Source organism: Dromaius novaehollandiae, unplaced genomic scaffold (assembly GCF_036370855.1).
Source record: "Dromaius novaehollandiae isolate bDroNov1 unplaced genomic scaffold, bDroNov1.hap1 HAP1_SCAFFOLD_49, whole genome shotgun sequence".
Taxonomy (NCBI): Eukaryota; Metazoa; Chordata; class Aves; order Casuariiformes; family Dromaiidae; genus Dromaius; species Dromaius novaehollandiae.
Window position 1 is genome coordinate 738,520 of NW_026991485.1, and position 72,089 is coordinate 810,608.

Below are 72,089 nucleotides of genomic sequence, written 5' to 3' on the forward strand. Positions count from 1 at the left end.
CACAAGCACAGCCAGCAGCCATGATACTGCCACTGGCAGAGGAGGCACTGAGGCTGCTGTGATGTCACAAGCATAGCCAGCAGCCGTGAGCCTGACACTGGCCTAGGAGGCATTCAGGATTCTGTGACCTCAGAGGCACAGCTAGCAGCCATGACCCTGACACTGGTCTAGGAGGCATTCAAGCTGCTGTGACCTCCCAAGCACAGCCAGCAGCCATGAGCATGATACTGGCCTGAGAGGCACTGAGGCTGCTGTGACCTCACAATCACAACCAGCAGGGGTCGCTGGACACTAAACTATGAAGCACTGAGGCTGATGTGACCTCACAATCACAGCCAGCAGCCATGAGCCTGCCACTGGCCTAGGAGGCACTGAGGCTGCTGTGACCTCAGAAGCACAGCCAGCAGCCATGAGCCTGATACTGGCCTGTGAGGCACTGAGGCTGGTGTGAGCTCACAAGCACAGCCACTAGGGGGCACTGCACACGAACTTTTGAGGCACTGAGTCTGCTGTGGCCTCACAAGCACAGCCAGCAGCAATGAGCCTGCCACTGGCCTAGGAGGCATTCAGGTTTCTGTGACCTCAGAAGCACAGCCAGCAGCCATGAGCCTGATACTGGCCTGTGAGGCACTGAGGCTGCTGTGACCTCACAAGCACAGCCAGCAGCCATGAGCATGGCAGTGGCAGAGGAGGCACTGAGGCTGCTGTGACGTCACAAGCACAGCCAGCAGCCATGAGCCTGCCACTGGCCTCAGAGGCACTGAGTCTGCTGTGTCCTCACAAGCACAGCCAGTAGGGGGCGCTGGACACTGAACTATGAAGCACTGAGGCTGATGTGACCTCACAATCACAGCCATGAGCCTGCCACTGGCCTAGGAGGCATTCAGGCTTCTGTGACCTCACAATCACAGCCAGCAGGGGGCGATGGACACTAACCTAGGAGGCACTGAGGCTGGTGTGACGTCACAAGCATAGCCAGCAGCCATGAGCATGGCACTGGCAGAGGGGGCACTGAGGCTGCTGTGACCTCACAAGCACAGCCAGCAGCCATGAGCCTGATACTGGCCTAGGAGGCACTGAGGCTGCTGTGACCTTGCAAGTACAGCCAGTAGGGGGCGATGGACACTAACCTATGAGGTACTGAGGCTGCTGTGACCTCACAAGCACAGCCAGCAGGGGACGCTGGACACTAAACTATGAGGCACTGAGGTTGCTGTGACCTCACAAGCACAGCCAGCAGCCATGAGATTGCCACTGGCCTGAGAGGCACTGAGGCTGCTGTGACCTCACAAGCACAGCCAGCAGCCACGAGCATGGCAGTATCCACGGAGACACTGAGGCTGCTGTGACCTCACAAGCACAGCCAGCAGGGGATGCTGGACACCAACTTTTGAGGCACTGAGTCTGCTGTGACCGCACAATCAGAACCAGCAGTGGTCGCTGGACACTAAAGTATGAAGGACTGAGTCTGCTGTGACCTCACAATCACAGCCAGCAGCCATGAGTCTGATACTGGCATAGGAGGCATTCAGGCTGCTGTGACGTCACAAGCACAGCCAGCAGCCATGAGCATGGCACTGGCAGAGGAGGCACTGAGGCTGCTGTGACCTCACAAGCACAGCCAGCAGCCATGAGTCTGATACTGGCCTAGGAGGCACTGAGGCTGCTGTGACCTCACAAGCAGAGCCAGCAGCCATGAGCATGGCACTGGCAGAGGAGGCATTGAGGCTGCTGTGAGCTCACAAGCAGAGCCAGCAGCCATGACCCTGCCACTGGCCTAGGAGGCATTCAGGCTTCTGTGACCTCCCAAGCACAGCCAGCAGCCATGAGCATGATACTGGCCTGAGAGGCACTGAGGCTGCTGTGACCTCACAATCACAACCAGCAGGGGTCGCTGGACACTAAACTATGAAGCACTGAGGCTGATGTGACCTCACAATCACAGCCAGCAGCCATGAGCCTGCCACTGGTCTAGGAGGCACTGAGGCTGCTGTGACCTCAGAAGCACAGCCAGCAGCCATGAGCCTGATACTGGCCTGTGAGGCACTGAGGCTGGTGTGAGCTCACAAGCACAGCCACTAGGGGGCACTGGACACGAACTTTTGAGGCACTGAGTCTGCTGTGACCTCACAAGCACAGCCAGCAGCCATGAGCCTGCCACTGGCCTAGGAGGCATTCAGGTTTCTGTGACCTCAGAAGCACAGCCAGCAGCCATGAGCCTGCCACTGGCCTAGGAGGCACTGAGGCTGCTGTGACCTCACAAGCACAGCCAGTAGGGGGCGCTGCACACTAGCTTTTGAGGCACTGAGTCTGCTGTGACCTCACAAGCAGAGCCAGCAGGGGACACTGGACACTGAACTATGATGCACTGAGGCTGATGTGACCTCACAATCACAGCCATGAGCCTGACACTGGCCTCAGAGGCATTCAGGCTTCTGTGACCTCACAAGCACAGCCAGCAGCCATGAGCCTGACACTGGTCTAGGAGGCACTGAGGCTGCTGTGACCTCACAAGCACAGCCAGCAACCATGAGCATGGCACCATCCACAGAGACACTGAGGCTGCTGTGACGTCACAAGCACAGCCAGCAGCCATGAGCATGGCACTGGCAGAGGAGGCACTAAGGCTGCTGTGACCTCACAAGCACAGCCAGCAGCCATGAGCCTGATACTGGCCTGTGAGGCACTGAGGCTGCTGTGAGCTCACAAGCAGAGCCAGCAGGGGGCGATGGACACTAACCTAGGAGGCACTGAGGCTGGTGTGACCACACAAGCACAGCCAGCAGCCATGAGACTGCCAGTGACAGAGGAGGCACTGAGGCTTCTGTGACCTCACAAGCACAGCCAGCAGCCATGATACTGCCACTGGCCTCAGAGGCACTGAGGCTGCTGTGACGTCACAAGCATAGCCAGCAGCCATGAGCATGGCACTGGCAGAGGAGGCACTGAGTCTGCTGTGACCTCACAAGCACAGCCAGCAGCCATGAGCCTGATACTGGCCTGGGAGGCACTGAGGCTGCTGTGACCTTACATGTACAGCCAGTAGGGGGCGATGGACACTAACCTAGGAGGCACTGAGTCTGCTGTGACCTCACAAGCACAGCCAGCAGGGGACGCTGGACACTAAACTATGAGGCACTGAGGCTGCTGTGACCTCACAAGCAGTGCCAGCAGGGGACGCTGGACACTAAACTATGAGGCACTGAGTCTGCTGTGACCTCACAAGTACAGCCAGCAGCCATGAGCCTGATATTGGCCTGAGAGGCACTGAGGCTGCTGTGACCTCACAAGCACAGCCAGCAGCCACGAGCATGGCAATATCCACGGAGACACTGAGGCTGCTGTGACCTCACAATCACAACCAGCAGGGGTCGCTGGACACTGAACTATGAAGCACTGAGGCTGATGTGACCTCACAATCACAGCCAGCAGCCATTAGCCTGCCACTGGCCTAGGAGGCACTGAGGCTGCTGTGGCGTCACAAGCACAGCCAGCAGCCATGAGCATGGCACTGGCAGAGGAGGCACTGAGGCTGCTGTGACCTCACAAGCACAGCCAGCAGCCATGAGTCTGATACTGGCAATAGGAGGCACTCAGGCTGGTGTGACCTCACAAGCACAGCCAGCAGCCATGAGCCTGACACTGGCCTGGGAGGCACTGAGTCTGCTGTGACCTCACAAGCACAGCCAGTAGGGGGCGCTGCACACTAGCTTTTGGGGCACTGAGTCTGCTGTGACCTCACAAGCAGAGCCAGCAGGGGACACTGGACACTGAACTATGAGGCACTGAGGCTGCTGTGACCTCACAATCACAGCCATGAGCCTGCCACTGGCCTAGGAGGCATTCAGGCTTCTGTGACCTCAGAAGCACAGCCAGCAGCCATGAGCCTGACACTGGTCTAGGAGGCATTCAGGCTACTGTGACCTCACAAGCACAGCCAGCAGCCATGAGCATGGCACCATCCACGGAGACACTGAGGCTGCTGTGACGTCACAAGCACAGCCAGCAGCCATGAGCATGGCAGTGGCAGAGGAGGCACTAAGGCTGCTGTGACCTCAGAAGCACAGCCAGCAGCCATGAGCCTGATACTGGCCTAGGAGGCACTGAGGCTGCTGTGACCTCACAAGCACAGCCAGCAGCCATGAGCCTGCCACTGCGAGAGGAGGCACTGAGGCTGCTGTGACCTCACAAGCACACCCAGCAGCCATGAGCATGGCACTGGCAGAGGAGGCACTAAGGCTGCTGTGACCTCACAAGCACAGCCAGCAGCCATGAGCCTGATACTGGCCTGGGAGGCACTGAGGCTGCTGTGACCTCACAAGCACAGCCAGCAGGGGACGCTGGACACTAAAGTATGAAGCACTGAGGCTGCTGTGACCTCAGAAGCACAGCCAGCAGCCATGAGCCTGCCACTGGCCTAGGAGGCACTGAGGCTGCTGTGACGTCACAAGCAGAGCCAGCAGCCATGAGCATGGCACTGGCAGAGGAGGCACTGTGTCTGCTGTGACCTCACAAGCACAGCCAGCAGCCATGAGTCTGATACTGGCATAGGAGGCATTCAGGCTGCTGTGACCTCACAAGCACAGCCAGCAGCCATGAGCCTGCCACGGGCCTAGGAGGCACTGAGGGTGCTGTGACGTCACAAGCACAGCCAGCAGCCATGAGCATGGCACTGGCAGAGGAGGCACTGAGGCTGCTGTGACCTCAGAAGCACAGCCAGCAGCCATGAATCTGATACTGGCATAGGAGGCACTGAGGCTGGTGTGACCTCACAAGCAGAGCCAGCAGCCATGAGCATGGCACTGGCAGAGAAGGCATTGAGGCTGCTGTGAGCTCATAAGCAGAGCCAGCAGCCATGAGCCTGCCACTGGCCCAGGAGGCATTCAGGCTTCTGTGACCTCAGAAGCACGGCTAGCAGCCATGACCCTGACACTGGTCTAGGAGGCATTCACGCTGCTGTGACCTCACAAGCACAGCCAGCAGCCATGAGCATGATACTGGCCTGAGAGGCACTGAGTCTGCTGTGACCTCACAAGCACAACCAGCAGGGGTCGCTGGACACTAAACTATGAAGCACTGAGGCTGATGTGACCTCACAATCACAGCCAGCAGCCATGAGCCTGCCACTGGCCTAGGAGGCAGTGAGGCTGCTGTGACCTCAGAAGCACAGCCAGCAGCCATGAGCCTGATACTGGCCTGTGAGGCACTGAGGCTGGTGTGAGCTCACAAGCACAGCCACTAGGGAGCACTGGACACGAACATTTGAGGCACTGAGTCTGCTGTGACCTCACAAGCACAGCCAGCAGCAACGAGCCTGCCACTGGCCTAGGAGGCATTCAGGCTGCTGTGATCTCAGAAGCACAGCCAGCAGCCATGAGCCTGATACTGGCCTAGGAGGCATTCAGGCTGCTGTGACCTCACAAGCACAGCCAGCAGCCATGAGCCTGACACTGGTGTAGGAGGCATTCAGGCTGCTGTGACCTCACAAGCACAGCCAGCAAGCATGAGCATGGCACCATCCACGGAGACACTGAGGCTGCTGTGACCTCACAAGCACAGCCAGCTGCCATGAGCATGGCACTGGCAGAGGAGGCACTAAGGCTGCTGTGACCTCAGAAGCACAGCCAGCAGCCATGAGCCTGATACTGGCCTGTGAGGCACTGAGGCTGCTGTGACCTCACAAGCACAGCCAGCAGGGGGCAATGGACACTAACCTAGGAGGCACTGAGGCTGGTGTGACCACACAAGCACAGCCAGCAGCCATGAGACTGCCACTGGCCTCAGAGGCACTGAGGCTGCTGTGACCTCACAAGCATAGCCAGCAGCCATGAGCATGGCACTGGCAGAGGAGGCACTGAGGCTGCTGTGACCTCACAAGCACAGCCAGCAGCCATGAGCCTGATACTGGCCTAGGAGGCATTCAGGTTTCTGTGACCTCAGAAGCACAGCCAGCAGCCATGAGCCTGATACTGGCCTAGGAGGCACTGAGGCTGCTGTGACCTCACAAGCACAGCCAGCAGCCATGAGCCTGCCACTGGCAGAGGAGGCACTGAGGCTGCTGTGACGTCACAAGCACAGCCAGCAGCCATGAGCCTGACACTGGCCTCAGAGGCACTGAGTCTGCTGTGACCTCACAAGCACAGCCAGTAGGGGGCGCTGCACACTAACTTTTGAGGCACTGAGTCTGCTGTGACCTCACAAGCAGAGCCAGCAGGGGACACTGGACACTGAACTATGAGGCACTGAGGCTGATGTGACCTCACAATCACAGCCATGAGCCTGCCACTGGCCTAGGAGGCATTCAGCCTTCTGTGACCTCACAAGCACAGCCAGCAGCCATGAGCCTGACACTGGTCTAGGAAGCATTCAGGCTGCTGTGACCTCACAAGCACAGCCAGCAACCATGAGCATGGCACCATCCACGGAGACACTGAGGCTGCTGTGACCTCACAAGCACAGCCAGCAGCCATGAGCATGGCAGTGGCAGAGGAGGCACTAAGGCTGCTGTGACCTCACAAGCACAGCCAGCAGCCATGAGCCTGATACTGGCCTGTGAGGCACTGAGGCTGCTGTGAGCTCACAAGCACAGCCAGCAGGGGGCTATGGACACTAACCTAGGAGGCACTGAGGCTGGTGTGACCACACAAGCACAGCCAGCAGCCATGAGACTGCCACTGCCAGAGGAGGCACTGAGGCTTCTGTGACCTCACAAGCACAGCCAGCAGCCATGATACTGCCACTGGCAGAGGAGGCACTGAGGCTGCTGTGATGTCACAAGCATAGCCAGCAGCCGTGAGCCTGACACTGGCCTAGGAGGCATTCAGGATTCTGTGACCTCAGAGGCACAGCTAGCAGCCATGACCCTGACACTGGTCTGGGAGGCATTCAGGCTGCTGTGACCTCCCAAGCACAGCCAGCAGCCATGAGCATGATACTGGCCTGAGAGGCACTGAGGCTGCTGTGACCTCACAATCACAACCAGCAGGGGTCGCTGGACACTAAACTATGAAGCACTGAGGCTGATGTGACCTCACAATCACAGCCAGCAGCCATGAGCCTGCCACTGGTCTAGGAGGCACTGAGGCTGCTGTGACCTCAGAAGCACAGCCAGCAGCCATGAGCCTGATACTGGCCTGTGAGGCACTGAGGCTGCTGTGAGCTCACAAGCACAGCCACTAGGGGGCACTGCACACGAACTTTTGAGGCACTGAGTCTGCTGTGGCCTCACAAGCACAGCCAGCAGCCATGAGCCTGCCACTGGCCTAGGAGGCATTCAGGTTTCTGTGACCTCAGAAGCACAGCCAGCAGCCATGAGCCTGCCACTGGCCTAGGAGGCACTGAGGCTGCTGTGACCTCACAAGCACAGCCAGTAGGGGGCGCTGCACACTAGCTTTTGAGGCACTGAGTCTGCTGTGACCTCACAAGCAGAGCCAGCAGGGGACACTGGACACTGAACTATGATGCACTGAGGCTGATGTGACCTCACAATCACAGCCATGAGCCTGACACTGGCCTCAGAGGCATTCAGCCTTCTGTGACCTCACAAGCACAGCCAGCAGCCATGAGCCTGACACTGGTCTAGGAGGCACTGAGGCTGCTGTGACCTCACAAGCACAGCCAGCAACCATGAGCATGGCACCATCCACAGAGACACTGAGGCTGCTGTGACGTCACAAGCACAGCCAGCAGCCATGAGCATGGCACTGGCAGAGGAGGCACTAAGGCTGCTGTGACCTCACAAGCACAGCCAGCAGCCATGAGCCTGATACTGGCCTGTGAGGCACTGAGGCTGCTGTGAGCTCACAAGCAGAGCCAGCAGGGGGCGATGGACACTAACCTAGGAGGCACTGAGGCTGGTGTGACCACACAAGCACAGCCAGCAGCCATGAGACTGCCAGTGCCAGAGGAGGCACTGAGGCTTCTGTGACCTCACAAGCACAGCCAGCAGCCATGATACTGCCACTGGCCTCAGAGGCACTGAGGCTGCTGTGACGTCACAAGCATAGCCAGCAGCCATGAGCATGGCACTGGCAGAGGAGGCACTGAGTCTGCTGTGACCTCACAAGCACAGCCAGCAGCCATGAGCCTGATACTGGCCTGGGAGGCACTGAGGCTGCTGTGACCTTACATGTACAGCCAGTAGGGGGCGATGGACACTAACCTAGGAGGCACTGAGTCTGCTGTGACCTCACAAGCACAGCCAGCAGGGGACGCTGGACACTAAACTATGAGGCACTGAGGCTGCTGTGACCTCACAAGCAGTGCCAGCAGGGGACGCTGGACACTAAACTATGAGGCACTGAGGCTGCTGTGACCTCACAAGTACAGCCAGCAGCCATGAGCCTGGTATTGGCCTGAGAGGCACTGAGGCTGCTGTGAGCTCACAAGCACAGCCAGCAGCCACGAGCATGGCAATATCCACGGAGACACTGAGGCTGCTGTGACCTCACAATCACAACCAGCAGGGGTCGCTGGACACTGAACTATGAAGAACTGAGGCTGATGTGACCTCACAATCACAGCCAGCAGCCATTAGCCTGCCACTGGCCTAGGAGGCACTGAGGCTGCTGTGGCGTCACAAGCACAGCCAGCAGCCATGAGCATGGCACTGGCAGAGGAGGCACTGAGGCTGCTGTGACCTCACAAGCACAGCCAGCAGCCATGAGTCTGATACTGGCAATAGGAGGCACTCAGGCTGGTGTGACCTCACAAGCACAGCCAGCAGCCATGAGCCTGACACTGGCCTGGGAGGCACTGAGTCTGCTGTGACCTCACAAGCACAGCCAGTAGGGGGCGCTGCACACTAGCTTTTGGGGCACTGAGTCTGCTGTGACCTCACAAGCAGAGCCAGCAGGGGACACTGGACACTGAACTATGAGGCACTGAGGCTGATGTGACCTCACAATCACAGCCATGAGCCTGCCACTGGCCTAGGAGGCATTCAGGATTCTGTGACGTCACAAGCACAGCCAGCAGCCATGAGCCTGACACTGGTCTAGGAGGCATTCAGGCTGCTGTGACCTCCCAAGCACAGCCAGCAGCCATGAGCATGATACTGGCCTGAGAGGCACTGAGGCTGCTGTGACCTCACAATCACAACCAGCAGGGGTCGCTGGACACTAAACTATGAAGCACTGAGGCTGATGTGACCTCACAATCACAGCCAGCAGCCATGAGCCTGCCACTGGCCTAGGAGGCACTGAGGCTGCTGTGACCTCAGAAGCACAGCCAGCAGCCATGAGCCTGATACTGGCCTGTGAGGCACTGAGGCTGGTGTGAGCTCACAAGCACAGCCACTAGGGGGCACTGCAAACTAGCTTTTGAGGCACTGAGTCTGCTGTGACCTCACAATCACAGCCAGCAGCAATGAGCCTGCCACTGGCCTAGGAGGCATTCAGGTTTCTGTGACCTCAGAAGCACAGCCAGCAGCCATGAGCCTGACACTGGTCTAGGAGGCATTCAGGCTGCTGTGACCTCACAAGCACAGCCAGCAGCCATGAGCCTGATACTGGCCTGGGAGGCACTGAGGCTGCTGTGACCTCACAAGCACAGCCAGTAGGGTGCGATGGACACTACCCTATGAGGTACTGAGGCTGCTGTGACCTCAGAAGCACAGCCAGCAGGGGGCGATGGACACTAAATTTTGAGGCACTGAGTCTGCTGTGACCTCACAAGCAGAGCCAGCAGGGGACGCTGGACACTAAACTATGAGGCACTGAGGCTGCTGTGACGTCACAGGCACAGCCAGCAGCCATGAGCCTGCCACTGGCCTAGGAGGCATTCAGGCGTCTGTGACCTCAGAAGCACAGCCAGCAGCCATGAGCCTGATACTGGCCTAGGAGGCACTGAGGCTGCTGTGACGTCACAAGCACAGCCAGCAGCCATGAGCATGGCACTGGCAGAGGAGGCACTGAGGCTGCTGTGACCTCACAAGCACAGCCAGCAGCCATGAGTCTGATACTGGCCTAGGAGGCACTGAGGCTGCTGTGACCTCACAAGCAGAGCCAGCAGCCATGAGCATGGCACTGGCAGAGGAGGCACTGAGGCTGATGTGACCTCACAAGCAGAGCCAGCAGCCATGACCCTGCCACTGGCCTAGGAGGCATTCAGGCTTCTGTGACCTCCCAAGCACAGCCAGCAGCCATGAGCATGATACTGGCCTGAGAGGCACTGAGGCTGCTGTGACCTCACAAGCACAACCAGCAGGGGTCGCTGGACACTAAACTATGAAGCACTGAGGCTGATGTGACCTCACAATCACAGCCAGCAGCCATGAGCCTGCCACTGGTCTAGGAGGCACTGAGGCTGCTGTGACCTCAGAAGCACAGCCAGCAGCCGTGAGCCTGATACTGGCCTGTGAGGCACTGAGGCTGGTGTGAGCTCACAAGCACAGCCACTAGGGGGCACTGGACACGAACTTTTGAGGCACTGAGTCTGCTGTGACCTCACAAGCACAGCCAGCAGCCATGAGCCTGCCACTGGCCTAGGAGGCATTCAGGTTTCTGTGACCTCAGAAGCAAAGCCAGCAGCCATGAGCCTGCCACTGGCCTAGGAGGCACTGAGGCTGCTGTGACCTCACAAGCACAGCCAGTAGGGGGCGCTGCACACTAGCTTTTGAGGCACTGAGTCTGCTGTGACCTCACAAGCAGAGCCAGCAGGGGACACTGGACACTGAACTATGATGCACTGAGGCTGATGTGACCTCACAATCACAGCCATGAGCCTGACACTGGCCTCAGAGGCATTCAGGCTTCTGTGACCTCACAAGCACAGCCAGCAGCCATGAGCCTGACACTGGTCTAGGAGGCACTGAGGCTGCTGTGACCTCACAAGCACAGCCAGCAACCATGAGCATGGCACCATCCACAGAGACACTGAGGCTGCTGTGACGTCACAAGCACAGCCAGCAGCCATGAGCATGGCACTGGCAGAGGAGGCACTAAGGCTGCTGTGACCTCACAAGCACAGCCAGCAGCCATGAGCCTGATACTGGCCTGTGAGGCACTGAGGCTGCTGTGAGCTCACAAGCAGAGCCAGCAGGGGGCGATGGACACTAACCTAGGAGGCACTGAGGCTGGTGTGACCACACAAGCACAGCCAGCAGCCATGAGACTGCCACTGGCCTCAGAGGCACTGAGGCTGCTGTGACGTCACAAGCATAGCCAGCAGCCATGAGCATGGCACTGGCAGAGGAGGCACTGAGTCTGCTGTGACCTCACAAGCACAGCCAGCAGCCATGAGCCTGATACTGGCCTGGGAGGCACTGAGGCTGCTGTGACCTTACATGTACAGCCAGTAGGGGGCGATGGACACTAACCTAGGAGGCACTGAGTCTGCTGTGACCTCACAAGCACAGCCAGCAGGGGACGCTGGACACTAAACTATGAGGCACTGAGGCTGCTGTGACCTCACAAGCAGTGCCAGCAGGGGACGCTGGACACTAAACTATGAGGCACTGAGGCTGCTGTGACCTCACAAGTACAGCCAGCAGCCATGAGCCTGATATTGGCCTGAGAGGCACTGAGGCTGCTGTGACCTCACAAGCACAGCCAGCAGCCACGAGCATGGCAATATCCACGGAGACACTGAGGCTGCTGTGACCTCACAATCACAACCAGCAGGGGTCGCTGGACACTGAACTATGAAGCACTGAGGCTGATGTGACCTCACAATCACAGCCAGCAGCCATTAGCCTGCCACTGGCCTAGGAGGCACTGAGGCTGCTGTGAGCTCACAAGCACAGCCAGCAGGGGGCTATGGACACTAACCTAGGAGGCACTGAGGCTGGTGTGACCACACAAGCACAGCCAGCAGCCATGAGACTGCCACTGCCAGAGGAGGCACTGAGGCTTCTGTGACCTCACAAGCACAGCCAGCAGCCATGATACTGCCACTGGCAGAGGAGGCACTGAGGCTGCTGTGATGTCACAAGCATAGCCAGCAGCCGTGAGCCTGACACTGGCCTAGGAGGCATTCAGGATTCTGTGACCTCAGAGGCACAGCTAGCAGCCATGACCCTGACACTGGTCTAGGAGGCATTCAGGCTGCTGTGACCTCCCAAGCACAGCCAGCAGCCATGAGCATGATACTGGCCTGAGAGGCACTGAGGCTGCTGTGACCTCACAATCACAACCAGCAGGGGTCGCTGGACACTAAACTATGAAGCACTGAGGCTGATGTGACCTCACAATCACAGCCAGCAGCCATGAGCCTGCCACTGGCCTAGGAGGCACTGAGGCTGCTGTGACCTCAGAAGCACAGCCAGCAGCCATGAGCCTGATACTGGCCTGTGAGGCACTGAGGCTGGTGTGAGCTCACAAGCACAGCCACTAGGGGGCACTGCACACGAACTTTTGAGGCACTGAGTCTGCTGTGGCCTCACAAGCACAGCCAGCAGCAATGAGCCTGCCACTGGCCTAGGAGGCATTCAGGTTTCTGTGACCTCAGAAGCACAGCCAGCAGCCATGAGCCTGATACTGGCCTGTGAGGCACTGAGGCTGCTGTGACCTCACAAGCACAGCCAGCAGCCATGAGCATGGCAGTGGCAGAGGAGGCACTGAGGCTGCTGTGACGTCACAAGCACAGCCAGCAGCCATGAGCCTGCCACTGGCCTCAGAGGCACTGAGTCTGCTGTGTCCTCACAAGCACAGCCAGTAGGGGGCGCTGGACACTGAACTATGAAGCACTGAGGCTGATGTGACCTCACAATCACAGCCATGAGCCTGCCACTGGCCTAGGAGGCATTCAGGCTTCTGTGACCTCACAATCACAGCCAGCAGGGGGCGATGGACACTAACCTAGGAGGCACTGAGGCTGGTGTGACCACACAAGCACAGCCAGCAGCCATGAGACTGCCACTGCCAGAGGAGGCACTGAGGCTTCTGTGACGTCACAAGCACAGCCAGCAGCCATGATACTGCCACTGGCAGAGGAGGCACTGAGGCTGCTGTGACGTCACAAGCATAGCCAGCAGCCATGAGCATGGCACTGGCAGAGGGGGCACTGAGGCTGCTGTGACCTCACAAGCACAGCCAGCAGCCATGAGCCTGATACTGGCCTAGGAGGCACTGAGGCTGCTGTGACCTTGCAAGTACAGCCAGTAGGGGGCGATGGACACTAACCTATGAGGTACTGAGGCTGCTGTGACCTCACAAGCACAGCCAGCAGGGGACGCTGGACACTAAACTATGAGGCACTGAGGTTGCTGTGACCTCACAAGCACAGCCAGCAGCCATGAGATTGCCACTGGCCTGAGAGGCACTGAGGCTGCTGTGACCTCACAAGCACAGCCAGCAGCCACGAGCATGGCAGTATCCACGGAGACACTGAGGCTGCTGTGACCTCACAAGCACAGCCAGCAGGGGATGCTGGACACCAACTTTTGAGGCACTGAGTCTGCTGTGACCTCACAATCACAACCAGCAGTGGTCGCTGGACACTAAAGTATGAAGGACTGAGTCTGCTGTGACCTCACAATCACAGCCAGCAGCCATGAGTCTGATACTGGCATAGGAGGCATTCAGGCTGCTGTGACGTCACAAGCACAGCCAGCAGCCATGAGCATGGCACTGGCAGAGGAGGCACTGAGGCTGCTGTGACCTCACAAGCACAGCCAGCAGCCATGAGTCTGATACTGGCCTAGGAGGCACTGAGGCTGCTGTGACCTCACAAGCAGAGCCAGCAGCCATGAGCATGGCACTGGCAGAGGAGGCATTGAGGCTGCTGTGAGCTCACAAGCAGAGCCAGCAGCCATGACCCTGCCACTGGCCTAGGAGGCATTCAGGCTTCTGTGACCTCCCAAGCACAGCCAGCAGCCATGAGCATGATACTGGCCTGAGAGGCACTGAGGCTGCTGTGACCTCACAATCACAACCAGCAGGGGTCGCTGGACACTAAACTATGAAGCACTGAGGCTGATGTGACCTCACAATCACAGCCAGCAGCCATGAGCCTGCCACTGGCCTAGGAGGCACTGAGGCTGCTGTGACCTCAGAAGCACAGCCAGCAGCCATGAGCCTGATACTGGCCTGTGAGGCACTGAGGCTGGTGTGAGCTCACAAGCACAGCCACTAGGGGGCACTGCACACGAACTTTTGAGGCACTGAGTCTGCTGTGGCCTCACAAGCACAGCCAGCAGCCATGAGCCTGCCACTGGCCTAGGAGGCATTCAGGTTTCTGTGACCTCAGAAGCACAGCCAGCAGCCATGAGCCTGCCACTGGCCTAGGAGGCACTGAGGGTGCTGTGACCTCACAAGCACAGCCAGTAGGGGGCGCTGCACACTAGCTTTTGAGGCACTGAGTCTGCTGTGACCTCACAAGCAGAGCCAGCAGGGGACACTGGACACTGAACTATGATGCACTGAGGCTGATGTGACCTCACAATCACAGCCATGAGCCTGACACTGGCCTCAGAGGCATTCAGGCTTCTGTGACCTCACAAGCACAGCCAGCAGCCATGAGCCTGACACTGGTCTAGGAGGCACTGAGGCTGCTGTGACCTCACAAGCACAGCCAGCAACCATGAGCATGGCACCATCCACAGAGACACTGAGGCTGCTGTGACGTCACAAGCACAGCCAGCAGCCATGAGCATGGCACTGGCAGAGGAGGCACTAAGGCTGCTGTGACCTCACAAGCACAGCCAGCAGCCATGAGCCTGATACTGGCCTGTGAGGCACTGAGGCTGCTGTGAGCTCACAAGCAGAGCCAGCAGGGGGCGATGGACACTAACCTAGGAGGCACTGAGGCTGGTGTGACCACACAAGCACAGCCAGCAGCCATGAGACTGCCAGTGCCAGAGGAGGCACTGAGGCTTCTGTGACCTCACAAGCACAGCCAGCAGCCATGATACTGCCACTGGCCTCAGAGGCACTGAGGCTGCTGTGACGTCACAAGCATAGCCAGCAGCCATGAGCATGGCACTGGCAGAGGAGGCACTGAGTCTGCTGTGACCTCACAAGCACAGCCAGCAGCCATGAGCCTGATACTGGCCTGGGAGGCACTGAGGCTGCTGTGACCTTACATGTACAGCCAGTAGGGGGCGATGGACACTAACCTAGGAGGCACTGAGTCTGCTGTGACCTCACAAGCACAGCCAGCAGGGGACGCTGGACACTAAACTATGAGGCACTGAGGCTGCTGTGACCTCACAAGCAGTGCCAGCAGGGGACGCTGGACACTAAACTATGAGGCACTGAGGCTGCTGTGACCTCACAAGTACAGCCAGCAGCCATGAGCCTGATATTGGCCTGAGAGGCACTGAGGCTGCTGTGACCTCACAAGCACAGCCAGCAGCCACGAGCATGGCAATATCCACGGATACACTGAGGCTGCTGTGACCTCACAATCACATCCAGCAGGGGTCGCTGGACACTGAACTATGAAGAACTGAGGCTGATGTGACCTCACAATCACAGCCAGCAGCCATTAGCCTGCCACTGGCCTAGGAGGCACTGAGGCTGCTGTGGCGTCACAAGCACAGCCAGCAGCCATGAGCATGGCACTGGCAGAGGAGGCACTGAGGCTGCTGTGACCTCACAAGCACAGCCAGCAGCCATGAGTCTGATACTGGCAATAGGAGGCACTCAGGCTGGTGTGACCTCACAAGCACAGCCAGCAGCCATGAGCCTGACACTGGCCTGGGAGGCACTGAGTCTGCTGTGACCTCACAAGCACAGCCAGTAGGGGGCGCTGCACACTAGCTTTTGGGGCACTGAGTCTGCTGTGACCTCACAAGCAGAGCCAGCAGGGGACACTGGACACTGAACTATGAGGCACTGAGGCTGATGTGACCTCACAATCACAGCCATGAGCCTGCCACTGGCCTAGGAGGCATTCAGGCTTCTGTGACGTCACAAGCACAGCCAGCAGCCATGAGCCTGACACTGGTCTAGGAGGCATTCAGGCTGCTGTGACCTCCCAAGCACAGCCAGCAGCCATGAGCATGATACTGGCCTGAGAGGCACTGAGGCTGCTGTGACCTCACAATCACAACCAGCAGGGGTCGCTGGACACTAAACTATGAAGCACTGAGGCTGATGTGACCTCACAATCACAGCCAGCAGCCATGAGCCTGCCACTGGCCTAGGAGGCACTGAGGCTGCTGTGACCTCAGAAGCACAGCCAGCAGCCATGAGCCTGATACTGGCCTGTGAGGCACTGAGGCTGGTGTGAGCTCACAAGCACAGCCACTAGGGGGCACTGCAAACTAGCTTTTGAGGCACTGAGTCTGCTGTGACCTCACAAGCACAGCCAGCAGCAATGAGCCTGCCACTGGCCTAGGAGGCATTCAGGTTTCTGTGACCTCAGAAGCTCAGCCAGCAGCCATGAGCCTGACACTGGTCTAGGAGGCATTCAGGCTGCTGTGACCTCACAAGCACAGCCAGCAGCCATGAGCCTGATACTGGCCTGGGAGGCACTGAGGCTGCTGTGACCTCACAAGCACAGCCAGTAGGGTGCGATGGACACTACCCTATGAGGTACTGAGGCTGCTGTGACCTCAGAAGCACAGCCAGCAGGGGGCGATGGACACTAAATTTTGAGGCACTGAGTCTGCTGTGACCTCACAAGCAGTGCCAGCAGGGGACGCTGGACACTAAACTATGAGGCACTGAGGCTGCTGTGACGTCACAGGCACAGCCAGCAGCCATGAGCCTGCCACTGGCCTAGGAGGCATTCAGGCGTCTGTGACCTCAGAAGCACAGCCAGCAGCCATGAGCCTGATACTGGCCTATGAGGCACTGAGGCTGCTGTGACCTCACAAGCACAGCCAGCAGCCATGAGCCTGCCACTGGCCTAGGAGGCACTGAGGCTGCTGTGACCTCACAAGCACAGCCAGCAGCCATGAGCATGGCACTGGCAGAGGAGGCACTGAGGCTGCTGTGACCTCACAAGCACAGCCAGCAGCCATGAGTCTGATACTGGCATAGGAGGCATTCAGGCTGCTGTGACCTCACAAGCACAGCCAGCAGCCATGAGCCTGCCACGGGCCTAGGAGGCACTGAGGCTGCTGTGACGTCACAAGCACAGCCAGCAGCCATGAGCATGGCACTGGCAGAGGAGGCACTGAGGCTGCTGTGACCTCAGAAGCACAGCCAGCAGCCATGAGCCTGCCACTGGCCTAGGAGGCATTCAGGCGTCTGTGACCTCAGAAGCACAGCCAGCAGCCATGAGCCTGATACTGGTCTAGGAGGCACTGAGGCTGCTGTGACCTCACAAGCAGAGCCAGCAGCCATGAGCCTGCCCCTGGCCTAGGAGGCATTCAGGCTTCTGTGACCTCAGAAGCACAGCTAGCAGCCATGAGCCTGACACTGGTCTAGGAGGCATTCAGGCTGCTGTGACCTCACAAGCACAGCCAGCAGCCATGAGCATGATACTGGCCTAGGAGGCACTGAGGCTGCTGTGACCTCACAATCACAACTAGCAGGGATCGCCGGACACTAAACTATGAAGCACTGAGGCTGATGTGACCTCACAATCACAGCCAGCAGCCATGAGCCTGCCACTGGCCTAGGAGGCACTGAGGCTGCTGTGACGTCACAAGCACAGCCAGCAGCCATGAGCCTGACACTGGCCTCAGAGGCACTGAGTCTGCTGTGACCTCACAAGCACAGCCAGTAGGGGGCGCTGCACACTAGCTTTTGAGGCACTGAGTCTGCTGTGACCTCACAAGCAGAGCCAGCAGGGGACACTGGACACTGAACTATGAGGCACTGAGGCTGATGTGACCTCACAATCACAGCCATGAGCCTGCCACTGGCCTAGGAGGCATTCAGGCTTCTGTGACCTCAGAAGCACAGCCAGCAGCCATGAGCCTGACACTGGTGTAGGAGGCATTCAGGCTGCTGTGACCTCACAAGCACAGCCAGCAACCATGAGCATGGCACCATCCACGGAGACACTGAGGCTGCTGTGACCTCACAAGCACAGCCAGCAGCCATGAGCATGGCACTGGCAGAGGAGGCACTAAGGCTGCTGTGACCTCACAAGCACAGCCAGCAGCCATGAGCCTGATACTGGCCTGGGAGGCACTGAGGCTGCTGTGACCTCACAAGCACAGCCAGCAGGGGGCGATGGACACTAACCTAGGAGGCACTGAGGCTGCTGTGACCACACAAGCACAGCCAGCAGCCATGAGACTGCCAATGGCAGAGCAGGCACTGAGGCTTCTGTGACCTCACAAGCACAGACAGCAGCCATGATACTGCCATTGGCCTCAGAGGCACTGAGGCTGCTGTGACGTCACAAGCATAGCCAGCAGCCATGAGCATGGCACTGGCAGAGGAGGCACTGAGGCTGCTGTGACCTCACAAGCACAGCCAGCAGCCATGAGCCTGATACTGGCCTGGGAGGCACTGAGGCTGCTGTGACCTCACAAGCACAGCCAGCAGGGGACGCTGGACACTAAAGTATGCAGCACTGAGGCTGATGTGACCTCAGAAGCACAGCCAGCAGCCATGAGCCTGCCACTGGCCTAGGAGGCACTGAGGCTGCTGTGACCTCACAAGCACAGCCAGCAGCCATGAGTCTGATACTGGCATAGGAGGCATTCAGGCGTCTGTGACCTCAGAAGCACAGCTAGCAGCCATGACCCTGACACTGGTCTAGGAGGCATTCAGGCTGCTGTGACCTCCCAAGCACAGCCAGCAGCCATGAGCATGATACTGGCCTGAGAGGCACTGAGGCTGCTGTGACCTCACAATCACAACCAGCAGGGGTCGCTGGACACTAAACTATGAAGCACTGAGGCTGATGTGACCTCACAATCACAGCCAGCAGCCATGAGTCTGCCACTGGTCTAGGAGGCATTGAGGCTGCTGTGACCTCAGAAGCACAGCCAGCAGCCATGAGCCTGATACTGGCCTGTGAGGCACTGAGGCTGCTGTGAGCTCACAAGCACAGCCACTAGGGGGCACTGGACACGAACTTTTGAGGCACTGAGTCTGCTGTGACCTCACAAGCACAGCCAGCAGCAATGAGCCTGCCACTGGCCTAGGAGGCATTCAGGTTTCTGTGACCTCAGAAGCACAGCCAGCAGCCATGAGCCTGACACTGGTCTAGGAGGCATTCAGGCTGCTGTGACCTCACAAGCACAGCCAGCAGCCATGAGCCTGATACTGGCCTGGGAGGCACTGAGGCTGCTGTGACCTCACAAGCACAGCCAGTAGGGAGCGATGGACACTACCCTATGCGGTACTGAGGCTGCTGTGACCTCAGAAGCACAGCCAGCAGGGGGCGATGGACACTAAACTATGAGGCACTGAGGCTGCTGTGACGTCACAGGCACAGCCAGCAGCCATGAGTCTGATACTGACCTAGCAGGCACTGAGGCTGCTGTGACCGCACAAGCAGAGCCAGCAGCCATGAGCATGGCACTGGCAGAGGAGGCATTGAGGCTGCTGTGACCTCACAAGCAGAGCCAGCAGCCATGAGCCTGCCACTGGCCTAGTAGGCATTCAGGCTTCTGTGACCTCAGAAGCACAGCTAGCAGCCATGACCCTGACACTGGTCTAGGAGGCATTCAGGCTGCTGTGACCTCACAAGCACAGCCAGCAGCCATGAGCATGATACTGGCCTGAGAGGCACTGAGACTGCTGTGACCTCACAATCACAACCAGCAGGGGTCGCTGGACACTAAACTATGAAGCACTGAGGCTGATGTGACCTCACAATCACAGCCAGCAGCCATGAGCCTGCCACTGGCCTAGGAGGCACTCAGGCTGCTGTGACCTCACAAGCACAGCCAGCAGCCATGAGCCTGACACTGGCCTCAGAGGCACTGAGTCTGCTGTGACCTCACAAGCACAGCCAGTAGGGGGCGCTGCACACTAGCTTTTGAGGCACTGAGTCTGCTGTGACCTCACAAGCAGAGCCAGCAGGGGACAATGCACACTGAACTATGAGGCACTGAGGCTGATGTGACCTCACAATCACAGCCATGAGCCTGCCACTGGCCTAGGAGGCACTGAGGCTGCTGTGACCTCAGAAGCACAGCCAGCAGCCATGAGCCTGACACTGGTCTAGGAGGCATTCAGGCTGCTGTGACCTCACAAGCACAGCCAGCAACCATGAGCATGGCACCATCCACGGAGACACTGAGGCTGCTGTGACCTCACAAGCACACCCAGCAGCCATGAGCATGGCACTGGCAGAGGAGGCACTAAGGCTGCTGTGACCTCACAAGCACAGCCAGCAGCCATGAGCCTGATACTGGCCTGGGAGGCACTGAGGCTGCTGTGACCTCACAAGCACAGCCAGCAGGGGACGCTGGACACTAAAGTATGAAGCACTGAGGCTGCTGTGACCTCAGAAGCACAGCCAGCAGCCATGAGCCTGCCACTGGCCTAGGAGGCACTGAGGCTGCTGTGACGTCACAAGCAGAGCCAGCAGCCATGAGCATGGCACTGGCAGAGGAGGCACTGAGGCTGCTGTGACCTCACAAGCACAGCCAGCAGCCATGAGTCTGATACTGGCATAGGAGGCATTCAGGCTGCTGTGACCTCACAAGCACAGCCAGCAGCCATGAGCCTGCCACGGGCCTAGGAGGCACTGAGGGTGCTGTGACGTCACAAGCACAGCCAGCAGCCATGAGCATGGCACTGGCAGAGGAGGCACTGAGGCTGCTGTGACCTCACAAGCACAGCCAGCAGCCATGAATCTGATACTGGCATAGGAGGCACTGAGGCTGGTGTGACCTCACAAGCAGAGCCAGCAGCCATGAGCATGGCACTGGCAGAGAAGGCATTGAGGCTGCTGTGAGCTCATAAGCAGAGCCAGCAGCCATGAGCCTGCCACTGGCCTAGGAGGCATTCAGGCTTCTGTGACCTCAGAAGCACGGCTAGCAGCCATGACCCTGACACTGGTCTAGGAGGCATTCACGCTGCTGTGACCTCACAAGCACAGCCAGCAGCCATGAGCATGATACTGGCCTGAGAGGCACTGAGTCTGCTGTGACCTCACAATCACAACCAGCAGGGGTCGCTGGACACTAAACTATGAAGCACTGAGGCTGATGTGACCTCACAATCACAGCCAGCAGCCATGAGCCTGCCACTGGCCTAGGAGGCACTGAGGCTGCTGTGACCTCACAAGCACAGCCAGCAGCCATGAGCCTGATACTGGCCTGTGAGGCACTGAGGCTGGTGTGAGCTCACAAGCACAGCCACTAGGGGGCACTGGACACGAATATTTGAGGCACTGAGTCTGCTGTGACCTCACAAGCACAGCCAGCAGCAACGAGCCTGCCACTGGCCTAGGAGGCATTCAGGCTGCTGTGATCTCAGAAGCACAGCCAGCAGCCATGAGCCTGATACTGGCCTAGGAGGCATTCAGGCTGCTGTGACCTCACAAGCACAGCCAGCAGCCATGAGCCTGACACTGGTCTAGGAGGCATTCAGGCTGCTGTGACCTCACAAGCACAGCCAGCAAGCATGAGCATGGCACCATCCACGGAGACACTGAGGCTGCTGTGACCTCACAAGCACAGCCAGCTGCCATGAGCATGGCACTGGCAGAGGAGGCACTAAGGCTGCTGTGACCTCAGAAGCACAGCCAGCAGCCATGAGCCTGATACTGGCCTGTGAGGCACTGAGGCTGCTGTGACCTCACAAGCACAGCCAGCAGGGGGCAATGGACAGTAACCTAGGAGGCACTGAGGCTGGTGTGACCACACAAGCACAGCCAGCAGCCATGAGACTGCCACTGGCCTCAGAGGCACTGAGGCTGCTGTGACGTCACAAGCATAGCCAGCAGCCATGAGCATGGCACTGGCAGAGGAGGCACTGAGGCTGCTGTGACCTCACAAGCACAGCCAGCAGCCATGAGCCTGATACTGGCCTAGGAGGCATTCAGGTTTCTGTGACCTCAGAAGCACAGCCAGCAGCCATGAGCCTGATACTGGCCTAGGAGGCACTGAGGCTGCTGTGACCTCACAAGCACAGCCAGCAGCCATGAGCCTGCCACTGGCAGAGGAGGCACTGAGGCTGCTGTGACGTCACAAGCACAGCCAGCAGCCATGAGCCTGACACTGGCCTCAGAGGCACTGAGTCTGCTGTGACCTCACAAGCACAGCCAGTAGGGGGCGCTGCACACTAACTTTTGAGGCACTGAGTCTGCTGTGACCTCACAAGCAGAGCCAGCAGGGGACACTGGACACTGAACTATGAGGCACTGAGGCTGATGTGACCTCACAATCACAGCCATGAGCCTGCCACTGGCCTAGGAGGCATTCAGCCTTCTGTGACCTCACAAGCACAGCCAGCAGCCATGAGCCTGACACTGGTCTAGGAAGCATTCAGGCTGCTGTGACCTCACAAGCACAGCCAGCAGCCATGAGCATGGCACCATCCACGGAGACACTGAGGCTGCTGTGACCTCACAAGCACAGCCAGCAGCCATGAGCATGGCAGTGGCAGAGGAGGCACTAAGGCTGCTGTGACCTCACAAGCACAGCCAGCAGCCATGAGCCTGATACTGGCCTGTGAGGCACTGAGGCTGCTGTGAGCTCACAAGCACAGCCAGCAGGGGGCTATGGACACTAACCTAGGAGGCACTGAGGCTGGTGTGACCACACAAGCACAGCCAGCAGCCATGAGACTGCCACTGCCAGAGGAGGCACTGAGGCTTCTGTGACCTCACAAGCACAGCCAGCAGCCATGATACTGCCACTGGCAGAGGAGGCACTGAGGCTGCTCTGATGTCACAAGCATAGCCAGCAGCCATGACCCTGACACTGGTCTAGGAGGCATTCAGGCTGCTGTGACCTCCCAAGCACAGCCAGCAGCCATGAGCATGATACTGGCCTGAGAGGCACTGAGGCTGCTGTGACCTCACAAGCACAACCAGCAGGGGTCGCTGGACACTAAACTATGAAGCACTGAGGCTGATGTGACCTCACAATCACAGCCAGCAGCCATGAGCCTGCCACTGGCCTAGGAGGCATTCAGGCTTCTGTGACCTCAGAAGCACAGCCAGCAGCCATGAGCCTGCCACTGGGCTAGGAGGCACTGAGGCTGCTGTGACCTCACAAGCACAGCCAGCCGCCATGAGCATGGCAGTGGCAGAGGAGGCACTGAGGCTGCTGTGACGTCACAAGCACAGCCAGCAGCCATGAGCCTGACACTGGCCTCAGAGGCACTGAGTCTGCTGTGACCTCACAAGCACAGCCAGTAGGGGGCGCTGCACACTAGCTTTTGAGGCACTGAGTCTGCTGTGACCTCACAAGCAGAGCCAGCAGGGGACACTGGACTATGAGGCACTGAGGCTGATGTGACCTCACAATCACAGCCATGAGCCTGCCACTGGCCTAGGAGGCATTGAGGCTGCTGTGACCTTACAAGCACAGCCAGAAACCATGAGCATGGCACCATCCACGGAGACACTGAGGCTTCTGTGACCTCACAAGCACAGCCAGCAGCCATGAGCATGGCACTGGCAGAGGAGGCACTAAGGCTGCTGTGAGCTCACAAGCACAGCCAGTAGGGGACGATGGACACTAACCTAGGAGGCACTGAGGCTGCTGTGACCTCACAAGCACAGCCAGCAGCCATGAGACTGCCACTGGCCTCAGAGCCACTGAGGCTGCTGTGACGTCAAAAGCATAGCCAGCAGCCATGAGCCTGCCACGGGCCTAGGAGGCACTGAGGCTGCTGTGACGTCACAAGCACAGCCAGCAGCCATGAGCATGGCACTGGCAGAGGAGGCACTGAGGCTGCTGTGACCTCACAAGCAGAGCCAGCAGCCATGAGCATGGCACTGGCCTGAGAGGCACTGAGGCTGCTGTGACCTCACAAGCAGAGCCAGCAGGGGTCGCTGGACACTAAACTATGAAGCACTGAGGCTGATGTGACCTCACAATCACAGCCAGCAGCCATGAGCCTGCCACTGGCCTAGGAGGCACTGAGGCTGCTGTGACGTCACAAGCACAGCCAGCAGCCATGAGCCTGATACTGGCCTGTGAGGCACTGAGGCTGGTGTGAGCTCACAAGCACAGCCACTAGGGGGCACTGGACACGAACTTTTGAGGCACTGAGTCTGCTGTGACCTCACAAGCACAGCCAGCAGCAACGAGCCTGCCACTGGCCTAGGAGGCATTCAGGTTTCTGTGACCTCAGAAGCACAGCCAGCAGCCATGAGCCTGCCACTGGCCTAGGAGGCACTGAGGCTGCTGTGACCTCACAAGCACAGCCAGCAGGGGTTGCTGGACACTAAACTATGAAGCACTGAGGCTGATGTGACCTCACAAGCACAGCCAGCAGCCATGAGCCTGCCACTGGCCTAGGAGGCACTGAGGCTGCTGTGACCTCACAAGCACAGCCAGCAGCCATGAGCATGGCACTGGCAGAGGAGGCACTGAGGCTGCTGTGACCTCACAAGCACAGCCAGCAGCCATGAGTCTGATACTGGCCTAGGAGGCACTGAGGCTGATGTGACCTCACAAGCACAGCTAGCAGCCATGAGCCTACCACGGGTCTAGGAGGCACTGAGTCTGCTGTAACCTCACAAGCAGAGCCAGCAGCCATGAGCATGGCACTGGCAGAGGAGGCACTGAGGCTGCTGTGACCTCAGAAGCACAGCCAGCAGCCATGAGTCTGAAACTGGCCTAGGAGGCACTGAGGCTGGTGTGACCTCCCAAGCACAGCCAGCAGCCATGAGCATGATACTGGCCTGAGAGGCACTGAGGCTGCTGTGACCTCACAATCACAACCAGCAGGGGTCGCTGGACACTAAACTATGAAGCACTGAGGCTGATGTGACCTCACAAGCACAGCCAGCAGCCATGAGCCTGCCACGGGCCTAGGAGGCACTGAGGCTGTTGTGACGTCACAAGCACAGCCAGCAGCCATGAGCATGGCACTGGCAGAGGATGCACTGAGTCTGCTGTGACCTCACAAGCACAGCCAGCAGCCATGAGTCTGATACTGGCCTGTGAGGCACTGAGGCTGCTGTGAGCTCACAATCACAGCCAGCAGCCATGAGCCTGCCACGGGCCTAGGAGGCCCTGAGGCTGCTGTGACCTCACAAGCACAGCCAGCAGCCATGAGCATGGCACTGGCAGAGGAGGCACTGAGGCTGCTGTGACCTCAGAAGCACAACCAGCAGCCATGAGTCTGATACTGGCACAGGAGACACTGAGGCTGGTGTGACCTCACAAGCACAGCCAGCAGCCATGAGCATGATACTGGCCTGAGAGGCACTGAGGCTGCTGTGACCTCACAATCACAACCAGCAGGGGTCGCTGAACACTAAACTATGAAGCACTGAGGCTGATGTGACCTCACAAGCACAGCCAGCAGCAATGAGCCTGCCACTGGCCTAGGAGGCATTCAGGTTTCTGTGACCTCAGAAGCACAGCCAGCAGCCATGCGCCTGATACTGGCCTAGGAGGCACTGAGGCTGCTGTGACCTCACAAGCACAGCCAGCAACCATGAGCATGGCACCATCCACGGAGACACTGAGGCTTCTGTGACCTCACAAGCACAGCCAGCAGCCATGAGCCTGCCACTGGCCTAGGAGGCATTCAGGTTTCTGTGACCTCAGAAGCACAGCCAGCAGCCATGAGCCTGATACTGGCCTAGGAGGCATTCAGGCTGCTGTGACCTCACAAGCACAGCCAGCAGCCATGAGCATGGCACTGGCCTAGGAGGCATTCATGTTTCTGTCACCTCAGAAGCACAGCCAGCAGCCATGAGCCTGATACTGGCCTAGGAGGCACTGAGGCTGCTGTGACCTGAGAAGCACAGCCAGCAGCCATGAGCATGGCACTGGCAGAGGAGGCACTGAGGCTACTGTGACGTCACAAGCACAGCCAGCAGCCATGAGCCTGACACTGGCCTCAGAGGCACTGAGTCTGCTGTGACCTCACAATCACAGCCAGTAGGGGGCGCTGCACACTAGCTTTTGAGGCACTGAGTCTGCTGTGACCTCACAAGCAGAGCCAGCAGGGGACACTGGACACTGAACTATGAGGCACTGAGGCTGCTGTGACCTCACAATCACAGCCATGAGCCTGCCACTGGCCTAGGAGGCATTCAGGCTTCTGTGACCTCACAAGCACAGCCAGCAGCATGACCCTGACACTGGTGTAGGAGGCATTCAGGCTGCTGTGACCTCACAAGCACAGCCAGCAGCTATGAGACTGCCACTGGCCTAGGAGGCATTCCGGCGTCTGTGACCTCTGAAGCACAGCCAGTAGCCATGAGCCTGATACTGGCCTAGGAGGCACTGAGGCTGCTGTGACCTCACAAGCACAGCCAGCAGCCATGAGCCTGCCACTGGCCTAGGAGGCATTCCGGCGTCTGTGACCTCTGAAGCACAGCCAGCAGCCATGAGCCTGATGCTGGCCTAGGAGGCACTGAGGCTGCTGTGACCTCACAAGCACAGCCAGCAGCCCTGAGCCTCATACTGGCCTAGGAGTCACTGAGGCTGCTCTGACCTCACAAGAACAGCCAGCAGCCATGAGCCTGACACTGGTCTAGGAGGCATTCAGGCTGCTGTGACCTCACAATCACAGCCAGCAACTATGAGCATGGCACCATCCACGGAGACACTGAGGCTGCTGTGACGTCACAAGCACAGCCAGCAGCCATGAGCCTGATACTGGCCTGTGAGGCACTGAGGCTGCTGTGACCTCACAAGCACAGCCAGCAGGGGACGCTGGACACTAAACGATGAGGTACTGAGGCTGCTGTGACCTCACAAGCACAGCCAGCAGCCATGAGCCTGATACTGGCCTAGGAGGCACTGAGGCTGCTGTGACCTCACAAGCACAGCCAGCAGCCATGAGTCTGACACTGGCCTGTGAGGCACTGAGTCTGCTGTGACCTCAGAAGCACAGCCAGTAGGGGGCGCTGCACACTCGCTTTTGAGGCACTGAGTCTGCTGTGACCTCACAAGCACAGCCAGCAGGGAGCACTGGACACTATCTTTTGAGGCACTGAGTCTGCTGTGACCTCACAAGCACAGCCAGCAGCCATGAGCCTGACACTGGCCTCAGAGGCACTGAGGCTGCTGTGACGTCACAAGCATAGCCAGCAGCCATGAGCATGGCACTGGCAGAGGAGGCACTGAGACTGCTGTGACCTCACAAGCACAGCCAGCAGCCATGAGCCTGATACTGGCCTGGGAGGCACTGAGGCTGCTGTGACCTCACAAGCACAGCCAGTAGGGGGCGATGGACACTACCCTATGAGGTACTGCGGCTGCTGTGACCTCAGAAGCACAGCCAGCAGGGGGCGATGGACACTAAACTATGAGGCACGGAGGCTGCTGTGACCTCACAAGCACAGCCAGCAGGGGACGCTGGACACTAAACTATGAGACACTGAGGCTGCTGTGACCTCACAAGCACAGCCAGCAGCCATGAGCCTGCCACTGGCCTAGGAGGCATTCAGGCGTCTGTGACCTCACAAGCACAGCCTGTAGCCATGAGCCTGATACTGGCCTAGGAGGCACTGAGGCTGCTGTGACCTCACAAGCACAGCCAGCAGCCATGACCCTGACACTGGCCTGAGAGGCACTGAGGCTGCTGTGACCTCACAAGCACAGCCAGCAGCCATGAGCCTGATACTGGCCTAGGAGTCACTGAGGCTGCTGTGACCTCACAAGAACAGCCAGCAGCCATGAGCCTGACACTGGTCTAGGAGGCACTGAGGCTGCTGTGACCTCACAAGCACAGCCAGCAACCATGAGCATGGCACCATCCACGGAGACACTGAGGCTGCTGTGACGTCACAAGCACAGCCAGCAGCCATGAGCCTGATACTCGCCTGTGAGGCACTGAGGCTGCTGTGACCTCACAAGCACAGCCAGCAGGGGACGCTGGACACTAAACGATGAGGTACTGAGGCTGCTGTGACCTCACAAGCACAGCCAGCAGCCATGAGCCTGATACTGGCCTAGGAGGCACTGAGGCTGCTGTGACCTCACAAGCACAGCCAGCAGCCATGAGTCTGACACTGGCCTGTGAGGCCCTGAGTCTGCTGTGACCTCAGAAGCACAGCCAGTAGGGGGCGCTGCACACTAGCTTTTGAGGCACTGAGTCTGCTGTGACCTCACAAGCACAGCCAGCAGGGAGCACTGGACACTATCTTTTGAGGCACTGAGGCTGCTGTGACGTCACAAGCACAGCCAGCAGCCATGAGCCTGCCACTGGCCTAGGAGGCATTCAGGCGTCTGTGACCTCAGAAGCACAGCCTGTAGCCATGAGCCTGATACTGGCCTAGGAGGCACTGAGGCTGCTGTGACCTCACAAGCACAGCCAGCAGCCATGACCCTGACACTGGCCTGAGAGGCACTGAGTCTGCTGTGACCTCACAAGCACAGCCAGCAGCCATGAGCATGGCAGTATCCACGGAGACACTGAGGCTGCTGTGACCTCACAAGCACAGCCAGCAGGGGATGCTGGACACCAACTTTTGAGGCACTGAGTCTGCTGTGACCGCACAATCACAACCAGCAGGGGTCGCTGGACACTAAACTATGAAGCACTGAGGCTGATGTGACCTCACAATCACAGCCAGCAGCCATGAGCCTGCCACTGGCCTAGGAGGCACTGAGGCTGCTGTGACGTCACAAGCATAGCCAGCAGCCATGACTCTTACACTGGCCTAGGAGGCACTGAGGCTGCTGTGACCTCACAAGCACAACCAGCAGCCATGAGTCTGATACTGGCATAGGAGGCACTGAGGCTGGTGTGACCTCACAATCACAGCCAGCAGCCATGAGCCTGCCACTGGCCTAGGAGACACTGAGGCTGCTGTGACGTCACAAGCACAGCCAGCAGCCATGAGCATGGCACTGGCAGAGGATGCACTGAGGCTGCTGTGACCTCACAAGCACAGCCAGCAGCCATGAGTCTGATATTGGCATAGGAGACACTGAGGCTGGTGTGACCTCACAAGCACAGCCAGCAGCCATGAGCCTGCCACGGGCCTAGGAGGCCCTGAGGCTGCTGTGACGTCACAAGCACAGCCAGCAGCCATGAGCATGGCACTGGCAGAGGAGGCACTGAGGCTGCTGTGACCTCACAAGCACAGCCAGCAGCCATGAGCCTGATACTGGCCTAGGAGGCACTGAGGCTGGTGTGAGCTCACAAGCACAGCCACTAGGGGGCACTGGACACGAACTTTTGAGGCACTGAGTCAGCTGTGACCTCACAATCACAGCCAGCAGCAATGAGCCTGCCACTGGCCTAGGAGGCATTCAGGTTTCTGTCACCTCAGAAGCACAGCCAGCAGCCATGAGCCTGATACTGGCCTAGGAGGCACTGAGGCTGCTGTGACCTCACAAGCACAGCCAGCAGCCATGATACTGCCACTGGCCTCAGAGGCACTGAGGCTGCTGTGACCTCACAAGCATAGCCAGCAGCCATGAGCATGGAACTGGCAGAGGAGGCACTGAGACTGCTGTGACCTCAGAAGCACAGCCAGCAGCCATGAGCCTGATACTGGCCTGGGAGGCACTGAGGCTGCTGTGACCTCACAAGCACAGCCAGTAGGGGGCGATGGACACTACCCTAAGAGGCACTGAGGCTGCTGTGATCTCAGAAGCACAGCCAGCAGGGGGCGATGGACACTAAACTATGAGGCACTGAGGCTGCTGTGACCTCACAGGCAGAGCCAGCAGGGGACGCTGGACACTAAACTATGAGGCACTGAGGCTGCTGTGACCTCACAAGCACAGCCAGCAGCCATGAGCCTGCCACTGGCCTAGGAGGCATTCAGGCGTCTGTGACCTCAGAAGCACAGCCTGTAGCCATGAGCCTGATACTGGCCTAGGAGGCACTGAGGCTGCTGTGACCTCACAAGCACAGCCAGCAGCCATGAGCATGGCAGTATCCACGGAGACACTGAGGCTGCTGTGACCTCACAATCACAACCAGCAGGGGATGCTGGACACCAACTTTTGAGGTACTCAGGCTGCTGTGACCTCACAATCACAACCAGCAGGGGACGCTGGACACTAAACTATGAAGCACTGAGGCTGATGTGACCTCACAATCACAGCCAGCAGCCATGAGCCTGCCACTGGCCTAGGAGGCACTGAGGCTGCTGTGACGTCACAAGCACAGCCAGCAGCCATGAGCATGGCACTGGCAGAGGATGCACTGAGGCTGCTGTGACCTCACAAGCACAGCCAGCAGCCATGAGTCTGATACTGGCATAGGAGACACTGAGGCTGGTGTGACCTCACAATCACAGCCAGCAGCCATGAGCCTGCCACGGGCCTAGGAGGCCCTGAGGCTGCTGTGACGTCACAAGCACAGCCAGCAGCCATGAGCATGGCACTGGCAGAGGAGGCACTGAGGCTGCTGTGACCTCACAAGCACAGCCAGCAGCCATGAGCCTGATACTGGCCCGTGAGGCACTGAGGCTGGTGTGAGCTCACAAGCACAGCCAGCAGCCATGAGCCTGCCACTGGCCTAGGAGGCACTGAGGCTGCTGTGACCTCACAAGCACAGCCAGCAGCCATGAGTCTGATACTGGCATAGGAGACACTGAGGCTGGTGTGACCTCACAATCACAGCCAGCAGCCATGAGCCTGCCACGGGCCTAGGAGGCCCTCAGGCTGCTGTGACGTCACAAGCACAGCCAGCAGCCATGAGCATGGCACTGGCAGAGGAGGCACTGAGGCTGCTGTGACCTCACAAGCACAGCCAGCAGCCATGAGCCTGATACTGGCCTAGGAGGCACTGAGGCTGGTGTGAGCTCACAAGCACAGCCACTAGGGGGCACTGGACACGAACTTTTGAGGCACTGAGTCAGCTGTGACCTCACAATCACAGCCAGCAGCAATGAGCCTGCCACTGGCCTAGGAGGCAGTCAGGTTTCTGTCACCTCAGAAGCACAGCCAGCAGCCATGAGCCTGATACTGGCCTAGGAGGCACTGAGGCTGCTGTGACCTCACAAGCACAGCCAGCAGCCATGAGCATGGCAGTGGCAGAGGAGGCACTGAGGCTACTGTGACGTCACAAGCACAGCCAGCAGCCATGAGCCTGACACTGGCCTCAGAGGCACTGAGTCTGCTGTGACCTCAGAAGCACAGCCAGTAGGGGGCGCTGCACACTAGCTTTTGAGGCACTGAGTCTGCTGTGACCTCACAAGCAGAGCCAGCAGGGGACACTGGACACTGAACTATGAGGCACTGAGGCTGCTGTGACCTCACAATCACAGCCATGAGCCTGCCACTGGCCTAGGAGGCATTCAGGCTTCTGTGACCTCACAAGCACAGCCAGCAGCATGACCCTGACACTGGTGTAGGAGGCATTCAGGCTGCTGTGACCTCACAAGCACAGCCAGCAGCTATGAGACTGCCACTGGCCTAGGAGGCATTCCGGCGTCTGTGACCTCTGATGCACAGCCAGTAGCCATGAGCCTGATACTGGCCTAGGAGGCACTGAGGCTGCTGTGACCTCACAAGCACAGCCAGCAGCCATGAGCCTGCCACTGGCCTAGGAGGCATTCCGGCGTCTGTGACCTCAGAAGCACAGCCAGCAGCCATGAGCCTGACACTGGCCTGAGAGGCACTGAGGCTGCTGTGACCTCACAAGCACAGCCAGCAGCCATGAGCCTGATACTGGCCTAGGAGTCACTGAGGCTGCTGTGACCTCACAAGAACAGCCAGCAGCCATGAGCCTGACACTGGTCTAGGAGGCATTCAGGCTGCTGTGACCTCACAAGCACAGCCAGCAACCATGAGCATGGCACCATCCACGGAGACACTGAGGCTGCTGTGACGTCACAAGCACAGCCAGCAGCCATGAGCCTGATACTCGCCTGTGAGGCACTGAGGCTGCTGTGACCTCACAAGCACAGCCAGCAGGGGACGCTGGACACTAAACGATGAGGTACTGAGGCTGCTGTGACCTCACAAGCACAGCCAGCAGCCATGAGCCTGATACTGGCCTAGGAGGCACTGAGTCTGCTGTGACCTCAGAAGCACAGCCAGTAGGGGGCGCTGCACACTAGCTTTTGAGGCACTGAGTCTGCTGTGACCTCACAAGCACAGCCAGCAGGGAGCACTGGACACTATCTTTTGAGGCACTGAGGCTGCTGTGACGTCACAAGCACAGCCAGCAGCCATGAGCCTGCCACTGGCCTAGGAGGCATTCAGGCGTCTGTGACCTCAGAAGCACAGCCTGTAGCCATGAGCCTGATACTGGCCTAGGAGGCACTGAGGCTGCTGTGACCTCACAAGCACAGCCAGCAGCCATGACCCTGACACTGGCCTGAGAGGCACTGAGTCTGCTGTGACCTCACAAGCACAGCCAGCAGCCATGAGCATGGCAGTATCCACGGAGACACTGAGGCTGCTGTGACCTCACAAGCACAGCCAGCAGGGGATGCTGGACACCAACTTTTGAGGCACTGAGTCTGCTGTGACCGCACAATCACAACCAGCAGGGGTCGCTGGACACTAAACTATGAAGCACTGAGGCTGATGTGACCTCACAATCACAGCCAGCAGCCATGAGCCTGCCACTGGCCTAGGAGGCACTGAGGCTGCTGTGACGTCACAAGCATAGCCAGCAGCCATGACTCTTACACTGGCCTAGGAGGCACTGAGGCTGCTGTGACCTCACAAGCACAACCAGCAGCCATGAGTCTGATACTGGCATAGGAGGCACTGAGGCTGGTGTGACCTCACAATCACAGCCAGCAGCCATGAGCCTGCCACTGGCCGAGGAGGCACTGAGGCTGCTGTGACGTCACAAGCACAGCCAGCAGCCATGAGCATGGCACTGGCAGAGGATGCACTGAGGCTGCTGTGACCTCACAAGCACAGCCAGCAGCCATGAGTCTGATATTGGCATAGGAGACACTGAGGGTGGTGTGACCTCACAAGCACAGCCAGCAGCCATGAGCCTGCCACGGGCCTAGGAGGCCCTGAGGCTGCTGTGACGTCACAAGCACAGCCAGCAGCCATGAGCATGGCACTGGCAGAGGAGGCACTGAGGCTGCTGTGACCTCACAAGCACAGCCAGCAGCCATGAGCCTGATACTGGCCTAGGAGGCACTGAGGCTGGTGTGAGCTCACAAGCACAGCCACTAGGGGGCACTGGACACGAACTTTTGAGGCACTGAGTCAGCTGTGACCTCACAATCACAGCCAGCAGCAATGAGCCTGCCACTGGCCTAGGAGGCATTCAGGTTTCTGTCACCTCAGAAGCACAGCCAGCAGCCATGAGCCTGATACTGGCCTAGGAGGCACTGAGGCTGCTGTGACCTCACAAGCACAGCCAGCAGCCATGATACTGCCACTGGCCTCAGAGGCACTGAGGCTGCTGTGACGTCACAAGCATAGCCAGCAGCCATGAGCATGGAACTGGCAGAGGAGGCACTGAGACTGCTGTGACCTCAGAAGCACAGCCAGCAGCCATGAGCCTGATACTGGCCTGGGAGGCACTGAGGCTGCTGTGACCTCACAAGCACAGCCAGTAGGGGGCGATGGACACTACCCTAAGAGGCACTGAGGCTGCTGTGATCTCAGAAGCACAGCCAGCAGGGGACGATGGACACTAAACTATGAGGCACTGAGGCTGCTGTGACCTCACAGGCAGAGCCAGCAGGGGACGCTGGACACTAAACTATGAGGCACTGAGGCTGCTGTGACCTCACAAGCACAGCCAGCAGCCATGAGCCTGCCACTGGCCTAGGAGGCATTCAGGCGTCTGTGACCTCAGAAGCACAGCCTGTAGCCATGAGCCTGATACTGGCCTAGGAGGCACTGAGGCTGCTGTGACCTCACAAGCACAGCCAGCAGCCATGAGCATGGCAGTATCCACGGAGACACTGAGGCTGCTGTGACCTCACAATCACAACCAGCAGGGGATGCTGGACACCAACTTTTGAGGTACTCAGGCTGCTGTGACCTCACAATCACAACCAGCAGGGGACGCTGGACACTAAACTATGAAGCACTGAGGCTGATGTGACCTCACAATCACAGCCAGCAGCCATGAGCCTGCCACTGGCCTAGGAGGCACTGAGGCTGCTGTGACGTCACAAGCACAGCCAGCAGCCATGAGCATGGCACTGGCAGAGGATGCACTGAGGCTGCTGTGACCTCACAAGCACAGCCAGCAGCCATGAGTCTGATACTGGCCTAGGAGACACTGAGGCTGGTGTGACCTCACAATCACAGCCAGCAGCCATGAGCCTGCCACGGGCCTAGGAGGCCCTGAGGCTGCTGTGACGTCACAAGCACAGCCAGCAGCCATGAGCATGGCACTGGCAGAGGAGGCACTGAGGCTGCTGTGACCTCACAAGCACAGCCAGCAGCCATGAGCCTGATACTGGCCCGTGAGGCACTGAGGCTGGTGTGAGCTCACAAGCACAGCCAGCAGCCATGAGCCTGCCACTGGCCTAGGAGGCACTGAGGCTGCTGTGACCTCACAAGCACAGCCAGCAGCCATGAGTCTGATACTGGCATAGGAGACACTGAGGCTGGTGTGACCTCACAATCACAGCCAGCAGCCATGAGCCTGCCACGGGCCTAGGAGGCCCTCAGGCTGCTGTGACGTCACAAGCACAGCCAGCAGCCATGAGCATGGCACTGGCAGAGGAGGCACTGAGGCTGCTGTGACCTCACAAGCACAGCCAGCAGCCATGAGCCTGATACTGGCCTAGGAGGCACTGAGGCTGGTGTGAGCTCACAAGCACAGCCACTAGGGGGCACTGGACACGAACTTTTGAGGCACTGAGTCAGCTGTGACCTCACAATCACAGCCAGCAGCAATGAGCCTGCCACTGGCCTAGGAGGCAGTCAGGTTTCTGTCACCTCAGAAGCACAGCCAGCAGCCATGAGCCTGATACTGGCCTAGGAGGCACTGAGGCTGCTGTGACCTCACAAGCACAGCCAGCAGCCATGAGCATGGCAGTGGCAGAGGAGGCACTGAGGCTACTGTGACGTCACAAGCACAGCCAGCAGCCATGAGCCTGACACTGGCCTCAGAGGCACTGAGTCTGCTGTGACCTCAGAAGCACAGCCAGTAGGGGGCGCTGCACACTAGCTTTTGAGGCACTGAGTCTGCTGTGACCTCACAAGCAGAGCCAGCAGGGGACACTGGACACTGAACTATGAGGCACTGAGGCTGCTGTGACCTCACAATCACAGCCATGAGCCTGCCACTGGCCTAGGAGGCATTCAGGCTTCTGTGACCTCACAAGCACAGCCAGCAGCATGACCCTGACACTGGTGTAGGAGGCATTCAGGCTGCTGTGACCTCACAAGCACAGCCAGCAGCTATGAGACTGCCACTGGCCTAGGAGGCATTCCGGCGTCTGTGACCTCTGATGCACAGCCAGTAGCCATGAGCCTGATACTGGCCTAGGAGGCACTGAGGCTGCTGTGACCTCACAAGCACAGCCAGCAGCCATGAGCCTGCCACTGGCCTAGGAGGCATTCCGGCCTCTGTGACCTCAGAAGCCCAGCCAGCAGCCATGAGCCTGATACTGGCCTAGGAGGCACTGAGGCTGCTGTGACCTCACAAGCACAGCCAGCAGCCATGAGCCTGATACTGGCCTAGGAGTCACTGAGGCTGCTCTGACCTCACAAGAACAGCCAGCAGCCATGAGCCTGACACTGGTCTAGGAGGCATTCAGGGTGCTGTGACCTCACAAGCACAGCCAGCAACCATGAGCATGGCACCATCCACGGAGACACTGAGGCTGCTGTGACGTCACAAGCACAGCCAGCAGCCATGAGCCTGATACTCGCCTGTGAGGCACTGAGGCTGCTGTGACCTCACAAGCACAGCCAGCAGGGGACGCTGGACACTAAACGATGAGGTACTGAGGCTGCTGTGACCTCACAAGCACAGCCAGCAGCCATGAGCCTGATACTGGCCTAGGAGGCACTGAGGCTGCTGTGACCTCACAAGCACAGCCAGCAGCCATGATTCTGACACTGGCCTGTGAGGCACTGAGCCTGCTGTGACCTCAGAAGCACAGCCAGTAGGGGGCGCTGCACACTAGCTTTTGAGGCACTGAGTCTGCTGTGACCTCACAAGCACAGCCAGCAGGGAGCACTGGACACTATCTTTTGAGGCACTGAGTCTGCTGTGACCTCAGAAGCACAGCCAGCAGCCATGAGCCTGACACTGGCAGAGGAGGCACTGAGGCTGCTGTGACCTCACAAGCACAGCCAGCAGCCATGAGCATGGCACTGGCCTCAGAGGCACTGAGGCTGCTGTGACCTCACAAGCACAGCCAGCAGCCATGAGCATGGCACTGGCAGAGGAGGCACTGAGGCTGCTGTGACCTCACAAGCACAGCCAGCAGCCATGAGACTGCCACTGGCCTCAGAGGCACTCAGGCTGCTGTGACCTCACAAGCACAGCCAGTAGGGGGCGATGGACACTACCCTATGAGGTACTGAGGCTGCTGTGACCTCAGAAGCACAGCCAGCAGGGGGCGATGGACACTAAACTATGAGGCACTGAGGCTGCTGTGACCTCACAAGCAGAGCCAGCAGGGGACGCTGGACACTAAACTATGAGGCACTGAGGCTGCTGTGACCTCACAAGCACAGCCAGCAGCCATGAGCCTGCCACTGGCCTCGGAGGCATTCAGGCGTCTGTGACCTCACAAGCACAGCCTGTAGCCATGAGCCTGATACTGGCCTAGGAGGCACTGAGGCTGCTGTGACCTCACAAGCACAGCCAGCAGCCATGACCCTGACACTGGCCTGAGAGGCACTGAGGCTGCTGTGACCTCACTAGCACAGCCAGCAGCCATGAGCCTGATACTGGCCTAGGAGTCACTGAGGCTGCTCTGACCTCACAAGAACAGCCAGCAGCCATGAGCCTGACACTGGTCTAGGAGGCTTTCAGGCTGCTGTGACCTCACAAGCACAGCCAGCAACCATGAGCATGGCACCATCCACGGAGACACTGAGGCTGCTGTGACGTCACAAGCACAGCCAGCAGCCATGAGCCTGATACTCGCCTGTGAGGCACTGAGGCTGCTGTGACCTCACAAGCACAGCCAGCAGGGGACGCTGGACACTAAACGATGAGGTACTGAGGCTGCTGTGACCTCACAAGCACAGCCAGCAGCCATGAGCCTGATACTGGCCTAGGAGGCACTGAGGCTGCTGTGACCTCACAAGCACAGCCAGCAGCCATGAGTCTGACACTGGCCTGTGGGGCACTGAGTCTGCTGTGACCTCAGAAGCACAGCCAGTAGGGGGCGCTGCACACTAGCTTTTGAGGCACTGAGTCTGCTGTGACCTCACAAGCACAGCCAGCAGGGAGCACTGGACACTATCTTTTGAGGCACTGAGTCTGCTGTGACCTCAGAAGCACAGCCAGCAGCCATGAGCCTGATACTGGCCTGGGAGGCACTGATGCTGCTCTGACCTCACAAGCACAGCCAGTAGGGGGCGATGGACACTCCCCTATGAGGTACTGAGGCTGCTGTGACCTCAGAAGCACAGCCAGCAGGGGGCGATGGACACTAAACTATGAGGCACGGAGGCTGCTGTGACCTCACAAGCAGAGCCAGCAGGGGACGCTGGACACTAAACTATGAGGCACTGAGGCTGCTGTGACCTCACAAGCAGAGCCAGCAGGGGACGCTGGACACTAAACTATGAGGCACTGAGGCTGCTGTGACGTCACAAGCACAGCCAGCAGCCATGAGCCTGCCACTGGCCTAGGAGGCATTCAGGCGTCTGTGACCTCAGAAGCACAGCCTGTAGCCATGAGCCTGATACTGGCCTAGGAGGCACTGAGGCTGCTGTGACCTCACAAGCACAGCCAGCAGCCATGACCCTGACACTGGCCTGAGAGGCACTGAGTCTGCTGTGACCTCACAAGCACAGCCAGCAGCCATGAGCATGGCAGTCTCCACGGAGACACTGAGGCTGCTGTGACCTCACAAGCACAGCCAGCAGGGGATGCTGGACACCAAGTTTTGAGGCACTGAGTCTGCTGTGACCGCACAATCACAACCAGCAGGGGTCGCTGGACACTAAACTATGAAGCACTGAGGCTGATGTGACCTCACAATCACAGCCAGCAGCCATGAGCCTGCCACTGGCCTAGGAGGCACTGAGGCTGCTGTGACGTCACAAGCATAGCCAGCAGCCATGAGCATGGCACTGGCCTAGGAGGCACTGAGGCTGCTGTGACCTCACAAGCACAACCAGCAGCCATGAGTCTGATACTGGCATAGGAGGCACTGAGGCTGGTGTGACCTCACAATCACAGCCAGCAGCCATGAGCCTGCCACGGGCCTAGGAGGCACTGAGGCTGCTGTGACGTCACAAGCACAGCCAGCAGCCATGAGCATGGCACTGGCAGAGGAGGAACTGGGGCTGCTGTGACCTCACAAGCACAGCCAGCAGGGGGCACTGGACACTAACTTTTGGGGCACTGAGGCTGCTGTGACCTCACAAGCACTGCCAGCAGCCATGAGCCTGACACTGGCCTAGGAGGCATTCAGGGTGCTGTGACCTCACAAGCATAACCAGCAGCCATGAGCCTGATACTGGCCTAGGAGGCACTGAGGCTGCTGTGACCTCACAAGCACAGCCAGCAGCCATGAGCCTGCCACTGGCCTAGGAGGCATTCAGGCTGCTGTGACTTCAGAAGCACAGCTAGCACCCATGACCCTGACACTGGTCTAGGAGGCATTCAGGCTGCTGTGACCTCACAAGCACAGCCGGCAGCCATGAGCATGATACTGGCCTGAGAGGCACTGCGGCTGCTGTGACCTCACAAGCAGAGCCAGCAGGGGACACTGGACACTGAACTATGAGGCACTGAGGCTGATGTGACCTCACAATCACAGCCAGCAGCCATGAGCCTGCCACTGGCCTAGGAGGCACTGAGGCTGCTGTGACCTCAGAAGCACAGCCAGCAGCAATGAGCCTGCCACTGGCCTAGGAGGCACTGAGGCTGCTGTGACCTCAGAAGCACAGCCACTAGGGGGCACTGGACACGAACTTTTGAGGCACTGAGTCTGCTGTGACCTCACAAGCACAGCCAGCAGCAATGAGCCTGCCACTGGCCTAGGAGGCCTTCAGGTTTCTGTCACCTCTGAAGCACAGCCAGCAGCCATGAGTCTGATACTGGCCTGTGAGGCACTGAGGCTGCTGTGACCTCACAAGCACAGCCAGCAGCCATGAGCATGGCACTGGCAGAGGAGGCACTGAGGCTGCTGTGACCTCACAAGCACAGCCAGCAGGGGACGCTGGACACTAAACGATGAGGTACTGAGGCTGCTGTGACCTCACAAGCACAGCCAGCAGCCATGAGCCTGATACTGGCCTAGGAGGCACTGAGGCTGCTGTGACCTCACAAGCACAGCCAGCAGCCATGAGTCTGACACTGGCCTGTGGGGCACTGAGTCTGCTGTGACCTCAGAAGCACAGCCAGTAGGGGGCGCTGCACACTAGCTTTTGAGGCACTGAGTCTGCTGTGACCTCACAAGCACAGCCAGCAGGGAGCACTGGACACTATCTTTTGAGGCACTGAGTCTGCTGTGACCTCAGAAGCACAGCCAGCAGCCATGAGCCTGATACTGGCCTGGGAGGCACTGATGCTGCTCTGACCTCACAAGCACAGCCAGTAGGGGGCGATGGACACTCCCCTATGAGGTACTGAGGCTGCTGTGACCTCAGAAGCACAGCCAGCAGGGGGCGATGGACACTAAACTATGAGGCACGGAGGCTGCTGTGACCTCACAAGCAGAGCCAGCAGGGGACGCTGGACACTAAACTATGAGGCACTGAGGCTGCTGTGACCTCACAAGCAGAGCCAGCAGGGGACGCTGGACACTAAACTATGAGGCACTGAGGCTGCTGTGACGTCACAAGCACAGCCAGCAGCCATGAGCCTGCCACTGGCCTAGGAGGCATTCAGGCGTCTGTGACCTCAGAAGCACAGCCTGTAGCCATGAGCCTGATACTGGCCTAGGAGGCACTGAGGCTGCTGTGACCTCACAAGCACAGCCAGCAGCCATGACCCTGACACTGGCCTGAGAGGCACTGAGTCTGCTGTGACCTCACAAGCACAGCCAGCAGCCATGAGCATGGCAGTCTCCACGGAGACACTGAGGCTGCTGTGACCTCACAAGCACAGCCAGCAGGGGATGCTGGACACCAAGTTTTGAGGCACTGAGTCTGCTGTGACCGCACAATCACAACCAGCAGGGGTCGCTGGACACTAAACTATGAAGCACTGAGGCTGATGTGACCTCACAATCACAGCCAGCAGCCATGAGCCTGCCACTGGCCTAGGAGGCACTGAGGCTGCTGTGACGTCACAAGCATAGCCAGCAGCCATGAGCATGGCACTGGCCTAGGAGGCACTGAGGCTGCTGTGACCTCACAAGCACAACCAGCAGCCATGAGTCTGATACTGGCATAGGAGGCACTGAGGCTGGTGTGACCTCACAATCACAGCCAGCAGCCATGAGCCTGCCACGGGCCTAGGAGGCACTGAGGCTGCTGTGACGTCACAAGCACAGCCAGCAGCCATGAGCATGGCACTGGCAGAGGAGGAACTGGGGCTGCTGTGACCTCACAAGCACAGCCAGCAGGGGGCACTGGACACTAACTTTTGGGGCACTGAGGCTGCTGTGACCTCACAAGCACTGCCAGCAGCCATGAGCCTGACACTGGCCTAGGAGGCATTCAGGGTGCTGTGACCTCACAAGCATAACCAGCAGCCATGAGCCTGATACTGGCCTAGGAGGCACTGAGGCTGCTGTGACCTCACAAGCACAGCCAGCAGCCATGAGCCTGCCACTGGCCTAGGAGGCATTCAGGCTGCTGTGACTTCAGAAGCACAGCTAGCACCCATGACCCTGACACTGGTCTAGGAGGCATTCAGGCTGCTGTGACCTCACAAGCACAGCCGGCAGCCATGAGCATGATACTGGCCTGAGAGGCACTGCGGCTGCTGTGACCTCACAAGCAGAGCCAGCAGGGGACACTGGACACTGAACTATGAGGCACTGAGGCTGATGTGACCTCACAATCACAGCCAGCAGCCATGAGCCTGCCACTGGCCTAGGAGGCACTGAGGCTGCTGTGACCTCAGAAGCACAGCCAGCAGCAATGAGCCTGCCACTGGCCTAGGAGGCACTGAGGCTGCTGTGACCTCAGAAGCACAGCCACTAGGGGGCACTGGACACGAACTTTTGAGGCACTGAGTCTGCTGTGACCTCACAAGCACAGCCAGCAGCAATGAGCCTGCCACTGGCCTAGGAGGCCTTCAGGTTTCTGTCACCTCTGAAGCACAGCCAGCAGCCATGAGTCTGATACTGGCCTGTGAGGCACTGAGGCTGCTGTGACCTCACAAGCACAGCCAGCAGCCATGAGCATGGCACTGGCAGAGGAGGCACTAAGGCTGCTGTGACGTCACAAGCACAGCCAGCAGCCATGAGCCTGACACTGGCCTCAGAGGCACTGAGTCTGATGTGACCTCACAAGCACAGCCAGTAGGGGGCGCTGCACACTAGCTTTTGAGGCACTGAGTCTGCTGTGACCTCACAAGCAGAGCCAGCAGGGGACACTGGACACTGAACTATGAGGCACTGAGGTTGATGTGACCTCACAATCACAGCCATGAGCCTGCCACTGGCCTAGGAGGCATTCAGGCTTCTGTGACCTCACAAGCACAGCCAGCAGCATGACCCTGACACTGGTCTAGGAGGCATTCAGGCTGCTGTGACCTCACAAGCACAGCCAGCAACCATGAGCATGGCACCATCCACAGAGACACTGAGGCTGCTGTGACCTCACAAGCACAGCCAGCAGCCATGAGCATGGCAGTGGCAGAGGAGGCACTAAGGCTGCTGTGACGTCACAAGCACAGCCAGTAGGGGGCGATGGACACTAAACTATGAGGTACTGAGGCTGCTGTGACCTCACAAGCACAGCCAGCAGGGGACGCTGGACACTAAACTATGAGGCACTGAGGCTGCTGTGACCTCTGAAGCACAGCCAGCAGCCATGAGCCTGATACTGGCCTAGGAGTCACTGAGGCTGCTTTGAGCTCACAAGATCAGCGAGCAGGCATGAGCGTGGCAGTGGCAGAGGAGGCACTGAGGCTGCTGTGACGTCACAAGCACAGCCAGCAGCCATGAGCCTGATACTCGCCTGTGAGGCACTGAGGCTGCTGTGACCTCACAAGCACAGCCAGCAGGGGACGCTGGACACTAAACTATGAGGCACTGAGTCTGCTGTGACCTCACAAGCACAGCCAGCAGCCATGAGCCTGATACTGGCCTGTGAGGCACTGAGGCTGGTGTGAGCTCACAAGCACAGCCAGCAGGGGCACTGGACACTAAACAATGAGGCACTGAGGCTGCTGTGACCTCACAAGCACAGCCAGCAGCCATGAGCCTGCCACTGGCAGAGGAGGCATTCAGATTTCTGTGACCTCACAAGCACAGCCAGCAGCCATGACCCTGACACTGGTCTAGGAGGCATTCAGGCTGCTGTGACCTCACAAGCACAGCAAGCAGCCATGAGCATGGCAGTGGCAGAGGAGGCACTGAGGCTGCTGTGAGCTCAGAAGCACAGCCAGCAGCCATGAGTCTGACACTGGCCTGTGAGGCACTGAGTCTGCTGTGACCCCACAAGCACAGCCAGTAGGGGGCGCTGCACACTAGCTTTTGAGGCACTGATTCTGCTGTGACCTCACAAGCAGAGCCAGCAGGGGACACTGGACACTGAACTATGAGGCACTGAGGCTGCTGTGACCTCACAAGCACAGCCAGCAGCCATGAGCCTGCCACTGGCCTAGGAGGCATTCAGGCGTCTGTGACCTCTGAAGCACAGCCAGTAGCCATGAGCCTGATACTGGCCTAGGAGGCACTCAGGCTGCTGGGACCTCAGAAGCACAGCCAGCAGCCATGAGCCTGCCACTGGCCTAGGAGGCATTCCGGTATCTGTGACCTCTGAAGCACAGCCAGCAGCCATGAGCCTGATACTGGCCTAGGAGTCACTGAGGCTGCTCTGACCTCACAAGAACAGCGAGCAGCCATGAGCGTGGCAGTGGAAGAGGAGGCACTGAGGCTGCTGTGACGTCACAAGCACAACCAGCAGCCATGAGCCTGATACTCGCCTGTGAGGCACTGAGGCTGCTGTGACCTCACAAGCACAGCCACTAGGGGGCGCTGGACACTAACCTAGGAGGCACTGAGTCTGCTGTGACCTCACAAGCACAGCCAGCAGCCATGAGCCTGATACTGGCCTGTGAGGCACTGAGGCTGGTGTGAGCTCACAAGCACAGCCAGCAGGGGGCACTGGACACTAAACAATGAAGCACTGAGGCTGCTGTGACCTCACAAGCACAGCCAGCAGCCATGAGCCTGCCACTGGCCTAGGAGGCATTCAGGCTTCTGTGACCTCACAAGCACAGCCAGCAGCATGACCCTGACACTGGTCTAGGAGGCATTCAGGCTGCTGTGACCTCACAAGCACAGCCAGCAGCCATGACCATGGCACCATCCACGGAGACACTGAGGCTGCTGTGACGTCAAAAGCACAGGCAGCAGCCATGAGTATGGCACTGGCAGAGGAGGCACTGAGGCTGCTGTGACCTCAAAAGCACAGCCAGCAGCCATGAGCCTGATACTGGCCTGTGAGGCACTGAGGCTGGTGTGAGCTCACAAGCACAGCCAGCAGGGGGCACTGGACACTATCTTTTGAGGCACTGAGGCTGCTGTGACCTCACAAGCACAGCCAGCAGCCATGAGTCTGCCACTGGCCTCAGAGGCACTGAGGCTGCTGTGACCTCACAAGCACAGCCAGCAGGGGGCACTGGAGATAATCTATCAGGCACTGAGTCTGCTGTGACCTCACAAGCACAGCCAGCAGCCATGATACTGCCACTGGCCTCAGAGGCACTGAGGCTGCTGTGACGTCACAAGCATAGCCAGCAGCCAGGAGCATGGCACTGGCAGAGGAGGCACTGAGGCTGCTGTGACCTCACAAGCACAGCCAGCAGCCATGAGCCTGATACTGGCCTGTGAGGCACTGAGGCTCCTGTGACCTCAGAAGCACAGCCAGCAGGGGGCGATGGACACTAAACTATGAGTCACTGAGGCTGCTGTGACCTCACAAGCAGAGTCAGCAGGGGACGCTGGACACTAAACTATGAGGCACTGAGGCTGCTGTGACCTCACAAGCACAGCCAGCAGCCATGAGCCTGCCACTGGCCTAGGAGGCATTCAGGCGTCTGTGACCTCAGAAGCACAGCCAGTAGCCATGAGCCTGATACTGGCCTAGGAGGCACTGAGGCTGCTGTGACCTCAAAAGCACAGCCAGCAGCCATGAGACTGCCACTGGCCTGAGAGGCTCTGAGGCTGCTGTGACCTCACAAGCACAGCCAGCAGCCATGAGCATGGCAGTATCCACGGAGACACTGAGGCTGCTGTGACCTCACAATCACAACCAGCAGGGGATGCTGGACACCAACTTTTGAGGCACTGAGTGTGCTGTGACCTCACAATCACTACCAGCAGGGGTCGCTGGACACTAAACTATGAAGCACTGAGGCTGATGTGACCTCACAATTACAGCCAGCAACCATGAGCCTGCCACTGGCCTAGGAGGCACTGAGGCTGCTGTGACCTCACAAGCACAGCCAGCAGCCATGAGCATGGCACTGGCAGAGGAGGCACTGAGGCTGCTGTGACGTCACAAGCATAGCCAGCAGCCATGAGCATGGCACTGGCAGAGGAGGCACTGAGGCTGCTGTGACCTCAGAAGTACAGCCAGCAGCCATGAGCCTGATACTGGCCTGGGAGGCACTGAGGCTGCTGTGACCTCACAGTCACAGCCAGTAGGGGGCGATGGTCACTAAACTATGAGGCACTGAGTCTGCTGTGACCTCACAAGCAGAGCCAGCAGGGAACGCTGGACACTAAACTATGAGGCACTGAGGCTGCTGTGACCTCACAAGCACAGCCAGCAGCCATGAGCCTGATACTGGCATAGGAGGCACTGAGGCTGCTGTGACCTCACAAGCACAGCCAGCAGCCATGAGCATGGCAGTGGCAGAGGAGGCATTGAGGCTGCTGTGACTTCAGAAACACAGCCAGCAGCCATGAGCCTGATACTGGCCTAGGAGGCACTGAGGCTGCTGTGACCTCACAAGCACAGCCAGCAGCCATGAGCATGGCAGTGGCAGAGGAGGCACTGAGGCTGCTGTGACCTCACAAGCACAGCCAGCAGGGGGTGCTGGACACTAACCTATGAGGCAGTGAGTCTGCTGTGACCTCACAAGCACAGCCAGCAGGGGATGCTGGACACTAACCTATGAGGTACTGAGGCTGCTGTGAGCTCACAAGCACAGCCAGCAGGGGACGATGGACACTAAACTATGAGGCACTGAGGCTGCTGTGACCTCACAACCAGAGCCAGCAGGGGTCGCTGGACACTAAACTTTTGAGGCACTGAGGCTTCTGTGACCTCACAAGCACAGCCAGCAGCCATGAGCCTGACACTGGCCTAGGAGGCACTGAGGCTGGTGTGACCTCACAATCACAGCCAGCAGCCATGAGCCTGCCACGGGCCTAGGAGGCACTGAGGCTGCTGTGACGTCACAAGCACAGCCAGCAGCCATGAGTCTGATACTGGCATAGGAGGCACTGAGGCTGGTGTGACCTCACAAGCACAGCCAGCAGCCAGGAGCATGGCACTGGCAGAGGAGGCACTGAAGCTGCTGTGACCTCAGAAGCACAGCCAGCAGCCATGAGTCTGATACTGGCATAGGAGGCACTGAGGCTGGTGTGACCTCACAAGCACAGCCAGCAGCCAGGAGCATGGCACTGGCAGAGGAGGCACTGAGGCTGCTGTGACCTCACAAGCACAGCCAGCAGCCATGAGCCTGCCACTGGCCTAGGAGGCATTCAGGCTTCTGTGACCTCAGAAGCACAGCTAGCAGCCATGACCCTGACACTGGTCTAGGAGGCATTCAGGCTGCTGTGACCTCACAAGCACAGCCAGCAGCCATGAGCCTGATACTGGCCTGTGAGGCACTGAGGCTGCTGTGACCTCACAATCACAACCAGCAGGGGTCGCTGGACACTAAACTATGAAGCACTGAGGCTGCTGTGACCTCAGAAGCACAGCCACTAGGGGGCACTGGACACGAACTTTTGAGGCACTGAGTCTGCTGTGACCTCACAAGCACAGCCAGCAGCAATGAGCCTGCCACTGGCCTAGGAGGCCTTCAGGTTTCTGTCACCTCAGAAGCACAGCCAGCAGCCATGAGTCTGATACTGGCCTGTGAGGCACTGAGGCTGCTGTGACCTCACAAGCACAGCCAGCAGCCATGAGCATGGCAGTGGCAGAGGAGGCACTAAGGCTGCTGTGACGTCACAAGCACAGCCAGCAGCCATGAGCCTGACACTGGCCTCAGAGGCACTGAGTCTGATGTGACCTCACAAGCACAGCCAGTAGGGGGCGCTGCACACTAGCTTTTGAGGCACTGAGTCTGCTGTGACCTCACAAGCAGAGCCAGCAGGGGACACTGGACACTGAACTATGAGGCACTGAGGTTGATGTGACCTCACAATCACAGCCATGAGCCTGCCACTGGCCTAGGAGGCATTCAGGCTTCTGTGACCTCACAAGCACAGCCAGCAGCATGACCCTGACACTGGTCTAGGAGGCATTCAGGCTGCTGTGACCTCACAAGCACAGCCAGCAACCATGAGCATGGCACCATCCATCGAGACACTGAGGCTGCTGTGACCTCACAAGCACAGCCAGCAGCCATGAACATGGCAGTGGCAGAGGAGGCACTAAGGCTGCTGTGACGTCACAAGCACAGCCAGTAGGGGGCGATGGACACTAAACTATGAGGTACTGAGGCTGCTGTGACCTCACAAGCACATTCAGCAGGGGACGCTGGACACTAAACTATGAGGCACTGAGGCTGCTGTGACCTCACAAGCACAGCCAGCAGCCATGAGCCTGCCACTGGCCTAGGAGGCATTCCGGCATCTGTGACCTCTGAAGCACAGCCAGCAGCCATGAGCCTGATACTGGCCTAGGAGTCACTGAGGCTGCTTTGAGCTCACAAGATCAGCGAGCAGGCATGAGCGTGGCAGTGGCAGAGGAGGCACTGAGGCTGCTGTGACGTCACAAGCACAGCCAGCAGCCATGAGCCTGATACTCGCCTGTGAGGCACTGAGGCTGCTGTGACCTCACAAGCACAGCCAGCAGGGGACGCTGGACACTAAACTAGGAGGCACTGAGTCTGCTGTGACCTCACAAGCACAGCCAGCAGCCATGAGCCTGATACTGGCCTGTGAGGCACTGAGGCTGGTGTGAGCTCACAAGCACAGCCAGCAGGGGCACTGGACACTAAACAATGAGGCACTGAGGCTGCTGTGACCTCACAAGCACAGCCAGCAGCCATGAGCCTGCCACTGGCAGAGGAGGCATTCAGATTTCTGTGACCTCAGAAGCACAGCCAGCAGCCATGACCCTGACACTGGTCTAGGAGGCATTCAGGCTGCTGTGACCTCACAAGCACAGCCAGCAGCCATGAGCATGGCAGTGGCAGAGGAGGCACTGAGGCTGCTGTGAGCTCATAAGCACAGCCAGCAGCCATGAGTCTGACACTGGCCTGTGAGGCACTGAGTCTGCTGTGACCCCACAAGCACAGCCAGTAGGGGGCGCTGCACACTAGCTTTTGAGGCACTGATTCTGCTGTGACCTCACAAGCAGAGCCAGCAGGGGACACTGGACACTGAACTATGAGGCACTGAGGCTGCTGTGACCTCACAAGCACAGCCAGCAGCCATGAGCCTGCCACTGGCCTAGGAGGCATTCAGGCGTCTGTGACCTCTGAAGCACAGCCAGTAGCCATGAGCCTGATACTGGCCTAGGAGGCACTCAGGCTGCTGGGACCTCAGAAGCACAGCCAGCAGCCATGAGCCTGCCACTGGCCTAGGAGGCATTCCGGTATCTGTGACCTCTGAAGCATAGCCAGCAGCCATGAGCCTGATACTGGCCTAGGAGTCACTGAGGCTGCTCTGACCTCACAAGAACAGCGAGCAGCCATGAGCGTGGCAGTGGAAGAGGAGGCACTGAGGCTGCTGTGACGTCACAAGCACAGCCAGCAGCCATGAGCCTGATACTCGCCTGTGAGGCACTGATGCTGCTGTGACCTCACAAGCACAGCCACTAGGGGGCGCTGGACACTAACCTAGGAGGCACTGAGTCTGCTGTGACCTCACAAGCAGAGCCAGCAGCCATGAGCCTGATACTGGCCTGTGAGGCACTGAGGCTGGTGTGAGCTCACAAGCACAGCCAGCAGGGGGCACTGGACACTAAACAATGAAGCACTGAGGCTGCTGTGACCTCACAAGCACAGCCAGCAGCCATGAGCCTGCCACTGGCCTAGGAGGCATTCAGGCTTCTGTGACCTCACAAGCACAGCCAGCAGCATGACCCTGACACTGGTCTAGGAGGCATTCAGGCTGCTGTGACCTCACAAGCACAGCCAGCAGCCATGACCATGGCACCATCCACGGAGACACTGAGGCTGCTGTGACGTCAAAAGCACAGGCAGCAGCCATGAGTATGGCACTGGCAGAGGAGGCACTGAGGCTGCTGTGACCTCAAAAGCACAGCCAGCAGCCATGAGCCTGATACTGGCCTGTGAGGCACTGAGGCTGCTGTGACCTCACAAGCACAGCCAGCAGCCATGAGCCTGATACTGGCCTAGGAGGCACTGAGGCTGCTGTGACCTCACAAGCACAGCCAGCAGCCATGAGCATGGCAGTGGCAGAGGAGGCACTGAGGCTGCTGTGACGTCACAAGCACAGCCAGCAGCCATGAGCCTGACACTGGCCTCAGAGGCACTGAGTCTGCTGTGACCTCACAAGCACAGCCAGCAGGGGACACTGGACACTGAACTATGAGGCACTGAGGCTGCTGTGACCTCACAATCACAGCCATGAGCATGCCACTGGCCTAGGAGGCATTCAGGCTTCTGTGACCTCACAAGCACAGCCAGCAGCATGACCCTGACACTGGTCTAGGAGGCATTCAGGCTGCTGTGACCTCACAAGCACAGCCAGCAACCATGAGCATGGCACTGGCAGAGGAGGCACTAAGGCTGCTGTGACCTCACAAGCACAGCCAGCAGCCATGACCCTGACACTGGCCTCAGAGGCACTGAGGCTGCTGTGACGTCACAAGCATAGCCAGCAGCCATGAGCATGGCACTGGCAGAGGAGGCACTGAGGCTGCTGTGACCTCACAAGCACAACCAGCAGCCATGAGCCTGATACTGGCCTGGGAGGTACTGAGGCTGCTGTGACCTCACAAGCACAGCCAGTAGGGGGCGATGGAAACTAACCTATGAGGTACTGAGGCTGCTGTGGCCTCAGAAGCACAGGCAGTAGGGGGCGATGGACACTAAACTATGAGGCACTGAGTCTGCTGTGACCTCACAAGCAGAGCTAGCAGGGGACGCTGGATACTAAACTATGAGGCACTGAGGCTGCTGTGACCTCAGAAGCACAGCCAGCAGCCATGAGACTGCCACTGGCCTCAGAGGCACTCAGGCTGCTGTGACCTCACAAGCACAGCCAGCAGCCATGAGCATGGCACTATCCACGGAGACACTGAGGCTGCTGTGACCTCACAAGCACAGCAAGCAGGGGACGCTGGACACTAAACTATGAAGCACTGAGGCTGCTGTGAGCTCACAAGCAGAGCCAGCAGGGGACGCTGGACACTAACCTATGAGGCAGTGAGTCTGCTGTGACCTCACAAGCACAGCCAGCAGGGGACGCTGGACACTAAACTATGAAGCACTGAGGCTGATGTGACCTCACAATCACAGCCAGCAGCCATGAGACTGCCACTGGCCTAGGAGTCACTGAGGCTGCTGTGACCTCAGAAGCACAGCCAGCAGCCATGAGCATGGCACTGGCCTAGGAGGCACTGAGGCTGCTGTGACCTCACAAGCACAGCCAGCAGCCATGAGCCTGACACTGGTCTAGGAGGCATTCAGGCTGCTGTGACCTCACAAGCACAGCCAGCAGCCATGAGCATGGCACCATGCACGGAGACATGAGTCTGCTGTGACCTCCCAACCACAGCCAGCAGCCATGAGCCTGCCACGGCCTAGGAGGCACTCAGGCTGCTGTGACGTCACAAGAACAGCCAGCAGCCAGGAGCCTGAATTTGGCTTGGGAGGCACTGAGGCTGCTGTGACCTCACAAGCACAGCCAGCAGGGGACGCTGGACACTAAACGATGAGGCACTGAGGCTGCTGTGACCTCACAAGCACAGCCAGCAGCCATGAGCCTGCCCCTGGCCTAGGAGGCATTCAGGTTTCTGTGACCTCAGAAGCAAAGCCAGCAGCCATGAGCCTGATACTGGCCTAGGAGGCACTGAGGCTGCTGTGACCTCACAAGCACAGCCAGCAGCCATGAGCATGACACTGGCCTGGGAGGCACTGAGGCTGCTGTGACCTCACAAGCACAGCCAGTAGGGGGCGCTGCACACTAGCTTTTGAGGCACTGAGGCTGCTGTGACCTCACAAGCAGAGCCGGCAGGGGACACTGGACACTAACCTAGGAGGCACTGAGGCTGCTGTGACCTCACAAGCACAGCCAGCAGCCATGAGCCTGCCACTGGCCTAGGAGGCATTCAGGCTTCTGTGACCTCAGAAGCACAGCCAGCAGCCATGACCCTGACACTGGTCTAGGAGGCATTCAGGCTGCTGTGACCTCACAAGCACAGCCAGCAGCCATGAGCATGGCACCATCCACGCAGACACTGAGGCTGCTGTGACGTCACAAGCACAGCCAGCAGCCATGAGCATGGCACTGGCAGAGGAGGCACTGAGGCTGCTGTGACCTCACAAGCACAGCCAGCAGCCATGAGCCTGATACTGGCCTGTGAGGCACTGAGGCTGCGCTGAGCTCAAAAGAACAGCCAGCAGGGGGCGATGGACACTAACCTAGGAGGCACTGAGGCTGCTGTGACCTCACAAGCACAGCCAGCAGCCATGAGAATGGCACTGGCAGAGGAGGCACTGAGGCTTCTGTGACCTCACAAGCACAGCCAGCAGCCATGATACTGCCACTGGCCTCAGAGGCACTGAGGCTGCTGTGACGTCACAAGCATAGCCAGCAGCCATGATCATGGCACTGGCAGAGGAGGCACTGAGGCTGCTGTGACCTCACAAGCACAGCCAGCAGCCATGAGCATGGCACTGGCAGAGGAGGCACTGAGGCTGCTGTGACGTCACAAGCACAGCCAGCAGGGGACGCTGGACACTAAACTATGAGGCACTGAGGCTGATGTGACCTCACAATCACAGCCAGCAGCCATGAGACTGCCACTGGCCTCAGAGGCACTGAGTCTGATGTGACCTCACAAGCACAGCCAGTAGGGGGCGCTGCACACTAGCTTTTGAGGCACTGAGTCTGCTGTGACCTCACAAGCAGAGCCAGCAGGGGACACTGGACACTGAACTATGAGGCACTGAGGTTGATGTGACCTCACAATCACAGCCATGAGCCTGCCACTGGCCTAGGAGGCATTCAGGCTTCTGTGACCTCACAAGCACAGCCAGCAGCATGACCCTGACACTGGTCTAGGAGGCATTCAGGCTGCTGTGACCTCACAAGCACAGCCAGCAACCATGAGCATGGCACCATCCACAGAGACACTGAGGCTGCTGTGACCTCACAAGCACAGCCAGCAGCCATGAGCATGGCAGTGGCAGAGGAGGCACTAAGGCTGCTGTGACGTCACAAGCACAGCCAGTAGGGGGCGATGGACACTAAACTATGAGGTACTGAGGCTGCTGTGACCTCACAAGCACAGCCAGCAGGGGACGCTGGACACTAAACTATGAGGCACTGAGGCTGCTGTGACCTCTGAAGCACAGCCAGCAGCCATGAGCCTGATACTGGCCTAGGAGTCACTGAGGCTGCTTTGAGCTCACAAGATCAGCGAGCAGGCATGAGCGTGGCAGTGGCAGAGGAGGCACTGAGGCTGCTGTGACGTCACAAGCACAGCCAGCAGCCATGAGCCTGATACTCGCCTGTGAGGCACTGAGGCTGCTGTGACCTCACAAGCACAGCCAGCAGGGGACGCTGGACACTAAACTATGAGGCACTGAGTCTGCTGTGACCTCACAAGCACAGCCAGCAGCCATGAGCCTGATACTGGCCTGTGAGGCACTGAGGCTGGTGTGAGCTCACAAGCACAGCCAGCAGGGGCACTGGACACTAAACAATGAGGCACTGAGGCTGCTGTGACCTCACAAGCACAGCCAGCAGCCATGAGCCTGCCACTGGCAGAGGAGGCATTCAGATTTCTGTGACCTCACAAGCACAGCCAGCAGCCATGACCCTGACACTGGTCTAGGAGGCATTCAGGCTGCTGTGACCTCACAAGCACAGCAAGCAGCCATGAGCATGGCAGTGGCAGAGGAGGCACTGAGGCTGCTGTGAGCTCAGAAGCACAGCCAGCAGCCATGAGTCTGACACTGGCCTGTGAGGCACTGAGTCTGCTGTGACCCCACAAGCACAGCCAGTAGGGGGCGCTGCACACTAGCTTTTGAGGCACTGATTCTGCTGTGACCTCACAAGCAGAGCCAGCAGGGGACACTGGACACTGAACTATGAGGCACTGAGGCTGCTGTGACCTCACAAGCACAGCCAGCAGCCATGAGCCTGCCACTGGCCTAGGAGGCATTCAGGCGTCTGTGACCTCTGAAGCACAGCCAGTAGCCATGAGCCTGATACTGGCCTAGGAGGCACTCAGGCTGCTGGGACCTCAGAAGCACAGCCAGCAGCCATGAGCCTGCCACTGGCCTAGGAGGCATTCCGGTATCTGTGACCTCTGAAGCACAGCCAGCAGCCATGAGCCTGATACTGGCCTAGGAGTCACTGAGGCTGCTCTGACCTCACAAGAACAGCGAGCAGCCATGAGCGTGGCAGTGGAAGAGGAGGCACTGAGGCTGCTGTGACGTCACAAGCACAACCAGCAGCCATGAGCCTGATACTCGCCTGTGAGGCACTGAGGCTGCTGTGACCTCACAAGCACAGCCACTAGGGGGCGCTGGACACTAACCTAGGAGGCACTGAGTCTGCTGTGACCTCACAAGCACAGCCAGCAGCCATGAGCCTGATACTGGCCTGTGAGGCACTGAGGCTGGTGTGAGCTCACAAGCACAGCCAGCAGGGGGCACTGGACACTAAACAATGAAGCACTGAGGCTGCTGTGACCTCACAAGCACAGCCAGCAGCCATGAGCCTGCCACTGGCCTAGGAGGCATTCAGGCTTCTGTGACCTCACAAGCACAGCCAGCAGCATGACCCTGACACTGGTCTAGGAGGCATTCAGGCTGCTGTGACCTCACAAGCACAGCCAGCAGCCATGACCATGGCACCATCCACGGAGACACTGAGGCTGCTGTGACGTCAAAAGCACAGGCAGCAGCCATGAGTATGGCACTGGCAGAGGAGGCACTGAGGCTGCTGTGACCTCAAAAGCACAGCCAGCAGCCATGAGCCTGATACTGGCCTGTGAGGCACTGAGGCTGGTGTGAGCTCACAAGCACAGCCAGCAGGGGGCACTGGACACTATCTTTTGAGGCACTGAGGCTGCTGTGACCTCACAAGCACAGCCAGCAGCCATGAGTCTGCCACTGGCCTCAGAGGCACTGAGGCTGCTGTGACCTCACAAGCACAGCCAGCAGGGGGCACTGGAGATAATCTATCAGGCACTGAGTCTGCTGTGACCTCACAAGCACAGCCAGCAGCCATGATACTGCCACTGGCCTCAGAGGCACTGAGGCTGCTGTGACGTCACAAGCATAGCCAGCAGCCAGGAGCATGGCACTGGCAGAGGAGGCACTGAGGCTGCTGTGACCTCACAAGCACAGCCAGCAGCCATGAGCCTGATACTGGCCTGTGAGGCACTGAGGCTCCTGTGACCTCAGAAGCACAGCCAGCAGGGGGCGATGGACACTAAACTATGAGTCACTGAGGCTGCTGTGACCTCACAAGCAGAGTCAGCAGGGGACGCTGGACACTAAACTATGAGGCACTGAGGCTGCTGTGACCTCACAAGCACAGCCAGCAGCCATGAGCCTGCCACTGGCCTAGGAGGCATTCAGGCGTCTGTGACCTCAGAAGCACAGCCAGTAGCCATGAGCCTGATACTGGCCTAGGAGGCACTGAGGCTGCTGTGACCTCAAAAGCACAGCCAGCAGCCATGAGACTGCCACTGGCCTGAGAGGCTCTGAGGCTGCTGTGACCTCACAAGCACAGCCAGCAGCCATGAGCATGGCAGTATCCACGGAGACACTGAGGCTGCTGTGACCTCACAATCACAACCAGCAGGGGATGCTGGACACCAACTTTTGAGGCACTGAGTGTGCTGTGACCTCACAATCACTACCAGCAGGGGTCGCTGGACACTAAACTATGAAGCACTGAGGCTGATGTGACCTCACAATTACAGCCAGCAACCATGAGCCTGCCACTGGCCTAGGAGGCACTGAGGCTGCTGTGACCTCACAAGCACAGCCAGCAGCCATGAGCATGGCACTGGCAGAGGAGGCACTGAGGCTGCTGTGACGTCACAAGCATAGCCAGCAGCCATGAGCATGGCACTGGCAGAGGAGGCACTGAGGCTGCTGTGACCTCAGAAGTACAGCCAGCAGCCATGAGCCTGATACTGGCCTGGGAGGCACTGAGGCTGCTGTGACCTCACAGTCACAGCCAGTAGGGGGCGATGGTCACTAAACTATGAGGCACTGAGTCTGCTGTGACCTCACAAGCAGAGCCAGCAGGGAACGCTGGACACTAAACTATGAGGCACTGAGGCTGCTGTGACCTCACAAGCACAGCCAGCAGCCATGAGCCTGATACTGGCATAGGAGGCACTGAGGCTGCTGTGACCTCACAAGCACAGCCAGCAGCCATGAGCATGGCAGTGGCAGAGGAGGCATTGAGGCTGCTGTGACTTCAGAAACACAGCCAGCAGCCATGAGCCTGATACTGGCCTAGGAGGCACTGAGGCTGCTGTGACCTCACAAGCACAGCCAGCAGCCATGAGCATGGCAGTGGCAGAGGAGGCACTGAGGCTGCTGTGACCTCACAAGCACAGCCAGCAGGGGGTGCTGGACACTAACCTATGAGGCAGTGAGTCTGCTGTGACCTCACAAGCACAGCCAGCAGGGGATGCTGGACACTAACCTATGAGGTACTGAGGCTGCTGTGAGCTCACAAGCACAGCCAGCAGGGGACGATGGACACTAAACTATGAGGCACTGAGGCTGCTGTGACCTCACAACCAGAGCCAGCAGGGGTCGCTGGACACTAAACTTTTGAGGCACTGAGGCTTCTGTGACCTCACAAGCACAGCCAGCAGCCATGAGCCTGACACTGGCCTAGGAGGCACTGAGGCTGGTGTGACCTCACAATCACAGCCAGCAGCCATGAGCCTGCCACGGGCCTAGGAGGCACTGAGGCTGCTGTGACGTCACAAGCACAGCCAGCAGCCATGAGTCTGATACTGGCATAGGAGGCACTGAGGCTGGTGTGACCTCACAAGCACAGCCAGCAGCCAGGAGCATGGCACTGGCAGAGGAGGCACTGAAGCTGCTGTGACCTCAGAAGCACAGCCAGCAGCCATGAGTCTGATACTGGCATAGGAGGCACTGAGGCTGGTGTGACCTCACAAGCACAGCCAGCAGCCAGGAGCATGGCACTGGCAGAGGAGGCACTGAGGCTGCTGTGACCTCACAAGCACAGCCAGCAGCCATGAGCCTGCCACTGGCCTAGGAGGCATTCAGGCTTCTGTGACCTCAGAAGCACAGCTAGCAGCCATGACCCTGACACTGGTCTAGGAGGCATTCAGGCTGCTGTGACCTCACAAGCACAGCCAGCAGCCATGAGCCTGATACTGGCCTGTGAGGCACTGAGGCTGCTGTGACCTCACAATCACAACCAGCAGGGGTCGCTGGACACTAAACTATGAAGCACTGAGGCTGCTGTGACCTCAGAAGCACAGCCACTAGGGGGCACTGGACACGAACTTTTGAGGCACTGAGTCTGCTGTGACCTCACAAGCACAGCCAGCAGCAATGAGCCTGCCACTGGCCTAGGAGGCCTTCAGGTTTCTGTCACCTCAGAAGCACAGCCAGCAGCCATGAGTCTGATACTGGCCTGTGAGGCACTGAGGCTGCTGTGACCTCACAAGCACAGCCAGCAGCCATGAGCATGGCAGTGGCAGAGGAGGCACTAAGGCTGCTGTGACGTCACAAGCACAGCCAGCAGCCATGAGCCTGACACTGGCCTCAGAGGCACTGAGTCTGATGTGACCTCACAAGCACAGCCAGTAGGGGGCGCTGCACACTAGCTTTTGAGGCACTGAGTCTGCTGTGACCTCACAAGCAGAGCCAGCAGGGGACACTGGACACTGAACTATGAGGCACTGAGGTTGATGTGACCTCACAATCACAGCCATGAGCCTGCCACTGGCCTAGGAGGCATTCAGGCTTCTGTGACCTCACAAGCACAGCCAGCAGCATGACCCTGACACTGGTCTAGGAGGCATTCAGGCTGCTGTGACCTCACAAGCACAGCCAGCAACCATGAGCATGGCACCATCCATCGAGACACTGAGGCTGCTGTGACCTCACAAGCACAGCCAGCAGCCATGAACATGGCAGTGGCAGAGGAGGCACTAAGGCTGCTGTGACGTCACAAGCACAGCCAGTAGGGGGCGATGGACACTAAACTATGAGGTACTGAGGCTGCTGTGACCTCACAAGCACATTCAGCAGGGGACGCTGGACACTAAACTATGAGGCACTGAGGCTGCTGTGACCTCACAAGCACAGCCAGCAGCCATGAGCCTGCCACTGGCCTAGGAGGCATTCCGGCATCTGTGACCTCTGAAGCACAGCCAGCAGCCATGAGCCTGATACTGGCCTAGGAGTCACTGAGGCTGCTTTGAGCTCACAAGATCAGCGAGCAGGCATGAGCGTGGCAGTGGCAGAGGAGGCACTGAGGCTGCTGTGACGTCACAAGCACAGCCAGCAGCCATGAGCCTGATACTCGCCTGTGAGGCACTGAGGCTGCTGTGACCTCACAAGCACAGCCAGCAGGGGACGCTGGACACTAAACTAGGAGGCACTGAGTCTGCTGTGACCTCACAAGCACAGCCAGCAGCCATGAGCCTGATCCTGGCCTGTGAGGCACTGAGGCTGGTGTGAGCTCACAAGCACAGCCAGCAGGGGCACTGGACACTAAACAATGAGGCACTGAGGCTGCTGTGACCTCACAAGCACAGCCAGCAGCCATGAGCCTGCCACTGGCAGAGGAGGCATTCAGATTTCTGTGACCTCAGAAGCACAGCCAGCAGCCATGACCCTGACACTGGTCTAGGAGGCATTCAGGCTGCTGTGACCTCACAAGCACAGCCAGCAGCCATGAGCATGGCAGTGGCAGAGGAGGCACTGAGGCTGCTGTGAGCTCATAAGCACAGCCAGCAGCCATGAGTCTGACACTGGCCTGTGAGGCACTGAGTCTGCTGTGACCCCACAAGCACAGCCAGTAGGGGGCGCTGCACACTAGCTTTTGAGGCACTGATTCTGCTGTGACCTCACAAGCAGAGCCAGCAGGGGACACTGGACACTGAACTATGAGGCACTGAGGCTGCTGTGACCTCACAAGCACAGCCAGCAGCCATGAGCCTGCCACTGGCCTAGGAGGCATTCAGGCGTCTGTGACCTCTGAAGCACAGCCAGTAGCCATGAGCCTGATACTGGCCTAGGAGGCACTCAGGCTGCTGGGACCTCAGAAGCACAGCCAGCAGCCATGAGCCTGCCACTGGCCTAGGAGGCATTCCGGTATCTGTGACCTCTGAAGCATAGCCAGCAGCCATGAGCCTGATACTGGCCTAGGAGTCACTGAGGCTGCTCTGACCTCACAAGAACAGCGAGCAGCCATGAGCGTGGCAGTGGAAGAGGAGGCACTGAGGCTGCTGTGACGTCACAAGCACAGCCAGCAGCCATGAGCCTGATACTCGCCTGTGAGGCACTGATGCTGCTGTGACCTCACAAGCACAGCCACTAGGGGGCGCTGGACACTAACCTAGGAGGCACTGAGTCTGCTGTGACCTCACAAGCAGAGCCAGCAGCCATGAGCCTGATACTGGCCTGTGAGGCACTGAGGCTGGTGTGAGCTCACAAGCACAGCCAGCAGGGGGCACTGGACACTAAACAATGAAGCACTGAGGCTGCTGTGACCTCACAAGCACAGCCAGCAGCCATGAGCCTGCCACTGGCCTAGGAGGCATTCAGGCTTCTGTGACCTCACAAGCACAGCCAGCAGCATGACCCTGACACTGGTCTAGGAGGCATTCAGGCTGCTGTGACCTCACAAGCACAGCCAGCAGCCATGACCATGGCACCATCCACGGAGACACTGAGGCTGCTGTGACGTCAAAAGCACAGGCAGCAGCCATGAGTATGGCACTGGCAGAGGAGGCACTGAGGCTGCTGTGACCTCAAAAGCACAGCCAGCAGCCATGAGCCTGATACTGGCCTGTGAGGCACTGAGGCTGCTGTGACCTCACAAGCACAGCCAGCAGCCATGAGCCTGATACTGGCCTAGGAGGCACTGAGGCTGCTGTGACCTCACAAGCACAGCCAGCAGCCATGAGCATGGCAGTGGCAGAGGAGGCACTGAGGCTGCTGTGACGTCACAAGCACAGCCAGCAGCCATGAGCCTGACACTGGCCTCAGAGGCACTGAGTCTGCTGTGACCTCACAAGCACAGCCAGCAGGGGACACTGGACACTGAACTATGAGGCACTGAGGCTGCTGTGACCTCACAATCACAGCCATGAGCATGCCACTGGCCTAGGAGGCATTCAGGCTTCTGTGACCTCACAAGCACAGCCAGCAGCATGACCCTGACACTGGTCTAGGAGGCATTCAGGCTGCTGTGACCTCACAAGCACAGCCAGCAACCATGAGCATGGCACTGGCAGAGGAGGCACTAAGGCTGCTGTGACCTCACAAGCACAGCCAGCAGCCATGACCCTGACACTGGCCTCAGAGGCACTGAGGCTGCTGTGACGTCACAAGCATAGCCAGCAGCCATGAGCATGGCACTGGCAGAGGAGGCACTGAGGCTGCTGTGACCTCACAAGCACAACCAGCAGCCATGAGCCTGATACTGGCCTGGGAGGTACTGAGGCTGCTGTGACCTCACAAGCACAGCCAGTAGGGGGCGATGGAAACTAACCTATGAGGTACTGAGGCTGCTGTGGCCTCAGAAGCACAGGCAGTAGGGGGCGATGGACACTAAACTATGAGGCACTGAGTCTGCTGTGACCTCACAAGCAGAGCTAGCAGGGGACGCTGGATACTAAACTATGAGGCACTGAGGCTGCTGTGACCTCAGAAGCACAGCCAGCAGCCATGAGACTGCCACTGGCCTCAGAGGCACTCAGGCTGCTGTGACCTCACAAGCACAGCCAGCAGCCATGAGCATGGCACTATCCACGGAGACACTGAGGCTGCTGTGACCTCACAAGCACAGCAAGCAGGGGACGCTGGACACTAAACTATGAAGCACTGAGGCTGCTGTGAGCTCACAAGCAGAGCCAGCAGGGGACGCTGGACACTAACCTATGAGGCAGTGAGTCTGCTGTGACCTCACAAGCACAGCCAGCAGGGGACGCTGGACACTAAACTATGAAGCACTGAGGCTGATGTGACCTCACAATCACAGCCAGCAGCCATGAGACTGCCACTGGCCTAGGAGTCACTGAGGCTGCTGTGACCTCAGAAGCACAGCCAGCAGCCATGAGCATGGCACTGGCCTAGGAGGCACTGAGGCTGCTGTGACCTCACAAGCACAGCCAGCAGCCATGAGCCTGACACTGGTCTAGGAGGCATTCAGGCTGCTGTGACCTCACAAGCACAGCCAGCAGCCATGAGCATGGCACCATGCACGGAGACATGAGTCTGCTGTGACCTCCCAACCACAGCCAGCAGCCATGAGCCTGCCACGGCCTAGGAGGCACTCAGGCTGCTGTGACGTCACAAGAACAGCCAGCAGCCAGGAGCCTGAATTTGGCTTGGGAGGCACTGAGGCTGCTGTGACCTCACAAGCACAGCCAGCAGGGGACGCTGGACACTAAACGATGAGGCACTGAGGCTGCTGTGACCTCACAAGCACAGCCAGCAGCCATGAGCCTGCCCCTGGCCTAGGAGGCATTCAGGTTTCTGTGACCTCAGAAGCAAAGCCAGCAGCCATGAGCCTGATACTGGCCTAGGAGGCACTGAGGCTGCTGTGACCTCACAAGCACAGCCAGCAGCCATGAGCATGACACTGGCCTGGGAGGCACTGAGGCTGCTGTGACCTCACAAGCACAGCCAGTAGGGGGCGCTGCACACTAGCTTTTGAGGCACTGAGGCTGCTGTGACCTCACAAGCAGAGCCGGCAGGGGACACTGGACACTAACCTAGGAGGCACTGAGGCTGCTGTGACCTCACAAGCACAGCCAGCAGCCATGAGCCTGCCACTGGCCTAGGAGGCATTCAGGCTTCTGTGACCTCAGAAGCACAGCCAGCAGCCATGACCCTGACACTGGTCTAGGAGGCATTCAGGCTGCTGTGACCTCACAAGCACAGCCAGCAGCCATGAGCATGGCACCATCCACGCAGACACTGAGGCTGCTGTGACGTCACAAGCACAGCCAGCAGCCATGAGCATGGCACTGGCAGAGGAGGCACTGAGGCTGCTGTGACCTCACAAGCACAGCCAGCAGCCATGAGCCTGATACTGGCCTGTGAGGCACTGAGGCTGCGCTGAGCTCAAAAGAACAGCCAGCAGGGGGCGATGGACACTAACCTAGGAGGCACTGAGGCTGCTGTGACCTCACAAGCACAGCCAGCAGCCATGAGAATGGCACTGGCAGAGGAGGCACTGAGGCTTCTGTGACCTCACAAGCACAGCCAGCAGCCATGATACTGCCACTGGCCTCAGAGGCACTGAGGCTGCTGTGACGTCACAAGCATAGCCAGCAGCCATGATCATGGCACTGGCAGAGGAGGCACTGAGGCTGCTGTGACCTCACAAGCACAGCCAGCAGCCATGAGCATGGCACTGGCAGAGGAGGCACTGAGGCTGCTGTGACGTCACAAGCACAGCCAGCAGGGGACGCTGGACACTAAACTATGAGGCACTGAGGCTGCTGTGACCTCACAAGCAGAGCCAGCAGGGGACGCTGGACACTAAACTATGAGGCACTGAGGCGTCTGTGACCTCAGAAGCACAGCCAGCAGCCATGAGCCTGACACTGGCCTAGGAGGCATTCAGGTTTCTGTGACCTCAGAAGCACAGCCAGCAGCATGACCCTTACACTGGTCTAGGACGCATTCAGGCTGCTGTGACCTCAGAAGCACAGCCAGCAGCCATGAGCCTGACACTGGTCTAGGAGGCATTCAGGCTGCTGTGACCTCACAAGCACAGCCAGCAGCCATGAGCATGGCACCATCCACGGAGACACTGAGGCTGCTGTGACCTCCCAAGCACAGCCGGCAGCCATGAGCCTGCCACGGCCTAGGGGGCACTCAGGCTGCTGTGACGTCACAAGAACAGCCAGCAGCCAGGAGCCTGATTTTGGCTTGGGAGGCACTGAAGCTGCTGTGACCTCACAAGCACAGCCTCAGGGGACGCTGGACACTAAACTATGAGGCCCTGAGGCTGCTGTGACCTCACAAGCACAGGCAGCAGCCATGAGCCTGCCACTGGCCTAGGAGGCATTCAGGTTTCTGTGACCTCAGAAACAAAGCCAGCAGCCATGAGCCTGATACTGGCCTAGGAGGCCCTGAGGCTGCTGTGACCTCACAAGCACAGCCAGCAGCCATGAGCCTGACACTGGCAGAGGAGGCACTGAGGCTGCTGTGACCTCACAAGCACAGCCAGCAGCCATGAGCCTGACACTGGCCTCAGAGGCACTGAGTCTGCTGTGACCTCACAAGCACAGCCAGTAGGGGGCGCTGCATACTAGCTTTTGAGGCACTGAGTCTGCTGTGACCTCACAAGCAGAGCCAGCAGGGGACACTGGACACTAGACTATTAGGCACTGAGGCTGCTGTGACCTCACAAGCACAGCCAGCAGCCATGAGCCTGCCACTGGCCTAGGAGGCATTCAGGCTTCTGTGACCTCAGAAGCACAGCCAGCAGCCATGACCCTGACACTAGTCTAGGAGGCACTGAGGCTGCTGTGACCTCACAAGCAGAGCCAGCAGGGGACGCTGGACACTAAACTATGAAGCACTGAGGCTGCTGTGACCTCAGAAGCACAGCCAGCAGCCATGAGCCTGCCACTGGCCTAGGAGGCACTGAGGCTGCTGTGACCTCAGAAGCACAGCCAGCAGCCATGAGACTGCCACTGGCCTAGGAGGCACTGAGGCTGCTGTGACCTCACAAGCACAGCCAGCAGCCATGAGCCTGCCACGGCCTCAGAGGCACTCAGGCTGCTGTGACGTCGCAACCACAGCCAGCAGCCATGATACTGCCACTGGCCTCAGAGGCACTGAGGCTGCTGTGACCTCACAAGCACAGCCAGCAGCCATGAGGCTGATACTGGCCTGGGAGGCACTGAGGCTGCTGTGACCTCACAAGCACAGCCAGTAGGGGGCGATGGACACTACCCTATGAGGTACTGAGGCTGCTGTGACCTCACAAGCACAGCCAGCAGGGGGCGATGGACACTAAATTATGAGGCACTGAGGCTGCTGTGACCTCACAAGCAGAGCCAGCAGGGGACGCTGGACACTAAACTATGAGGCACTGAGGCTGCTGTGACCTCACAAAAACAGCCAGCAGCCATGAGCCTGCCACTGGCCTAGGAGGCATTCAGGCGTCTGTGACCTCAGAAGCACAGCCAGTAGCCATGAGCCTGCCACTGGCCTAGGAGGCACTGAGGCTGCTGTGACCTCACAAGCACAGCCAGCAGCCATGAGCATGGCACTGGCAGAGGAGGCACTGAGGCTGCTGTGACCTCACAAGCACAGCCAAGAGCCATGAGCCTACCACTGGCCTAGGAGGCATTCAGGCTGCTGTGACCTCACAAGCACAGCCAGCAGCATGACCCTTACACTGGCCAAGGAGGCATTCAGGCTGCTGTGACCTCACAAGCACAGCCAGCAACCATGAGCATGGCACCATCCACGGAGACACTGAGGCTGCTGTGACCTCACAAGCACAGCCAGCAGCCATGAGCTTGATACTGGCCTAGGAGGCACTGAGGCTGCTGTGACGTCACAAGCACAGCCAGCAGCCATGAGCCTGATACTGGCCTGTGAGGCACTGAGGCTGCTGTGACGTCACAAGCATAGCCAGCAGCCATGAGCATGGCACTGGCAGAGGAGGCACTGAGGCTGCTGTGACGTCACAAGCACAGCCAGCAGCCATGAGCCTGACACTGGCCTAGGAGGCATTCAGGCGTCTGTGACCTCAGAAGCACAGCCAGTAGCCATGAGCCTGACACTGGCCTAGGAGGCACTGAGGCTGCTGTGACCTCACAAGCATAGCCAGCAGCCATGAGCATGGCAGTGGCAGAGGAGGCACTGAGGCTGCTGTGACGTCACAAGCACAGCCAGCAGCCATGAGCCTGACACTGGCCTAGGAGGCATTCAGGTTTCTGTGACTTCAGAAGCACAGCCAGCAGCATGACCCTTACACTGGTCTAGGACGCATTCAGGCTGCTGTGACGTCACAAGCACAGCCAGCAGCCATGAGCCTGACACTGGTCTAGGAGGCATTCAGGCTGCTGTGACCTCACAAGCACAGCCAGCAGCCATGAGCATGGCACCATCCACGGAGACACTGAGGCTGCTGTGACCTCCCAAGCACAGCCAGCAGCCATGAGCCTGCCACGGCCTAGGAGGCACTGAGGCTGCTGTGACGTCACAAGAACAGCCAGCAGCCAGGAGCCTGATTTTGGCTTGGGAGGCACTGAAGCTGCTGTGACCTCACAAGCACAGCCAGCAGGGGACGCTGGACACTAAACTATGAGGCCCTGAGGCTGCTGTGACCTCACAAGCACAGCCAGCAGCCATGAGCCTGCCACTGGCCTAGGAGGCATTCAGGTTTCTGTGACCTCAGAAGCAAAGCCAGCAGCCATGAGCCTGATACTGGCCTAGGAGGCCCTGAGGCTGCTGTGACCTCACAAGCACAGCCAGCAGCCATGAGCCTGACACTGGTAGAGGAGGCACTGAGGCTGCTGTGACCTCACAAGCACAGCCAGCAGCCATGAGCCTGACACTGGCCTCAGAGGCACTGAGTCTGCTGTGACCTCACAAGCACAGCCAGTAGGGGGCGCTGCATACTAGCTTTTGAGGCACTGAGTCTGCTGTGACCTCACAAGCAGAGCCAGCAGGGGGCACTGGACACTAACCTATGAGGCACTGAGGCTGCTGTGACCTCACAAGCACAGCCAGCAGCCATGAGCCTGCCACTGGCCTAGGAGGCCTTCAGGCTTCTGAGACCTCAGAAGCACAGCCAGCAGCCATGACCCTGACACTGGTCTAGGAGGCATTCAGGCTGCTGTGACCTCACAAGCACAGCCAGCAGCCATGAGCATGGCACCATCCACGCAGACACTGAGGCTGCTGTGTCCTCACAATCACAGCCAGCAGCCATGAGACTGCCACTGGCAGAGGAGGCACTGAGGCTTCTGTGACCTCACAAGCACAGCCAGCAGCCATGATACTGCCACTGGCCTCAGAGGCACTGAGGCTGCTGTGACGTCACAAGCATAGCCAGCAGCCATGAGCATGGCACTGGCAGAGGAGGCACTGAGGCTGCTGTGACCTCACAAGCACAGCCAGCAGCCATGAGCATGGCACTATCCACGGAGACACTGAGTCTGCTGTGACCTCACAAGCAGGGCCAGCAGGGGGCGCTGGACACTAACCTATGAGGCAATGAGTCTGCTGTGACCTAACAAGCACAGCCAGCAGCCATGAGCCTGCCACTGGCCTCAGAGGCACTGAGGCTGCTGTGACCTCACAAGCACAGCCAGCAGCCATGAGCCTGATACTGGCCTAGGAGGCACTGAGGCTGCTGTGACCTCACAAGCACAGCCAGCAGGGGGCACTGGACACTAACCTATGAGGCACTGAGTCTGCTGTGACCTCACAAGCACAGCCAGCAGGGGACGCTGGACACTAAACTAGGAGGCACTGAGGCTGCTGTGACCTCACAAGCACAGCCAGCAGCCATGAGACTGCCACTCGCCTGAGAGGCACTGAGTCTGCTGTGACCTCACAAGCACAGCCAGTCGGGGGCGATGGACACTAACCTAGGAGGCACTGAGGCTGCTGTGACCTGACAAGCACAGCCAGCAGCCATGAGACTGCCACTGGCAGAGGAGGCACTGAGGCTTCTGTAACCTCACAAGCACAGCCAGCAGCCATGAGACTGCCACTGGCCTCAGAGGCACTGAGGCTGCTGTGACCTCAGAAGCACAGCCAGCAGCCATGAGCCTGCCACTGGCCTGGGAGGCACTGAGGCTGCTGTGACCTCACAAGCACAGCCAGTAGGGGGCGATGGACACTACCCTATGAGGTACTGAGGCTGCTGTGACCTCAGAAGCACAGCCAGCAGGGGGCGATGGACACTAAACTGTGAGGCACTGAGTCTGCTGTGACCTCACAAGCAGAGCCAGCAGGGGACGCTGGACACTAAACTATGAGGCACTGAGGCTGCTGTGACCTCAGAAGCACAGCCAGCAGCCATGAGCCTGATACTGGCCTAGGAGGCAGTGAGTCTGCTGTGACCTCACAAGCACAGCCAGCAGCCATGAGCATGGCAGTGGCAGAGGAGGCACTGAGGCTGCTGTGACCTCACAAGCACAGCCAGCAGCCATGAGACTGCCACTGGCAGAGGAGGCACTGAGTCTGCTGTGACCTCACAAGCACAGCCAGCAGGGGGCGCTGGACACTAAAGTATGAGGCACTGAGGCTGCTGTGACCTCACAAGCACAGCCAGCAGGGGACGCTGCACACTAACCTATGAGGCACTGAGTCTGCTCTGACCTCACAAGCAGAGCCAGCAGGGGACGCTGGACACTAAACTATGAGGCACTGAGGCTGCTGTGACCTCACAAGCACAGCCAGCAGCCATGAGACTGCCACTGGCCTCAGAGGCACTGAGGCTGCTGTGACCTCACAAGCACAGCCAGCAGCCATGAGCATGGCACTATCCACGGAGACACTGAGGCTGCTGTGACCTCACAAGCAGAGCCAGCAGGGGGCGATGGACACTAACCTATGAGGCACTGAGGCTGATGTGACCTCACAAGCACAGCAAGCAGGGGACGCTGGACACTAAACGATGAAGCACTGAGGCTGCTGTGACCTCAGAAGCAGAGCCAGCAATGGACGCTGGACACTAAACTGTGAGGCACTGAGGCTGCTGTGACCTCACAAGCACAGCCAGCAGGGGACGCTGGACACTAAACTATGAAGCACTGAGGCTGATGTGACCTCACAAGCACAGCCAGCAGCCATGAGCCTGCCACTGGCCTAGGAGACACTGAGGCTGCTGTGACCTCACAAGCACAGCCAGCAGCCATGAGACTGCCACTGGCCTAGGAGGCACTGAGGCTGCTGTGACCTCACAAGCACAGCCAGCAGCCATGAGCCTGACACTGGTCTAGGAGGCATTCAGGCTGCTGTGACCTCACAAGCACAGCCAGCAGCCATGAACATGGCACCATCCACGGAGACACTGAGTCTGCTGTGACCTCCCAAGCACAGCCAGCAGCCATGAGCCTGCCACGGCCTCAGAGGCACTCAGGCTGGTGTGACGTCGCAAGCACAGCCAGCAGCCATGATACTGCCACTGGCCTCAGAGGCACTGAGGCTGCTGTGACCTCACAAGCACAGCCAGCAGCCATGAGGCTGATACTGGCCTGGGAGGCACTGAGGCTGCTGTGACCTCACAAGCACAGCCAGTAGGGGGCGATGGACACTACCCTATGAGGTACTGAGGCTGCTGTGACCTCACAAGCACAGCCAGCAGGGGGCGATGGACACTAAATTATGAGGCACTGAGGCTGCTGTGACCTCACAAGCAGAGCCAGCAGGGGACGCTGGACACTAAACTATGAGGCACTGAGGCTGCTGTGACCTCACAAAAACAGCCAGCAGCCATGAGCCTGCCACTGGCCTAGGAGGCATTCAGGCGTCTGTGACCTCAGAAGCACAGCCAGTAGCCATGAGCCTGATACTGGCCCAGGAGGCACTGAGGCTGCTGTGACCTCACAAGCACAGCCAGCAGCCATGAGACTGCCACTGGCCTGAGAGGCACTCAGGCTGCTGTGACCTCACAAGCAAAGCCAGCAGCCATGAGCATGGCAGTATCCACGGAGAAACTGAGGCTGCTGTGACCTCACAAGCACAGCCAGCAGGGGATGCTGGACACCAAATTTTGAGGCACTGGGTGTGCTGTGACCTCACAATCACAACCAGCAGGGGTCGCTGGACACTAAACTATGAAGCACTGAGGCTGATGTGACCTCACAATCACAGGCAGCAGCCATGAGCCTGCCACGGGCCTAGGAGGCACTGAGGCTGCTGTGACGTCACAAGCACAGCCAGCAGCCATGAGCATGGCACTGGCAGAGGAGGCACTGAGGCTGCTGTGACCTCAGAAGCACAGCCAGCAGCCATGAGCCTGCCACTGGCCTAGGAGGCACTGAGGCTGGTGTGACCTCACAAGCACAGCCAGCAGCCAGGAGCATGGCACTGGCAGAGGAGGCACTGAGGCTGCTGTGATGTCACAAGCATAGCCAGCAGCCATGAGCCTGCCACTGGCCAAGGAGGCATTCAGGCTTCTGTGACCTCACAAGCACAGCTAGCAGCCATGACCCTGACACTGGTCTAGGAGGCATTCAGGCTGCTGTGACCTCACAAGCACAGCCAGCAGCCATGAGCATGATACTGGCCTGAGAGGCACTGAGGCTGCTGTGACCTCACAATCACAACCAGCAGGGGTTGCTGGACACTAAACTATGAAGCACTGAGGCTGATGTGACCTCACAATCACAGCCAGCAGCCATGAGCCTGCCACTGGCCTAGGAGGCACTGAGGCTGCTGTGACCTCACAAGCACAGCCAGCAGCCATGAGCCTGATACTGGCCTGTGAGGCACTGAGGCTGGTGTGAGCTCACAAGCACAGCCACTAGGGGGCACTGGATATGAACTTTTGAGGCACTGAGTCAGCTGTGACCTCACAATCACAGCCAGCAGCAATGAGCCTGCCACTGGCCTAGGAGGCATTCAGGTTTCTGTCACCTCAGAAGCACAGCCAGCAGCCATGAGCCTGATACTGGCCTAGGAGGCACTGAGGCTGCTGTGACCTCACAAGCACAGCCAGCAGCCATGAGCATGGCAGTGGCAGAGGAGGCACTGAGGCTGCTGTGACCTCACAAGCACAGCCAGCAGCCATGAGCCTGACACTGGCCTCAGAGGCACTGAGTCTGCTGTGACCTCAGAAGCACAGCCAGTAGGGGGCGCTGCACACTAACCTATGAGGCACTGAGTCTGCTGTGACCTCACAAGCAGAGCCAGCAGGGGACACTGGACACTGAACTATGAGGCATTGAGGCTGCTGTGACCTCACAAGCACAGCCATGAGCCTGCCACTGGCCTAGGAGGCATTCAGGCTTCTGTGACCTCACAAGCACAGCCAGCAACCATGAGCTTGATACTGGCCTGTGAGGCACTGAGGCTGCTGTGACGTCACAAGCACAGCCAGCAGCCATGAGCTTGATACTGGCCTGTGAGGCACTGAGGCTGCTGTGACGTCACAAGCACAGCCAGCAGGGGGCGATGGTCACTAACCTAGGAGGCACTGAGGCTGCTGTGACGTCACAAGCACAGCCAGCAGCCATGACCCTGATACTGGCCTCAGAGGCACTGAGGCTGCTGTGACGTCTCAAGCATAGCCAGCAGCCATGAGCATGGCACTGGCAGAGGAGGCACTGAGGCTGCTGTGACCTCACAAGCACAGCCAGCAGCCATGAGCCTGATACTGGCCTGGGAGGCACTGAGGCTGCTGTGACCTCTCAAGCACAGCCAGCAGCCATGAGCATGGCACTATCCACGGAGACACTGAGGCTGCTGTGACCTCACAGGCAGAGCCAGCAGGGGGCGCTGGACACTAACCTATGAGGCAGTGAGTCTGCTGTGACCTCACAAGCACAGCAAGCAGGGGACGCTGGACACTAAACTATGAAGCACTGAGGCTGCTGTGACCTCACAAGCACAGCCAGCAGGGGGCGCTGGACACTAACCTATGAGGCAGTGAGTCTGCTGTGACCTCACAAGCACAGCCAGCAGGGGTCGCTGGACACTAAACTATGAAGCACTGAGGCTGAAGTGACCTCACAATCACAGCCAGCAGCCATGAGCCTGCCACTGGCCTAGGAGGCACTGAGGCTGCTGTGACCTCAGAAGCACAGCCAGCAGCCATGGGCCTGCCACTGGCCTAGGAGGCACTGAGGCTGCTGTGACCTCAGAAGCACAGCCAGCAGCCATGAGCCTGACACTGGTCTAGGAGGCATTCAGGCTGCTGTGACCTCACAAACACAGCCAGCAGCCATGAGCATGGCACCATCCGCGGAGACACTGAGGCTGCTGTGACCTCCCAAGCACAGCCAGCAGCCATGAGCCTGCCACGGCCTAGGGGGCACTCAGGCTGCTGTGACGTCACAAGAACAGCCAGCAACCAGGAGCCTGATTTTGGCTTGGGAGGCACTGAAGCTGCTGTGACCTCACAAGCACAGCCAGCAGGGGACGCTGGACACTAAACTATGAGGCCCTGAGGCTGCTGTGACCTCACAAGCACAGCCAGCAGCCATGAGCCTGCCACTGGCCTACGAGGCATTCAGGTTTCTGTGACCTCAGAAGCAAAGCCAGCAGCCATGAGCCTGATACTGGCCTAGGAGGCCCTGAGGCTGCTGTGACCTCACAAGCACAGCCAGCAGCCATGAGCCTGACACTGGCAGAGGAGGCACTGAGGCTGCTGTGACCTCACAAGCACAGCCAGTAGGGGGCGCTGCATACTAGCTTTTGAGGCACTGAGTCTGCTGTGACCTCACAAGCAGAGCCAGCAGGGGACACTGGACACTAAACAATGAGGCATTCAGGCTGCTGTGACCTCACAAGCACAGCCAGCAGCCATGAGCATGGCACCATCCACGCAGACACTGAGGCTGCTGTGACCTCACAAGCACAGCCAGCAGCCATGACCCTGACACTGGTCTAGGAGGCATTCAGGCTGCTGTGACCTCACAAGCACAGCCAGCAGCCATGAGCATGGCACCATCCACGCAGACACTGAGGCTGCTGTGACCTCACAAGCACAGCCAGCAGCCATGAGACTGCCACTGGCAGAGGAGGCACTGAGGCTTCTGTGACCTCACAAGCACAGCCAGCAGCCATGATACTGCCACTGGCCTCAGAGGCACTGAGGCTGCTGTGACGTCACAAGCATAGCCAGCAGCCATGAGCATGGCACTGGCAGAGGAGGCACTGAGGCTGCTGTGACGTCACAAGCACAGCCAGCAGCCATGAGCATGGCACTATCCACGGAGACACTGAGTCTGCTGTGACCTCACAAGCAGGGCCAGCAGGGGGCGCTGGACACTAACCTATGAGGCAATGAGTCTGCTGTGACCTCACAAGCACAGCCAGCAGCCATGAGCCTGCCACTGGCCTCAGAGGCACTGAGGCTGCTGTGACCTCACAAGCACAGCCAGCAGCCATGAGCCTGCCACTGGCCTAGGAGGCACTGAGGCTGCTGTGACCTCACAAGCACAGCCAGCAGGGGGCACTGGACACTAACCTATGAGGCACTGAGTCTGCTGTGACCTCACAAGCACAGCCAGCAGGGGACGCTGGACACTAAACTAGGAGGCACTGAGGCTGCTGTGACCTCACAAGCACAGCCAGCAGCCATGAGACTGCCACTGGCCTGAGAGGCACTGAGTCTGCTGTGACCTCACAAGCACAGCCAGTAGGGGGAGATGGACACTAACCTAGGAGGCACTGAGGCTGCTGTGACCTGACAAGCACAGCTAGCAGCCATGAGACTGCCACTGGCAGAGGAGGCACTGAGTGTGCTGTGACGTCACAAGCACAGCCAGCAGCCATGAGACTGCCACTGGCCTCAGAGGCACTGAGGCTGCTGTGACCTCAGAAGCACAGCCAGCAGCCATGAGCCTGATACTGGCCTGGGAGGCACTGAGGCTGCTATGACCTCACAAGCACAGCCAGTAGGGGGCGACGGACATTAACCTATGAGGTACTGAGGCTGCTGTGACCTCACAAGCAGAGCCAGCAGGGGACGCTGGACACTAAACTATGAGGCACTGAGGCTGCTGTGACCTCACAAGCACAGCCAGCAGGGGACGCTGGACACTAAACTATCAGGCACTGAGGCTGCTGTGACCTCAGAAGCACAGCCAGCAGCCATGAGCCTGATACTGGCCTAGGAGGCACTGAGGCTGCTGTGACCTCACAAGCACAGCCAGCAGCCATGAGCATGGCAGTGGCAGAGGAGGCACTGAGGCTGCTGTGACCTCACAAGCACAGCCAGCAGCCATGAGACTGCCACTGGCAGAGGAGGCACTGAGGCTGCTGTGACTTCACAAGCACAGCCAGCAGGGGACGCTGGACACTAACCTATGAGGTACAGAGGCTGCTGTGACCTCACAAGCACAGCCAGCAGGGGACGCTGGACACTAACCTAGCAGGCACTGAGTCTGCTCTGACCTCACAAGCAGAGCCAGCAGGGGACGCTGGACACTAAACTATGAGGCACTGAAGCTGCTGTGACCTCACAAGCACAGCCAGCAGCCATGAGACTGCCACTGGCCTCAGAGGCACTGAGGCTGCTGTGACCTCACAAGCACAGCCAGCAGCCATGAGCATGGCACTTTCCACGGAGACACTGAGGCTGCTGTGACCTCACAAGCAGAGCCAGCAGGGGGCTTTGGACACTAACCTATGAGGCAGTGAGTCTGCTGTGACCTC